Source organism: Drosophila willistoni, unplaced genomic scaffold (genome assembly GCF_018902025.1).
Source record: "Drosophila willistoni isolate 14030-0811.24 unplaced genomic scaffold, UCI_dwil_1.1 Seg150, whole genome shotgun sequence".
Classification (NCBI taxonomy): domain Eukaryota; kingdom Metazoa; phylum Arthropoda; class Insecta; order Diptera; family Drosophilidae; genus Drosophila; species Drosophila willistoni.
The window spans coordinates 487,167-559,255 of NW_025814110.1; the positions used below are offsets into that span (position 1 = coordinate 487,167).

The window sequence follows — 72,089 nt, forward strand, 5'->3', positions numbered from 1 at the left end:
TTCCAAAAATTTACGCCGAAATATGCGTTCTGCTGCAGGGTAGGACACAGATATAACAGAACTGGTCGACTCTTCTACTATATTATACTTCTACCAGGACCTTTCCGATGATCGCTTTCTTGTCGCCACCAGCTGTGGCCAACGATGAGTAAAACGGTTTCCCGTCTAACACAGTCTCCGTGATCAACTCTCGGCATCCGTTTTCCAGCACGCTTACTGTCGCCCCGGAATCGAGGAGCCCTTCTATCGTTCGTTCGCCCAGACTAACCTCCGCATAAGCCCTGGTATCATATTCATTTCGTGGGCCAATCGCAGCAACTGTCAAACGAATCTGCTTTCTTTCCCACTTCCTCTGCCTGAATCTCTCTAGTGCCTTTAGAGCATTGTTCTCAAAAATCCTGCTTCGGGCCTCAGAGTAGATTCTCATCCTTTCCTCGAACGACTTTGGCATCCTAGACTGGACCTCATTCCCCTTCGGTCCTTCTCGCACTACATTCGGCACAGGACTCATTGTTCGGAGCGCGACACGGCCGGACTCATCTCGCTCCGTCTTTGGTTTTCCGAACACTTTGGGCATCTTGGAGTCACGGTGTTCCGCAAGCCACACTTGGTACAGAACAGGCTGCGCTGTGGGCCTTCTCTCTGGCAATTCCAGCAGATTAAAGGGCGTTTGGCACCATTCCCTGACACGGCGTCAATTAGCACGACCTCTCCGGCCTCTTCTGGGGGTGATCGGACTGATCCGTCATCCTGCGAATGTCCGAGTTCGCTAACTTGCCCAGCTCGGAAGTCAAATCGGCGAGGTTGAGCGTACTTGGTCACGCTTACGGGATTAGCCAGTACCTCGGCGAAGTTCTTCTCGGCGTCTCGACATTCATCCCTCAAATGCTCTACCGTATTGGCTCGCACTGGGTACACACTGTTTCATGGGCTCCAGCAGATTCCTATTTATTGTTTCTACCGCCCAGTCTTCAGAATGCGGTGAACGAACCGCCGCCCGGAACCGTCTCATCGCCTGGAAATATGCATCAAGGGATTCTCCTGGCTGCTGCTTCCTCTCGGCCATGTCCTGAATCCTCTCGTGGTCACAGCGAGAGTCACAATACTGCACATCAAGGGCCGACTTCAGTGATTTCCAATCCGTTGGAGGCCTAGTGCGCATCTCCAGCCAGAACCACTCGGAAGCCTCTTCTACCAGGAGCTGGTGAAAGTCCCTCAAAATGTCTTCCTACGGTGTAGAGTAGTGTCTCTGAAGGTACTTGACTCGGAAGATTAAATCCTCTGCCGTGATACCGCCCGCTTGGCTAGAGAATTGCGATTGCCATTTGTACACTGGTATGTAGGGCCTTCGATGGTGCTCTGGCAGTCTGGTTGGCTGGCTTCGCATCCCGGTTGGTGGTATACTGGGTGGCTGACCTCCAGCCCTCTCCGTCTCTCGTTAACCTCCACGACGATACCTGAAATTTTCTTCAGGCTGGTATCGTTGAGTTGGCAATATCGCCGTCGAGGCCGATACTCCGATCCCGGATATGGCACTAGGTGGACATTGTAGCGGCTGCCCATGGATCCTCATATCTGCGTTTAGATCTATTCTCGTCGCTTGGTAGGCCTCGTTTCGCCACGGAAAATTGCCTAAATCTTTGACCTTTGATCTGTAGGCTGTGGACGATCGGCCCCGCATGCCCGCGCCCGTTTGAGTCACCTGTGTGTCTTTGGACATGGTTGATCCAGATGGCGGCTTCTTCTTACCTCTAGCCTATCCAACATTTAGTCAAACCCTTCCTCCAAACTCTTATCTATTCTTCGATTCATCAGGTCTACCAACTCCTGTCTGAATTGATCTTGAGACTGAGTAAGCAGTTGGGTCACCTGTCTCAAACCTGCCGCGTTCCCTTGGGAAATTTGTTCTTAAATGGGATCCAGTCCCTTATTTCCCATTTGCCCTACTGGAGTACTATTTTCTTCCAGAGCTAAACGCTTTGGGATTGCCCCTGCGACTTGACGGCTGTCTCATGCCTAAGAGCTGGGCCGCCGTCTGCGTGAAGAGATGAGACTGGGAGTCTGTCCCGTCTTCGTTGCTCATTTTTTTTCTAAAATTGTTTTTCGGCCTTTCTGGATTTATTAAAAAAAATATGTTTGGATGTGTAATAATAATAATAATATTAATTATTCCTGTCTAATAGCGACTCTTTCTCTCTTCTTTCTTACATTGGTTCTGGACACGAATTAAGAAAAAGGGGGAGAGAAAGGATTCAGGAGCACGACTCATCCGGTTATATTATCTTCATTTTACACTCCCGTTCTGTGCGGCTCTGGTGCCACGACGACAACACCGATTCCTGCATTCCAGGCCCTAGAAGGTGATACATTGTCGAGTGTTCCGGTCATTAATATACTTAATGGCCGACATTCAATAACATACACACATTTTCTAGACACCTAAACATATTTTTTTATGCTCTTCTCGCCTTTCCAGCTGCGATCCATGCGAATCCTGAAACCACTCCGACAGGTCAACGCGGACGTTTCCGTTGCACCTCGGTCTCCCGTCTTCTGGCCCACCGGCGCTACTCCTCTATTCATACTTAGAACGTTGAGGTCGCCAGGCCCCTGACTTCTGTTTGGGACACTCGCGCTAAACATTCATCACGTACACAGTGAGCAACATTGTCCACTGATCGAGTCATCAGTCACGCTGATGGCTGACAGTCGAGAACATTTTACACATATTTACCTGTTCTCTTATTTTTAGATGGCTAAACCGTTCAGATTAGTGTATCGTTACTGGATGCTAATCGAGCACGGTCACCAATCCTCGTTCCGATGACGCTATTCTTTAGCCCCGCAAGGACGCAAGAAGCCGCCCCGGACACATCCTTCACAGAATACAGACACGTAAAAAGAAAAGAGAAAATACAATATTACAGGATTACAACATTTAACATATTAATCTAACTTTATTCTAATACCTTTGCTTAACCCTATTAATCCTCTTGCTCCTCGCGCAAACCGCCAATAGCTCAGCTCCTCAGCTGGTGACTTTAAGGAGCAAAGAGGATCCCCACCCCAAATTCCCTAATTAATTCTATTAATCTAACTCTAGTATCACAGTTTGATTATCACTTTATTTTTGCCGTGTCCTACTCCTTTTAGAGATTCGAGGGCGCTGCCACGGGGAATGACACGTCATCTCAGCGATTTTACCGAACTGGAAACTATCTAATTCCGTATCTTTCCAATTCCCATTCTGCTCTCGAGATGCAAGATTAGAATCGAACCAAGGGATATTCAGAATTTTCATTGGTCGCCATTATTAATATGGACCTGCCAGATGAAAAACAATATTCTCACCCTGGTCCCGCATGTATCGATAGGGGCTACCCCGGCTAGCTATCGAAGTCGTGAGACGGTCGTGAGTTACGATAACCCTTCCCCAATACATGCAACAATAAACAATCAGGTAATTGACGAACAGATGAACACCAATACCCCTTCGTTTAAAGGAATCCCGACACAGTACGAAGACCACTTCAGCCGCCACTCCACCGAACAACACTTACGATACACAAACTACACAAAAATCTAACAAACTCACTAATAATTTACTCTCCGCCGCCGCTCCATGTGGACTGGACCTCCTCTTCCGGATCCTAGAGTCGTCGTGCTCCTTTCTTTCCATTTCCCCTCTTTAGGAAAAACACTCAGCCATTCATTTTTTTTACGTTCATTATTTTTAATTATAATTAACAAAAGATTTTATTAATCCTATCCTGCCTTGTTGTATGTTTGATCAGATGTCTTCATCAGACTATAATATTTTAAAGCAAAATTAAGATGATTTCCCTTCCTGACTCCTACCTACCTATTAGAGCTCTTTTTTTCTTTCTTTTCACCTTTTTTGGTTTTTTCTTCTCTAGGTATTCTCTGTCAAAACCACACCAAAGGTCATGAACAACTTGGGATTTTTTTCTTTTTACCGGACTAGTATTTGGTTAAAACACATGTACAAGGCTTAGAAATAATAAAATAAAAAAAAAGGAATGCGCACACGGGTAATGAAAGGACAAAATAAATATTTAAAAATAAACAAAATAATAAATAAGGAAAAAAAAATAAATAAGGGAATAAATAAGGAAATAAATAAATAAATAATTAAACTAGCAAAAAAAAAAATATATAAATAAATTAACAAATCTACATATATAAAAGAATAAAAGACTAGTAATTTGTTGTTTTTAACCAGGTGGACGAGTCCGCCGATGACTTGGGGGCTTGGAGCAGTGCGCGTAAAAATTCTACGGAAATGAGTGCAAAATTTTTTTCCCAGTCAGTCAAAATTAGCTGCTCCTATGCCGGGCGATGGGTGAAATAAAAAAAGAAAGCGCACACTGTCGACCACTCTTCTACCGTCTCCCTTGATTCTGGCTTGGAATTTGTTCTTTTAGATGTCCCTCTCTTGACTTTCTTTTCAGTGTCTGATGGGCCGACGGGACCAATTTTTTTGTGAGGACAGGTACAAATAAATAAATGTGGACAGGGGCGGCGGGTTCTCCGCGCAGCTCAATTTAACCGGCCTATTTGGGGTAATCATTGGAAATTTAAGAAGTCCCTAACTACCATGGACTACTGAACACTTACCCAATTTTTACGGCCGGTCTCGCCTCGCTGCGCCTTCGGATTGAAGACAATATCTCACAAATATATAGTACAAATTTTTTCTCTTTGGCTCCTTTCGCCGAACTTGAGCTCCTCGGCTCGATGGGAGGAGCTTTTTTAATTTTCTTTATTATTGTTATAATTTATTATAAAATTATAGAAATTTATAATTCACTTCACTTCTTTCTCTTTTTTTCCCCATCGATCATCACGCCTCACTCTCCACACTAAATTGATTTTTAACCTAACACTGCTAAAATCAGACGACTCATCGCCTGATCTAACTGCTTATTACTTAGACCCAGAGCCTGGGTCAACAGCCTTTTGACCGCTGGACGCCTTTCAAATTAAAAAAAAAAATCCCTTTATAATTTTGATCCGCCCAACACTAGAACCCCCCCTATTCACCGACTTGCCCACTATTTTCTGCCCCTATTTGGTACTATTGATAGATCCCTACCGATAGCCTCAGGGCTGGGCATAACAAATGTCTGTAATGAAAAATTCCACCAAGTGTCCTTGAAAGATGTCCGAGTTGCAATTGGCTCTCGGGACTATTGGCAACGGACGGCAAAACAGCGTAGGAGGGGTTCTTATCCCGAGCTAAAAAGATGCCTCAAATGCCTAGAGTACGTCCATATTGCGTCGAAATGTACAAGCAAAATCGACAGAACGGGAATCTGTCTCAAGTGCGGTAAAAGCGGCCACAAAATAAGTGAGTGCGCCAAAAGCCCCTCATGCTGTCTATGTAGCGCCAGTGGCGCGCAGAACATAGACCACATAGCAGGCAGCCAAAAATGTGTTCATGGGCCAAAAAGAGGGATTTCGTCTCGCCATGATTAGATTAATTCAAATAAATCTCAATCACTGCGAGGCGGCGCAGGACTTACTAGTCCAAACGGTCAGAGACCTACGCTCAGACATTGCCATTATAAGCGAGCCCTATAGAAATTTATCGTCTTCCCAATGGGTCCAAAACAACTCTGGAAAGTCCGCGATTTGGTCGTGTGGGTCTTCACCAGCACTAGTACAATTCCCAGAGTCTTTCAATGGTTTTGTGAGGGTCAAATTACACAATTACTGGTTCTTTAGCTGCTATCTGCCTTCCTCTTATAGCCCCGGAGAGTTTAGCGCCGTGATGGACGAATTGGCAGACCAGATTCGCAGCCATAAGCCGGCAAGTGTTGCTGGAGATTCTAACGCCTAGGCATCAGAATGGGGCAGTGCATCAACCAATGCTAGAGGCCAAACACTATTAGAACTTTTGCCACACTCGATCAGGCACTTCTAAACACACGCGAGGAATACACATTTCAGCGAGGCAATATCGTCTGGACGATTGACCTTACTTTTGTAAGCAATGTACTATGCCCTTACGCACGGTGGGAAGTGAGCGATCTGCATCTGCACGACTCGAAAGAATCCTAGCGGATAGACTAGATGCGGCACTACATTCTGCCAGCGCACTGTCAGACAATCAATTTGGGTTCCGAAAGGGGCGATCTACTATCGACGCAATCCAAAAAGTGGTGAGCATAGCGCGTAATGCAATAGCCGGTGACCGATGGAAAGGAGGTGCAAAGAAATATTGCATCATAGCCACTTTAGATGTAAAAAATACATTTAATTCGGCAAGGTGGCCTTGCATACTAGATGCCCTGCGAAATTTCGGCATACCACACTATCTATGGAAGGTAATAAGTAGTTACTTCTCCAATAGAAGCCTCTACGCACACACACTTGAAGGAGAGAAAACATACAACATCACTGGAAGTGTCCCCCAGGGCTCGGTTCTGGGACCCTTGCTTTGGAATGCCATGTATAACGGCGTCCTAAACTTGGAATTGCCTGCTGGGGTAGAAATTGTAGGCTTTGCTGTAAGTGTGGCAAAGAATTTGAGTGAAGTAGGTACAATGTGCTCGAACGGGATCGCTCGAGTGCAACAATGGCTGGCTACAACGGGCCTTCTCCTCGCCGAAAATAAAACAGAAGCTGTTCTTGTAAGCAGTAGGAAAAAAGTGGAGACAGTAAGCATTTAGGTCGGCGGCACGCAAATAAACACAAAGAAGGCAATAAAGTACCTTGGGGTACTTATTGATACAAGGCTCAATTTTAAGGATCACCTCTCAGCAACGGCCAAAAAGGCCAGAATAACTTGCTCTGCCTTATCACGCTTAATGCCCAACACAAGAGGACCAAGCATGGAGTTATCAAGACAACCATGCTTTACGGCGCGCCCGTTTGGGCAGAAGCAATGTCCACAAAATCATACGCCCGAGAGTTCTACTCAATATTTAGAATCAGTGCACTAGGGGTCTGCTGCGGATTTCGTACGATCTCAGTAATCGCAGCCATGGTACTAGCAAGCGCAATCCCAGTCGGAGTCCTGGCCGATAAATCCAAAAAACTTGTTTGGGCACTAAGAGAGACAAACTTAAGGCTAAGCGAAAAAGAATTGCTACGGGTACAAGCGCGCGAAATAAGCATATCAAGGTGGCAATCGCTATGGGATATGTCGCAAAAAGGCAGATGGACCTATCGGCTAATCTCAAGCCTAAAAGACTGGGCCAGGGCCCATGAAGAAGTAAATTTCTTCTCGACGCAACTTCTGAGCGGTCACGGCTGCTTCCGTGGCTACCTACACCGGTTCAGACACACAACAAGCCCAGAGTGCGCCAACGGAGAAGACGAGACGGCTGAACATGTCCTCTTCAGGACGCTTCTACATCGAGCGAGAACACCTCGAGGCGGAACTCAGGGAGCAAATCACAGTATCTAACTTGGTCCCAATGATTATTCGTCGCAGGGAAAACTGGGAGGCATTCAACAAGTTCGCGGCCATCGCCATGACCGAGCTCCGCAGAGTGGAGCAGCTGAGTGTGAAGCAATACCAAAATTTCTTTTCTTCTTGTATGTACTTCTATTTCATAATAAATGAATTAAAAAAAAAAAAAAACACACACAGACACATAATATATGCGAACCAGTTCCAATTCCCCTCGTCATCAACTGCGGAAGCCTGGCGTATAAACAATATTCTTTTAGTTGCTTTCTTACGGCTCTGATAGAGAGCCTAAGGCACATTAATTTTAATGCTCTGATGATGGTGTGTTGTCTTTGGGGGCTTAGAGGCAGAGATCGAGAGTAAATACCCAATGCATATAACTATGCAAACTCAATATTGAATGCTCAATATATATACAAGAAAATCTCTAAAAATAGCACCTGATTATTGTTAGGTAAACGAATAAAATAGAGTTCAACTCATATGCAAAACAAACCATATTCGCCAAGACTTAATTTTAGATGTATTGTCATCAATGTTGGTTTAAACAATTTCGATATAATTCATCAGATGTCTGTAAGATTGTGTACTCAGTATTAAATCAGATAGTTCCAAAACTGCACGTCTTTAATTTATTTATTAACAATTGGTTACTTTTTAAACTGAAGCTAGAAGTTAATGCAAGAACTTCTCCTCTATGAAAACTAGTTTAAAAAAAATGAAGTAAGTCGTCTCGCCGACTTGGGTATACAATACACCAGGTGAAACAAATATTTAAAATTTCGAAAACCAAATGTATGTCTATTAAATTGTTTTAACATGCCTCATAACATATGCTATCTCGCTCACTCTACAAACACACGAGCACTCTAGCGCCGCCACTAGCCATACGTATATTTTGCATGTTTCCAGTCCGATTTCAATCAAATTTGGTAGTTTGATAGAAATAGATAAGATTTATTAGTCTGCCAAATTTGATCGCGATGGTCAAAAAATTGCAAGAGCCAATCGGTTTTTTCTAAATTATGGAGGCGGAAGTGGGCGTGGCAACATATTAAAATATATATATTCTGCGAGCATACTAAGCCAGTATACATACTAAATTTGGTGACTTTAGCTTTGTTAGTTTTCGAGAAAATCAGTTTTGTTTAATTTTCGGGGGCGGAAATGGGCGTGGCAAAATTTTTAAATAATCAATGTCTGCGCATCTATTAGGCTAGCTTACATACCAAATTTAATGTCGGTAGCTTTCATAGTTTTTAAGAAAATCAGTTTTATGTGAATTGCGGGGGCGAAAGAGGGCGCGGCAAAAAGTTTTTTTCTGCGCGCTAACTAAACGAGTATATAAACTAAATTTGATGTCTCTATCTGTTATACTTTTTAAGAAAAACAGTTTTATGTAAATTCTGGGGGCGTAAGGGGGCGTGGCCGAAATTCCAATTAACTCTATATATTTACATACCACACGAGTCTACATACCAAATTTGGTGGCTCTAGCTCTTAGAGTCTCCGAGATCTATGTGTTCATACAGACGAACGGTTCTTGATCCTGATCAAGAATATATATACTTTGTGGGGTCGGAGATGCTTCCTTCTGCCTGTTACATACATTTTGGCGACTTTAATATACCATTTCACCCTATGGGCGTATGGTATAAAAATGGATTTGAATCAATCCAATTTAGATTTTCAGAACGACAGAAGATTTTACACCAAATTAGGATGATCCATAAGAAAAATATGAGTGATAAATTTAAGATTAAGATTAAACACGCTGTGGGAAACATTTAAGAAAATATGTAACAACGACACTATGTCAAGTGGCCAAAGCCGAGCATATTGTTTATACATTGTATAAAGTATTAACATTATAGCATTGTTTATACTTAAGTTGAAACCCCCGAAAACTTGAGTCATTACAATAAGTATTTTTAAGAACAGTCGTCGCCTTCTAGATTCTAAGATTTTACATTTATACACAACACATTGGTAAATAAAATCAGTTCATATTTTAAATTCAACGAATGAAAATTTGGGTCCTGGAATCCCCATTTACTTTTCAGGCAGTGATTTATCATGATAGCGCTAGGGCCTGTCATTGGTCATTGAGTTGAATTTTGACTTAACATATTATATGCTCAATCACGGAATTTTTTAAAATAAGGAAAATAAGATAAAAAGTGTTTCAACGGGTAAGTTTTTGAGTATTCAAATTAAATTGATATAAGCTGCTGCAACGAGGCAACAAACTAATCAAGTTTTAAAAAAAAAATCCCGTAGACATTTCCGATTTAGGTGGGAAATGTTGAAATGCTGTTTAACGGAATGATTTTAAATAATTAGGAAAATACGACGAAAAATAATTCAACGGTAATAACTTAGTGGGTGAAGTTCTTTTGAGATTAAACATTGAAATCAGCTTATAATAAGGAATCAAAAAGATTCAGTTGTTACCCCAACAGTGGGAAGTAATTGGATGAGCAAAATGAAAATAAACTCTAAGTATTATGCAACACTGACAATGCTATAGATAAGATATGCATAAAGGTAAAGCTGAGTATCCACACTCAAATTTGTATGACAAACGTGTTGTGTTTTGTCAAACACTTCGAAGATAGAACCATTTCTATTTTCGTCAAAAGCGCACTTCAAACACGAAAATTACTGCAAACAACACTATCCACGTTCAAATTTGCTTCAAACGCAACACGTTTGTCATACAAATTTGAATGTGGATACACAGCTTAAAACTTACTGTTGAACACGTTCAGTGTTGAAAAAGAGTAAAGAATAAAAATGAACATAAAAAGTCGTATGTAGGAGTACAAACCAAAGGCCGCAAAAAAAAAAAAAAATATTTTATGCAAAAATAATGGCAATAAAAATAAGAAATGGATCAAAAAAGCAATATCAGGCCATGGCTACTTGATAAAACTAAACTCTTTAAGTATTATGCAACACTGACATTACTATCAATAAAATCTCGCACAACACAGTTTTTATATTGGGAGGGAAAATTTGTTTTTCCTCTAATTTCGATGCGTGAAAATAACTTGAACTCCGAAATTTGATTTAAGTGTAGGGACATGGCTAGATCGATATACTTTATGGTGTCGGAAAAGCTTTTTTCTGCCTGTTACATACATTTTGACGACTATAATACACAATTTTAGGATAATTAACTACTGGATTGTAAATATTTTGACAAAATCAATATCATTCTTGGAACCCTGCAATTAGGATTTAATCTAAGACACGATAACAAACACAAATTGAACAGAGAAAACTATCAAGCGTTGATTGGTATAGTAAAGGGACTTAAATGAAAATGACAATTAAAAAATGTAGAGATGGAGAGACAATGAAATACATATATGTATAAAATTGGTTTACTTTCCATTCGTTTATAATTTTTGCTAGATGAAATTGAAATTGCATCTTAAATGGATTACATTTTGTACGATCATGTGGAAGACTTTATATATCCTTTGCATTATTCTTCAATTTTTGGTGGGTGAGGTCACTTTTTTAATATAATTTATAATAATCTACCTGTAATTGTGGGTGTGTTTTTTATTGTTATTAAGCCAAATTTAGCTATTGTGACATTAAACAAACTTTAAATGCAACAACAGTGACAAAAATTTTTGGGGGTTCTCCAAATGTAACATCAAGGCAGTGAATCGAACACATAAATATTTGGAATTACAATGCTGTCATTCATCAAGTACCAGTTAATAATATAGCGGTCAGTTATATATTATATCAAATGTTAATGCCAAATAATGTTTTAATTAAATATTTTCTAAGATGCATTTGAAAACAATGCATTTTAATAATGGCTATAGCCATTCTTTATCGATGTCACATTCGATGCATGTAATTTTTTGAAAAACCCATAGAATATTTTTGTAAAAGCATTCTATGATGTTTTCAAAAAAACATCCAGCATGAATCACACGTGTCCCTATAATGTGAATAACTTTATATTTAATATATATCTTGTTAAGTTTGTACATACTTATATCTTCTGCTTAGCATGATCTGATAGTAGACAAACTATATACTGGTAATCTCGAAACGGATTTATTACGAATAATACCCGCAGCTAGCGGACGGTATGCCGCATACATACAGTGGCGGTCACGTATTTAAAACGTTTTTTTTTTTTTTTTTAGTTCCAATTTTCTTGGCACCTAAATAACTTAATCGAATAACTACGAAAGAAAGTAAATTGAATTTCCCGTCGAATGACATATTTTTCATTAAAATCGAATAAAAATTAGATAGTTTTTTTTTGCCTATCAATATGAGACATTTTATGCAAAACTGCCCTTCTACTCTCCGTCTCTTTCTTTTTATGGGTATAGAAGGGTGGGAATAGAAGGGCAGTTTTGCATAAAATGTCTCATATTGATATGCAAAAAAAACTATCTAATTTTTATTCGATTTTAATGAAAAATATGTCATTCGACGGGAAATTCAATTTACTTTCTTTCGTAGTTCAAGAAAAAAAGTACTTTAGTATGAATTAGTGTGGTAAAAAAGACTCGCCCAAAAGACCAAAAATTTTCATACAAAATTCAGATTTTCAATTGGCCCCAAATTGAAAGTTGGGGCTAAATCCAAAATTAGTGGTATGCAGTTTATCTTAGTTTTGCTAGATCTTCAACTTCTTCGAAGATTTCAAACGTCTATCTTCAATATTTAAGATTTTGGAAAAAACGTCTTAAATAAATGCCCCCCAAAAAAAGGACTTCTCTTTGTTCAAATGCACCTGTGAAAAAAACGGATTAAACTATGAAGACCATTTTTACGGTTCATAATCTGAACACAATAACCAACAAATTACAGAAAAAATTATTCGATTAAGTTATTTAGGAGCCGAGAAAATTGGAACTAAAAAAAAAAAAAAAAAACGTTTTAAATACGTGACCGCCACTGTATATGGATTTCTTTGTCCTTAATACACCTCGTGCTTTAGTAACCACATACTTTACCTTAAGTTAAGTATTGCATTTGAAAAGCATTAAAATTTCAAACATTTTTCAAAACAACAATTATTAGTTATAGTTATAGTGATTTTTTTATATTTCTTTGGTATTGGTTTTGTTCTATCAGTTTAAATATACAAAATATATACATATATACTGATGACCCGATAATTCATTTGATTAGCAATAATCAATTGTTTTGTTTAATTTAACCCCTCTTAATCGTATGTCATATAATAAAAAAAATGACATCTGTTTGTGGAGGGACGGAAGGACCCGACTAAGCCTGAAATGGTTGGCGGGTGCCAATATCTTCAGGGTCTCGTACGTGAGTGATTAAAACGCGCGAAAAACTTCGTTTTAATTAATGATGATTTATTGAATTCACTAGGTATACCGACACACACACGAAATGGTTCGGTTTAAAACAGATTGACAATTCGAGAAAAATATACAGGAGATGAACGGGTGTTCGGGTGAAAATCTCGATTCGTAATAATGGCGATGCCCATTGGAAAAAACCCAGTCACCCCTCCTGGTGTGACCGTAGATGCCGAGGATCAGAAAACCCTCCTCACTCCTCACTGCTCTTCGCCGCTCACTGCTGTTCACCCGGTGGCGTGAACAACATCTAATAGTTTTTTTTTATCTAACTTAAATTGCGAATAAATAAATAACAAATGAGAATAAAAACCAGAGGGCCGGGGCTAACTTCGACCGCGTCAAAGTTTGTATACCCTTGCAATTTTTTTGGTAACTCTTTCCTTACCTATAGCCATCAAAGTGGAAAAACGTTTAAGCTAAAAAGGCTAATGTTTCCGAAAGAACGGCCTACATAGGAAATAACGAAGATATTGATCAAAGTCACTGTTTTCCACCGATTGTTCCTATGGGAGCTATATGATATAGTTACCCGATCCTTATCAAATTTGGCACAGTCATTAACAGATATATTAAACTAACAAATGTTTAATTTGAAAGCAATCGCGGCAAAAGTAACGAAGTTATTGACAAAAGTCACTGTTTTCGAAAGATCGTTCCTATGGGAGCTATATGATATAGTCACCCGATCTTGATCAAATTTGGCGTAGTCGCTTATATGTGAAATTAACTCACCACTATTAAATTTCACGACAATAGCTCAGAAAATAACGAAGTGATTAAGAAAAGTCACTGTTCGTGACTTTGCCATTTGTATGGGAGCTATAGGATATAGTGATCCGATCCGGCTGAATCCGAGATATACAACGCCTGCAGTATATACAAGCCTACATGCAAAATTTTAGCTCTGTAGCTTTAACGGTCTAGGAGGAGTTTGCGTTGATCCAGACGGACGGACGTACGGACGGACGGACGGACGGACATGGCTATTTGAACTCGTCTCGTCGTGCTGATCAAGAATATATATACTTTATATGGTCGGAGATGCTTCCTTCTATGCGTTGCACTTTTTTGACCAAAATTAATATACCCTTTTTGCAAGGGTATAAAAATAGACTTTTTAACCCAAAGTAATTTCCTAATTGATTTAAAAAATGGTCAGTATTTATGATTTCATAAAATATCGATTTACTTTTTAGTGCATCCTAAAATGCCGTTCTATTAATCGAATCGGTAATCGATTAATAACTTAAGTGAACGGCTTTTTTACGATCCAAACATTTTTCCGAAGTTCGTATTATTCAAAATATTTATAAAAAGAAGTAAGAAAAGAAATGACAAACATTATGGTGGCATAGAAGTGGTGGATAGAAGCTACGTGTCATTTTTTTAAAGCAAACGACATTTGATTTTCTGTGATTCGATTAATTATATAAATCGATAATCGATTAATACACTTTGTTTGCCATCACCAAATACATACATTATGAAATAATCTTTGAATTTGATCAACAATTTTAACTAGATTAATCGGTTACTTCAAATGTCCTCATTGAAGCGCGTAATCGTTGGCTTCATTTCATAGTGCATAATCCAAATAATGTTTGAATAAGTACATATACTGCCTGCAATTACATAAATTGGAATATGAATCTAAAGCTAAATACATAAGAAGTAAATATGTAAGGCGTATGGTCATGCTATGAGCTCTTGGTCAGACTCTGTGTCAGCGTATTTATGCTTACAGTGAATCACATTAATATTCGGTTTTTTCTTTTGCTCAACTTTGAGTGCAAGTAACTCTACTTAATTTAGCTGAAATTAAAAATTTTTAAATGCTAAGTAATAGTTTAGAATGTTTTCTGTCCATAGAGGCGTATTACAATAAATTTTATTCAAAACTAAAAAAGAAAATATCCAAAAACAAAACAAAGTCCCAAATTCAGCGTTACATAAATATTCGGTTTTTTCATACAAACTTAACAAATAGTGGCTTAAAATAGTAATAAAGTAATATTTAGTATTTGGTATGGTAACCATTATTTGTTAGGGTATCGCTTAAGCGCTTTGGCATATTATTAATTGTTTATGCCCAACCGGGCAACACAAGGGTTAAAGGAGGCGGAAGCTTTCACCTCGCGCCGCTCTCCCGATGGTGCCCATCGCTCTCCCCACGAAAGAACTCCCCACACTCCGCTCCAAGCGGGGCTTGGTGCCCTGCTCTTAAGCTAAGCTAGAGTGAGTTGAAGTTTATACCTGAATACATCAAGTGAAGTGAAAATACTCTCTGCGTGTCAAAGAATTTACTGGGAGGAAAAAGGGAAAAGGAAAAGTTCACCTAGCTGCCATCAACCAGAAGGAAGTTCGACCCCCCTACACAAACAATTGGTCCTTCGAGCCGGATACTAAGATCCTCTCGAACCACTAGCATCGGTGGAATTTCATCCATATTTCAAGCTAAGTAATTTTTTTGCAAATTATAGGTATATGAGTACATGTACATGCCTCCAGCATCCGTACCCATACTCACATACATATAATTGTTGCCATTGATTCTCCTAATCCAAGTAAAAATTACTTTCGCGCAAATTTTTCCTCCTCAAAGGAGAGAAAATTTTGGTCCCCAAATTTTCATACATATATATGTGTCCAGTACATAAGGCGCCATATTGGTTCGCCCACTTCAAGTTTTTTTTTCTCGCACTTTGGCATATATAGGCCAAGTATATAAGGCGCCATATTTTATTTGCCTATTTCCAATATATATTTTTTCGCAATTTCAAAAAAAATATTAACACATATGTATGTATGCAGTGAATCAAACCTACGGAAAAAGTGATCTCCTACATATAAAATATATATATATGCAAGCAGAGTGTGTGAATGTGACAAGATTACAAACATATCCAGTGCTACATTAAATCCAAAAATAAAGGTTTTGTGCAAATACAGTCCACTCCTGGGAAAAGTGTGCGCGCAGTGAAAGGTGGTTCCAACGAAGAGAAGAAAATTTTCAATACGAATAATAAAGATTTAAAAAAAAAAAAAAAAAAAAAAACGAAAGTGAACCACCCTCTCACATATAAAAGCCACACTTAGACATTTCTGGTGACCAGACACCCTATAAAGTTGGGGGCATATCGGTTAGACACAGCAAAAGAAATCATATTAAAAAAAAAAAAAAAAAAAAAACATTAATTTATATAAAGAAATCCGATCCATTCACACCTCTGCATATCGCCATTCCATATTTTCATATTTAAAAAAAAAAGGAAAAAAAAAAAAAAGAAATTTTTAAATACATATATATATACTCCAACATTTTACATATCCATACACATACATATATATACATATTTGTCCATACATAAAATTTTACATATATATATTCATATCCATATACATATACATATTTTTTTTCCATACATAAAATTTTACATATTGATTCTCATATACATATCCATACATACATATATTCCACAAAAATTTCTAATTTTTTCGCACACAAATATATTTTTCCATCACCGCGAACAAATCCCGCTATCCCTTGCAGCCTATATACATACATACATACGTGCATACATAAGTACCGCTTAACTGCAGTATACCAGCACAGCTGCAAGCTCATGTGCCAAAGACCGGCACAAAGCAAACGACCAAAAGTAGCTGTGCTGTATACCCTAGGTTGGCAGGCACTTTGTGGGGTATATATGTTGAAGGGTCACGTTGAGGAAAAAATCGAATAATATTTAATTGGTAAAAATTTGTGTTCCGCGTTTTTGTTTATTCTATTCCCACGCGTTCCAAGTCGTATCTTTGGAGTTAGATTCCAATTCCAAAGTGTTTCCACCCGTTCCAAGTCGTATTTTTGGAGTTATATTTCAATTCCAAAGTATTCCCACGCGTTCCAAGTCGTATCTTTGGAGTTAGATTCCAATTCCAAAGTGTTTCCACCCGTTCCAAGTCGTATTTTTGAGTTATATTTCAATTCCAAAGTATTCCCACGCGTTCCAAGTCGTATTTTTGGAGTTATATTTCAATTCCAAAGTATTCCCACGCGTTCCAAGTCGTATCTTTGGAGTTAGATTCCAATTCCAAAGTGTTTCCACGCGTTCCAAGTCGCATTTTTTGGAGTTATATTTCAATTCCAAAATATTCCCACGTGTTCCAAGTCGTATTTTTGGAGTTATATTTCAAGTCCAAAATATTCCCACGTGTTCCAAGTCGTATCTTTGGAGTTAGATTCCAATTCCAAAGTGTTTCCACCCGTTCCAAGTCGTATTTTTGGAGTTATATTTCAATTCCAAAGTATTCCCACGTGTTCCAAGTCGTATCTTTGGAGTTAGATTCCAATTCCAAAGTGTTTCCAAGCGTTTCAAGTCGTATCTTTGGTTCTATTGCAAAGTATTCCCACACGTTCCAAGTCGCATCTTTGGAGTTATATTGCAATTCCAAAGTATTCCCACACGTTCCAAGTCGTATCTTTGGAGTTAGATTCCAATTACAAAGTGTTTCCAAGCGTTTCAAGTCCTATCTTTGGTTCTATTTCAATTCCAAAGGGTTTCCACCCGCTCCAAGTCGCATCTTTGTAGTTATATTTGAATTCCAAGGTGTTCCAAGCCGTTCCTAGGGTTTTTTGGCAGTGTTCCAAGTCATTCCAAACGTACCAGCTCGTTTTCTGGTTTTTCAATCTATTTCAAGGCGTTTCAAAGCCGTTCTTCAAGTGGTTTGGTAGTGTTCCAGTTTTTCCCAAACGTTCCAGTTCGTCTTTTTGGCTAATTTTCAAGCCGTGCAAAGCCAGCTCACCACTTTATAACCGCCACTCTCTGGGGTTATGAGCACGAGCCCGTCAAAAGACGAGAAAGCAGCTGAGAACACTGCAGCCCCGAGCAAATCCTCAATTGCTGCTCCAGGTCAGCGCCAGAGGAGTACCATCCCTACTACTCCTCCTTCCCGAGCATTTCAGACCCTCTCTAGTCCACTAACTCTCAAGTCCGCACCATCGAGCACGACCTTTCAGCAAGCCACGTCAGAGCCACGACGAGCAAGCCAAAAAGAGGTCAAATCATTGGTACCACTTCCACAGATTTTGGTAACCGCCCCAAGAGTCACTCGGTCCGAGACCAAAAGGGTTTTAGCTGCTTCCACCATGGCTTTGAAGAAGTTTGTTTCCATTTGCGATAAACTAAGTCAGTTTGAAGTCGACACCCACGTCACGTCACTGTCCGAGGTCAGCGTATTTACGCTCCAAGTCCGTCGTGATCGAGTTCAAGCGTTGTGGGAGAAGGTCGAGCAGGAATATGAGAAATGCGAGGCACTCACAGATGGTAAAGACGATAACTCTGAAGATTTAGCCATCCAAGCTAAATATGACAAATGCTATCAAGTTTACGAGCGATGCACGGCTCGATTAAACGAGCTTATCCATGAAGGGTCTGCTCCGACTCCTCCGAACCGTCATGCGCCTACCTCTGCACCAGAAGAACGAGGCTGTCGATTGCCACCCATTGACACAGAAGTCTTTACGGGAGATTATTTAAAATGGCCCACGTTCCGTGACTTGTTTACAGCCATCTACATAAGCGATTCGCGAATTTCCCCTGTTGAAAAGCTGTACCATCTCCTAGCGAAAACGAGGGGTGAAGCCAACCTCATTGTAGCAAAATTCCCGCTTACAAATGATGGTTTTGAAACGGCATGGAATGCACTTAAACAGCGTTTCGAAAATAAGCGACTTATCGTGAACAGCCAATTCCGAGCACTTCTTGACCTGCCTCAAATTTCCCATGAGTCCGGAAAAGCATTACAGGATCATCAGAATGCTCTGCAGGCATCCATTCGCGCTTTTGAGCACTGTGGCCTGCCAGTAACCACTTGGGGAGGCATGTTCGTATTTTTCTGTTCCATCAAATTGCCAAAGAATACCCTTTCATTATGGGAGCAATCTCTGGGAGACAAGACTGCCATTCCAGAGTGGCAAATGATGGACGATTTCCTCACTGAGCGGTTCCGTACGCTCGAAGCGGTGGAAAATACAACTGCAATGGCTATTTCGGTTCCCACATCGAAACCTCCACGAAATCCGATTCCAGCCACCCGAAAGGCTAATACATTTGAAGCCAAGGTGACCACCAAACCAAAATCCTGTGATCTCTGTATGAAGGAGAATCACCCGGTGCGTCGATGTCCCCGCTTCCTTCAGATGCCGGTGCCAGAGAGGGTGGCATACATAAAGAAAAAGTCCCTTTGTCTGAACTGTTTCGCAAGAGGACATCAAGTAAAAGATTGTCCGAGTCAGCACAATTGCTTCACGTGCAAGGGGCGTCACAATACGCTCTTGCACAAGGACGCCCGACCGGAGAATAATCCAACGTCGGTCCCAGCTCAGCCCAGTTCGCACAATATTGTCCGGACTTACTTTACCTCTGAGGCAAGGTCCTCACGAGATAAGTTGCTAGGTACAGCGATCGTGGACTTTTGGCACAAGGGCACTACTTATGCTTCACGGGCGCTATTAGACCCGGCTTCTGAAGCCAATTTCATATCCGAAAGAATGTTCCGACTCATGAAGTTACCATTCCAAACTGTCAGGGCCGAAGTGACAGGCATTAACGGAAAGGTCAATAGAACCTTGAAGGTCTGTCACATAAGCATTCGGTCATCGCATGGACCTCCAGTCCAGATCGAGATAGAAGCGTTTGTCTTGTCCCAAGTTGCTGATGATTTGCCGTCATGTACGATAGCCCAAGCCACACTGGAAGGAATGCCCAATATTCCTCTAGCCGACCCCTCCTTCAGATTAAAGGCAAAGATCGATCTACTCCTTGGCATTGATGTAATACCAGCGGTGACTCTTTCCGGCATCCAGACCGAAGTGTGCGGATCTTTAATGGCTCAAGAGACGAGATTCGGTTGGGTCATTTCAGGCCCGTTGCAAGGGGTCCCCGTCAGTTCATGTGCCGCGTTCACCACGAGGGTCGCAGTTAGCAGAGAGGAGGGACTTCAAACTCTTCTCACAAGGTTTTGGGAGGTGGAGGATCTACCGGGCAAACCGGTAGAAGATTCTGACTCTGTTTGCGAGGTCAATTTCCAGAAGACCACAAGAAGAGATGTTTCGGGGAGATATACGGTCTCACTTCCGTTTCGAGATCCAACCAACATCAACCTTGGTCATTCCAGACCAGGGGCATTGGCTCAGTTCCTAAAAAACGAAAGCCGACTCCTTAAAAATATTCCGGCAAAAACTGAGTATGACGCCGTCATCCAAGAATATTTGGACTTGGGCCACATGCGTCAGGTTCCATTTGACGGCACTAATAACAATTTTTATTTGCCACACCATGCGGTTTTCAAGCCCGACAGCACCACAACAAAGGTACGGGTAGTTTTTAACGCCTCTAGCAAGTCCTCCAACGGAGTAAGTCTCAACGACATACTTTACCCTGGTCCGGTACTTCAGTCCGATCTCACTACTCAGATTCTCAAGTGGCGTTTTTTCCGAGTAGTTTTCAATGCCGACATCACAAAAATGTACCGCCAAATTATGGTCGATCCAATCCATACGCCATTTCAGAGGATCCTGTTCCGAAATAAAGAGGGGCAACTTGGTGATTACGAGCTGAATACCGTCACGTTTGGCATTAACTGTGCTCCGTTCTTAGCCATCCGAGTACTTCAGCAACTCGCAAGTGATGTACAATCCAAATTTCCTTTGGCTAGCGATATTATCAAGTCCTATTTGTATGTCGATGATGTCCTGGCAGGGGCTCATAATGAAACAACGGCAATCGCAATGGTCAATGAACTTCAAGACGCTCTTGGTTCAGCTGGCTTTCCCTTGCGCAAGTAGACATCGAATGTGAAGAGCGTGCTCAGTTGTATTCCAAAGAGTCATTTACTGAATGCTGATTTCCTCGACATCGAAGAGGCCAGCACAGCGAAAACACTGGGAATCCGATGGAAAGCGACTACGGATGAGTTTTATTTTGTCATCTCACCCCAAGATGTCAAGTCAGCTTATACTAAGCGAGAAGTCCTCGGGCAGATCGCCAAGTTATTCGATCCCGCTGGCTGGCTGGCTCCCTTTGTGATTCAAGCCAAGGTGTTTATGCAAGAGCTCTGGTTACAAAAGCTAGGGTGGGATGATCAATTGCCCAGTGAACTCCATCACAGGTGGCAGGATTTTACAAAGAGCTACTCCTTCCTTGACCAGATCCGAATTCCACGATGGGTTCTTCATGACCCAAATTCCGACATCCAATTCCATTGTTTTTGCGATGCGTCACAGCGGGCTTATGGTGCCGCAATTTACGTGCGCGTTAGCAATGACCAAGGCATATCATGCTGCCTTCTTGCAGCGAAATCTAGAGTCGCCCCGGTTAAAACGGTTTCATTGCCCCGCCTTGAATTATGCGGAGCTACACTTTTAGCGGAACTGGCAGCTGCAGTTCTTCCGCAACTTCCAGTTGATAATGCGGAGGCTTTTTATTGGTCAGATTCCACCGTCGTACTGTCGTGGTTAAATAAGCCACCCTGCACATGGACAACGTTTGTCGCAAATCGGGTAGCAAAGATTGTGACGGCAACAAATGACGCCCTATGGAATCACGTTCGTTCAGAGGACAACCCAGCAGATCTCCCTAGCCGCGGCCTGAGTGCGCAGGAATTGGTACACAAGGATTTGTGGTGGCACGGCCCACCATGGCTACGGGAACCACAAGAGTCCTGGCAGCGAGCGACACCACTCCCACTAGACACTGCCTTGGAGAAGCGGGTAGTGAAGGTCCACGTCGCGATCGCTAAGCCAGCCAACGAGATATTATCTCGTTTTTCCAATCTGGCACGTGCCTTACGAGTGATAGCATATGTGATCCGTTTCGGCAGAAGGTGTCGTAAACTTCCAAACGATTACTCCGGGGAGGTGACCTCTAGCGAGATCAATCAAGTACTCCAGGCGTTGATCCGAGTCACTCAGCGTGATTACTTTCCGACGGAACGTCGGTGTCTACAGCAGAAGAAATCTCTGCCCACGTCTAGCACCATTCTCAATTTGAATCCTTTCATTGACGTATCAGGTGTGATCCGAGCATGTGGGCGCGTGCAACAAGCAGCGGCCCTTAGTTACGATGAGCTCTGTTGCCAGTAGTAAGTCCGTTGTCCCGGCTGTTGGTGCTTTTCACGCATCAGATCTCTCTCCATGGGGGCAGCCAACTGGTAGTCCGTCTCATCCGACAGAGATACTGGATTCCAAGACTGCGGAATCTAGTAAAATCGGTGGTCAATTCATGCAAAGTCTGTGTGATTTATAAAAGAAGGCTGCAATCACAGCTAATGGGCACCCTTCCGGCCCAGCGAACTACTTTCGCACGACCTTTCACGACCACCGGGATAGATTTCGCAGGTCCTTTCGACATCAAGAGTTTCACCGGCCGCGCTTGCCGCATATCAAAGGGATATGTGTGTGTCTTTGTTTGCTTTTCCACCAAAGCCATTCACCTTGAGGCATCTTCGGATTTGAGTACCGAAGCATTTCTGGCAGCATTCGCTCGCTTTGTATCGAGGCGAGGGTGTCCCCAGCAAGTGCAGTCCGACAACGGAAAAAACTTCGTAGGTGCATCCAGAGTGCTTGAAAAAGATTTCCTAAGTTCTATTATTATCCCACTACAGCCATCAGAATCTGTCCTGGCATTTCATCCCTCCCGGGGCACCACACATGGGAGGGTTGTGGGAGGCTGGAGTTAAGAGTTTTAAAACTCTGTTCTACAAGGCCACTTCCAACCAAAGGTATACTTTTGAAGAGTTCTCTACGCTGCTGGCTAAGGTAGAGGCGTGTTTGAACTCGCGGCCGATTTCTCCTATGTCTGAAGACCCCACCGACTCTTTAGCTTTGACCCCAGGCCATTTCCTAGTTGGCGGTCCATTGCTATCCGTGACGGAACCTGAAATCAAGGATCAGGTACCGTCTATCATTAACCGGTGGCAGCGTCTGAAGGCCGTGAGTCAGCATTTCTGCACCCGATGGAAAGACGAGTATCTGAAGGAGCTACATAAGCGCAATAAGTGGCGATTCCCTTCTAAAAATCTTGAAGTGGGCGATCTGGTGGTACTCAAAGACGACAATCTTCCATTTAATGAATGGCGTCTCGGGCGAATCCACCAGACACACCCTGGCAGTGACGGCAATGTCCGCGTCGTCGAACTGCTTACCGCTCGCGGTATTGTGAAGCGTCCCGTCGCAAAGTTGATCTTTCTTCCTCCAGAAGAAAGAATTCAAACCCATTACGTAAAACTACAGTAGCGTCCAGCACTTGGTCCTTCCTCCCAAGTAAGAAGGGCCGAGCTGCCAGTAGTAATATGTGTTCTATCGTCCTACATTAATCCGCTTTCTTCATTATTTGTCCCGGCAGCTTCCTGATATTCGTCAACCTAGATCCCGTTTCCATGGCTCCGAGACCGCGTTCAGTACAGGCATCGAAAGAGGAGCGCAGATGTTCGCGAGGAACTGAGTCCTTCCGTTGCCGAGTCTGTCGCGGAATCCATCCTCTGAAGCGATGCCGTCGCTTCCTGCGGCTGAACGTGGAGAAGAGGATGAGGGCAGTGCTGGCGAATAAGTACTGCGCCAATTGCCTGGCCCACCAACATTCCGGAGGAAGCTGCTTAAGCGGTGATAAGTGCCGAATCTGTGAGGAGGATCACCACACGCTGCTTCACTTCCATGAACAGCCACGTCGACGCACTCCAAGCTCCGTCGTACGCCGAGTCACCCCCGAGTCCTCCAGACGAAGGGTCGCGCCAACGCCAGCCTCCGATCCGAAACTGACCTTGACCACACTGCTGCAGCACCGCAATCCGCATCTGATGCCCACGGCGATGGTGCGTATTGAGACGGAGGGAAAAACCTTCGACGTGAAGGCCCTGGTGGACCCTTGTTCTGCGGTATCGTCGATGGCGACGTCATTGGCCACGGCCTTCAAGTTGACAGCCGTCAATATAGGGGCAGAGAAAGCGGTGGCAGCAGTGATCCGGTCCCCAATCAGTGAAGGATGGCGATTGGAGGCGATCCTGAAGGTGGTCGATGGCTTGTGCTGCCGCACTCCAAGCGCTCCGGTGGACCCACAGATCGCCAAAAAGTTTGAGGGCATCGTCCTGGCGGATGAGACGTTCTACCGACCGTCGTCAGTGTCTCTGGTCCTGGGCGCGGATGTGATCACGGAGGTCATGCTAGAAGGGAGTCTACCTGGGGTTGGCGGGCGGCCGATTGCGATGCGCACAGTTTTTGGCTGGACCCTGTCCGGAGCGTGCCATTAAACTGCCTGGGTCTTGCACTCCTGCAAGGGGGGGAGCATGTTTATGCCCAACCGGGCAACACAAGGGTTAAAGGAGGCGGAAGCTTTCACCTCGCGCCGCTCTCCCGATGGTGCCCATCGCTCTCCCCACGAAAGAACTCCCCACACTCCGCTCCAAGCGGGGCTTGGTGCCCTGCTCTTAAGCTAAGCTAGAGTGAGTTGAAGTTTATACCTGAATACATCAAGTGAAGTGAAAATACTCTCTGCGTGTCAAAGAATTTACTGGGAGTAAAAAGGGAAAAGGAAAAGTTCACCTAGCTGCCATCAACCAGAAGGAAGTTCGACCCCCCTACACAAACATTAATAATTTTTTTTAAATAATTTGTCCCAATTTTATCCCACTCTTCCTGCAAACGTGACTTCAAAACTGTAATCGAGGATATGGGCGTTTTGCGTACTCTGCGGTCCAACTCATCCCACAAATTCTCAATGGGATTGAGATCTGGCGACTGAGGTGGAGTGTCGAGAACTTTTGGACAGTTGTAAAGCAACCATGACCTGACTTTGTGCGCTTTGTGTTTAGGGTCATTATCTTGATACAGCTTGAATGTATCACTTATTCCCATTTTAGCTGCCGATTGCTTCAAATTATTTTTTAAAATGTTTAAATATGAATCTTGGTTCATAATTCCATCTATAAAAACGAGCTCCCCAACTCCACGAGCGGAAATGCAGCCCCAAACCATGACATGACCTCCGCCGTGTTTCACAGTTGGCTTCAAATGTTTTTTGTTCAGCTCCGTGTTGGGCTTTCGCCACACCATGGTCTTGCCGTCACTTCCAAACAAGTTAAATTTACTCTCGTCAAGGAAAATAACATCATCCCATCAAGTTTCATCCATCTTGGAGTACTCCTGTGCAAATTTCTTCCTCAATTTGCGGTTGCGCTCACACAGCAAAGGCTTCTTTCGAGCAATTCGTCCGTTGTACCCTTGTTTTTTAATGGTACGACGAATTGTTTGTGCCGAGACGACCTTTCCATGATCGGCGGACATCGCAGCTGCAATGTCTGGTGCACTCAATCTCGGATTTGCCTTCACTTTCCGCATAATTGCGAATTCTTCTCGCTCGTCCAATTTTTTTGGCGCTCCTTTTTGTTTTATTGAGGCAACTCTTCCCTCATTTCGGAATCTCCGGACAATATCTCCAACAGTGTTTGGCTTCATTTCCAAAATTCTACCTATCTCCTTATAAGTTTTGCCCTCTAAATGTAGTTGGAGTACCACTTTTCGCTGCTCCAGGGATGAATTTTTTCCTTTACGGCCCATTTTAATTTGCTCCTAAACAATTAAACTTTGACGCGTGCTTGAAGTTAAATATTGTGTGTCATATGTTTCTTTTTCGGGGAAAACCATATTCCATGAAAATTTTAGACTTTTGGGAGTTGCCACAGTATTTAATTTAACCATTAAGCAAAAAACCGAATATTTATGTAACGCTGAATTTGGGACTTTGTTTTGTTTTTGGATATTTTCTTTTTTAGTTTTGAATAAAATTTATTGTAATACGCCTCTATGGATAGAAAACATTCTAAACTATTACTTAGCATTCAAATTTTTTTAATTTCAGCTAAATTAAGTAGAGTTACTTGCGCTCAAAGTTGAGTAAAAGAAAAAACCGAATATTAATGTGATTCACTGTATGTGGAATTCGTCACATCGACGTTGCAGCTGCACAGATTCTTCTAAGACTTAGTGCAGGGGCAGTTCGCTAGATTGTTTGTTAACTTATATATCGCCGCAGCAACTGACCTCACCTTGAACTTTGGAAACAATATTAGACCCAGTGTCTATTATATTAAATATTTCTTAAGAGCAAAGCTCAAAAAGTGTCCTATATACATATGTACTTAGGTTTAGTTCTCTTTTACTTCCTTCAATATATTCAGTTTTTGTATAACCCTTTAACAATAAAGAAGCATAACTCCGGCACTTAGCCGAAACACAATTTATCATATCTAATATATTGCTGATCCACAAGGACGGTGATTCAGATACCTAATCATATCTCATCCTAATCAACATAAACCAATCCATAAGCTGGATCCCACCAACGGCAACCCCTAACAGGAACCAGTGGACATATTCAACATTATATTATTATTATTACCATCTAAGAATCCACACCCTACCAACATGTAAGTGACTGTTCGGAAAAAATAAAAACAAATTATAATATATAAATTTGAAACCAAACAAATATAAAAACAATAATAAAAAAAAATAATAATAAAAGTGGCAGCATAAAGTGATCTTGTGAATAATTTGCATTAGACTTGTAACTAATTTGCTTTGAATTTATTTGCATAGAATTTAATTGTGAGTTTGAATGTGTGCGGTCATATTGTTAGATTGAATTCGCTAATACACTGTGTTAAACAACTGCCAATGAGTTGGTCCTATAGGGACATTAAAAAGAATCTGATAGCGACGAAGATATTATAGTACAATCTAGGCCTCAGGCACTCGATCAAACAGAAATGGATCCACAAACGTTAAAAGTTATAATAGAGAGCGCAGTCAGCACCGACGCATGAGAAGCAAGCAGCCGTCATTCTTAATACAGAAATTAGGAGCGATGCTCTGCACGCCTTCATGGCAGGCCTGAGGAGGCCTATTAAGGCACTAGTTATATCAGCACAGCCCAAAGATTTGGCTTCGGCTTTAGCACTTGCTCGCGAGGCTGAGAATAGCATAGAAAGGAGCATGTTCGCTGCTACGTATGCTAAAGCCACCCAGGGGAAAATAACAAGCAAGGGAATCGCTCAATGCCCAGACAGGGAAAACATTTTGAGAAAAACCCCCATTTTACAGGAAAACAAGTCCAAAACAGACCCCAACAGGGCGAGCAGGGACCAACATCAAACAGTAAACAACTTCGAGCCCAAGACCAAGCACAACCGATGGATGTTGATCCATCAGTTTCCAAACTGAGACAGCAGACTGCTTGGGGTAAAACCCGCGGTAGCGCCACTTACGGCGAATCTCAAAAGCGACAGAACGCATCAGAACGTATGACTGGACAGAGTCGCCAGAATGTTAACAACATTTCTCAAAAAGACTCGGCCCAAGACCAACAATACGCGCGTATAGCAGGCCGCCGTCGCAGAGGCTAGCGATGAGAACGACTCCATACCGGACAATGATTTGCTAAATTTTTTAGAGAACGCTCCCAACTGCCGTTCGTCGAGCGACAGTTGGCTGGTAGAACACTAAAAATTCTAATCGACACTGGGGCGGCAAAGAATTATGTGAAACCCGTAAAGGAGTTAAGAAACATAACACTTGTCGACACCCCATTTACTGTGAACTCCATACATGGGTCCAGTAAAATTAAAGAAAAATGCTTCATGAGAATTTTCGGAAAGAATGCCCCGTTTTTCATTTTAGATACCCTTGATACTTTTGATGCCAGGCAGGCAGGGGTAACACTAAACTTAAACAGTGGTAGTATTACATATGGCAGTACGGCGGAAGCACTGCAACACCATACTTGCGATAGCGTTAATTTCACACGCATTGATGACAAAATAGTTCCTGATAGCGTAAGAGAGGAATTCAAAAAGGTAATACTGAACAGGATCGGCGCATTTTCGACCTCTAACGAGGCATTGCCATATAACACTTCAGTTATTGGCACAATTCACACAATAGACAACCAAGAAGTGTACTCCAAGTCTTACCCATATCCTATGGGTGTAGCCGATTTTGTTAATAACGGAATCGCTTAATTGTTAAAAGACCGCATTATAAGACCATCTCGGTCTGCGTACAACAGTCCTGCATGGGTTGTTGACAAAAAAGGCTTGGACTCAAACGGTAACAAAAATACCCAATGCCAAGCATTCTAGCGAATCTGAATACCATCAAATCTATCTAGCTGAAAAGGATCGCGCGAAAACGGCGTTCTCAGTAAACGGAGGGAAATACGAATTCTGTCGTTTACCCTTTGGTTTGAAAAATGCCGGAAGCATATTTCAGAGAGCAATCGATGATGTTCTAAGAGAACAAATCGGGAAAATATGCTACGTCTACGTAGATGACGTGTTAATATTTTCTGAAAATGAAGCCGAGCATGTCAAACACATTGACACTGTGCTCCAGCTGCTCTGCAACGCCAACATGAGAGTGTCGAAAGAAAAGACAAAATTTTTTAAAGAAAGCGTCGAATATTTGGGTTTTATCGTCTCTAGTGACGGAACAAAAACTGATCTCGAAAAGGTCAAGGCAATTCAGGAGTACCCCGAGCCAAAGAGCCTATATGCACTAAGATCGTTTTTGGGCCTTGCTAGTTATTACAGGGTGTTTATTAAGGATTTTGCATCAATCGCAAGACCTTTAACCGACATACTGAAAGGCGAAAATGGAAAAGTAGGCAAGCACATGTCCAAAAAGGTCCCAATCGACTTTGATGAATTGCAACGTCACACCTTTGACCGCTTAAGAAACATTCTGGCATCCGAGGATGTCATACTCATGTACCCGAACTTTCAAAAACCTTTCGACCTCACAACCGACGCTTCTGCCGACGGGATTGGAGCAGTGTTGTCCCAGGGCGGGAGGCCAATAACAATGATATCCCGAATATTGAAGCAAAGTGAATCACTGTACGCCACTAATGAAAGGGAATTGTTGGCAATCGTGTGGGTTCTTGGAAAACTACAGAACTATCTGTATGGAACCAGAGAGTTGCACATTTTTACGGATCACCAACCGCTCACATTTTCCGTGTCACAAAAAAACACAAATGCGAGAATAAATGAAGTAAGTAAGTCGTCTCGCCGACTTAGGTATACCATACACCAGTAAAGCAAATATTTCAACTTTATTAAACAAATGCATTTTCACATGCTTCTTACAATCATATCTTAGTATCTCGCTCACTCAATCATACGAGCACCCTAGCGCCCCCACCAGCCAACGGCCAACTACGGCCTTATGGAAAAACGTTTATAAGCATAACTCGACTGTTTTTTGTCCGATTTTGATCAAATTTGCATTGGATAAGGTAAAAAAATACGGGAGATAATCAAGTTTTTCAAATTACGGGGGCGGAAAAGGTCGTGTCAAAATTTTTATACATACAAAATGTGTGCATTTACTAAGCGAATATACATACCAAATATGGTGTCTCTAGCTGGAATAGTTTTTGAGCTAAACGCTCGCGAGATCGCGACCCTTTTCCCCTTCCCCGCAAAATTCGGGACTTGTCCGTCTCTCTGCCTACAAGTTCGACGACGATCGCTCGCTCGACCCAAAAAAGGTCGTTTTTGTGTGCGTCGACTCGCAAAAGTGACCTTTTTCGCTGCCCAGCCTCTGCCGGTAAAGAGCCACGGGAGCCAAAAGAGCCACTACGTGGCCATCCTTGCTTTAATACATTGTTAATGGACATATATAGATAAAATTATTTAGAGAGAATGGAATTTGCGAGGATATTAGCGTAATCAAGCAACATAATTGTATAATTTTTGAAAAAAATTTTTCCAGAACTTATGTTAAAAGTTCAATTATCGTAAAGTTAGAAAATCATAAACATTAATTATTAGAGTAATCATTAGTAATAAGAACCAATATGCAACCTTTGCAACTTTTATAATCGAATTTGTACCGAGATTTAGCTAACTAGTTTTGAAAATGAAGAATTTTTGTAGATCAAATTGATCTATAGCACGCAGATGCTAAGTATTTTGAATTGTTTGAATAAATATTAAGTTCATTATGAATTATAAATTTCTCTTGTTCCCTGATGTAGAAGGAGAAGTGCTAGCTTCCGTATTGGGAGCCTGCGATAACTTTCGCTGGCAGGCTCATGGTAGGGTGGGTACAGACGCGGAGCGCAATTATCATCTATAGCGCCTGCAAGAAGTGACGTTCGAAACTCTTTTGTATTCTTCTTTAATAAACACCCAGGCAAGGGATTCGGTTAATATGAATAGCAGACATACATAAAATACGCTGTGAAAATACTAGCTATGACGTTGACAAAGAACCCCCCCACATGCTGTTATTGCTAGTAGTTTATGAATCCCATTAGATAGATTTGAGTAATATTTTTGAATTTTAGTAACTCAATAGAGTTCACCCTCCGTTATTGCGGATGACCTCTTAGATCTGATTAGGCAGCGAATCGTACAACTTTCCGATATAATTTAATAAAATGGCCAAGCGAAATGGCCATTCACATTTTCACAATGACATTAAAACAACAGTTGACTTTATTTAAATTGACTGTTAGAAAACGTTTGTACAGGGAAGAGAAATTGGCTGTTTTAAGGGGTTTTCCGGCAATTATTTATTGTTTTTAAGATGGATTCTAATATTCGGGGGCACACAAATCCAAAGGGATCAATAACCATGAAGATTGGTTCAGCAGATCTCGAGTTTCAGGTGTTTGAACTAACACGATTTTCTTTTATATATATAGATTTTATTAGATATATTAATTAATTTTAACTAATTAATTTTATTAGTTAAAGAAGGAAGGTTAATTAACTAAAGTCGACTAGAATAAAATGGAAGTTGTACTGCAAGGCAAAGAGTAAAAACTGTTTTTGCACAGATTCTATTTTTTTTTGATAAAACTCATATTAAGGAGACCAAACACAAGATCCATACTCCAATGTGGGGCGGACTAAAGATAGGATCCTTGAACTCCTTCGACCGGCGCTTATAAAGCCAAGAATAATCTCATGTCAACCCTACTAACAGTAGTCGATATATGCTGATTAAAACTAAGTTTGTGGTCTATTAAAATCCCAAAATCTTTTACAACCAAGGAAGTATTATTAATTCTTTCTAACGGGAAATTATTTAAAAAGTAACTCGTTAATTGGGGAGAACCTCTATAAAAAGACATAACTTTGCACTTAGAACAGTTTAGAGACAACAAGTTAGTCCTACACCACCCCTGAAAAGCATTCAGGTCAGCTTGCAAGGTATGACATGAGAGAGAGTCTACGATGCGATTAGCGATTTTTACATCATCGGCATACATAAGAACTCTGGAATTTTAAAGAACGGCGGGGAGATCATTAATAAAAATTGTCAATAGTAATGGGCCAGGGTGACTGCCCTGTGGGACTCGCGATTCAACACAAATGATCTTAGAAAGAGAGGACCTAAATTGCCTTCTATTGCTAAGATATTGTGAAATCCAAGCAAGCAGAGCATCCGGAAAGCCAACTAAATTCAGCTTATGTAATAGTAAGGCATGGTTTACCGAATCGAAAGCCTTACTGAAATCCGTATATATAACATCAGTTTGCCTTTGTTTCTTAAAGCTTTGAATTACAAAGGACTTAAACTGTAAAAAGTTAGTTGTGGTAGATCTATTCTTGACAAACCAATGCTGGTATGGCGAAAAAATAGATTTGCGTAAATGCTGTATTTGAGACGTCATAATTTTCTCAAACAGTTTAGATATCGCAGATAATTTAGAAATTCCTTTGTAATTAGTGACGTCGGACTTATTGCCACATTTGTGAAGAGGTAAAATAAACGAATCCTTCCATATAGTTGGAAACTCGGACAGAAGGGAGATCGAATTTCGCTTTGAGTTAACGAAACTATAGAACTCTTTAGATTTTTTGGAAAATTGCAACTTGCAACGTTGCGACTACCTAGACTTGAGATTCTTCAGTTTTGACAGCCCCCGCATAAACCATGGTGATTTTTGGGTCACCACAGAAGACACTAGGGGTACACAGTCATTAAAGATTGAGTTAACAGTGGTATAAAATAAACAAATGGAGGAATTCACATCCGTACAAGTGTATAAACTAGTCCAATCGGTGTTAAGAAAGGCATTGTTTAGTGTGAAGTAAAAATCAGATCCAGAAATCTGCCAGACGTAATAGAAACCGAGTTCAGCTGGGCCAACGAAAGCTCAAGCAGACCATCAATAAAACCGTGACACCCCGAGGGCAGCAACGTTTTGCTAGTTTTAGTAGACAGGTTAAAGTGGCCAAGGACAATTAAAGAGTCTCTGTCAGAAAGAAGTTCAAGTATAAATTTAATAGAATCTAAGTGTAGTAAATAGGTTGGCCATTCCGGTTGGGGCGGGATGTAAGAACAGGTAACAAAAATGGAAAAACGTCTAAAAATATTGATATTAGAGGGAAAAATTGTGGCGTCAAAATCGTCAGGTTTTAACCAAGTCTCAGTAACTACACAGAGTTTAGTAAGTTAAGTATTAAGGCCTCTGACATTCTGATAGCCGACAGAGAATGAAGTTGTTAATTTTTTGATAGAGTAGAAAAAGGGATAGATAAGGAATGAGTGGCAATAGATAAAGAAGAAAGAGGAATAGATGGTGAAGGAATCCTTGTTTGACCCCGTGTCTTCCTTTTTCTGGAGGTAAACTCCATCACAATCATGCTTTTCGGCCAGAAGCTAGAACTGCAGATACTGTCAAAGAACTCAATTGGAACACTGATTTTAAAAGATGAAATTTCTCTAGAATATGAAAGTTTAAACTTTTCTACCGATATATTGGAGACATTCAGTTTAGCCTGAATGTGGGCCATGACATTATCCGATGTAGCATCAGGGAGAAGTCTCGAAACAAAAATGTGTTTTTAAGGTGGCGCTCCCACCAATGGTTTGGGCATTCCAGGTATTGTATCAGCTACCGCATTAACTATAGCGTCAGTTCCAACAAGTGGCACTCCGGCATTATTATTACTAGAATCCCTGTCGGCAATATCCATGGGTGTAGATTCTTGCCCAGACAAAACGGACACTACAGACATCGTCTGCGGAATCGGGGTTGCATTGGTTGAGAAGGGTTCGGAACCGATATAGATGTGGAGACCGGCAAACGCAAGGACAAATCAGAAGTCGGTTCTCCCTTCTTACGCGTACGAGACTCAGTCAGTAGCGTTAAACTCCTAAACTGAGACTCGACAGCTTTAAACTCTTGCGAGAGTCTAAGAAAACTGGCGCATAGACTCATCCGGATAAAAAGTTCCATTTCATCTTCTACAATCCGGCACGACTCACATTCTCGCCCTTTTTATACCCTTGAAAAAAGGGTATATTAATTTTGGTCTAAAGTGTGCAACGCATAGACCATATAAAGTATATATATTCTTGATCAGCACGACGAGATGAGTTCAAATAGCCAGGTCCGTCCGTCAGTCCGTCTGGATCAACGCAAACTCCTCCTAGATCATTGGAGCTACAGAGCTGAAATTTTGCATGTAGGCTTGTATATACTGCAGCGGTTGTATATCTCGGATTCAGCCAGATCGGACCACTATATCATATAGCTCCCATACAAACGGCGAAGTTACGAACAGTGACTTTTCTCAATAACTTTGTTATTTTCTGAGCTATTGTCGTAGCTCTGTTAACTTCAAAAATGCTTGCTGGGACTCTATCCCTCTATCCCCATAAATGAGTCTTTTACGATTCGCGCGACGATTGAAAATAGTCATATTTGCGCTCATTTTCTGATCATAAATGACCCATTCGTCGGGAGAAAATGGTACCCTAGCCGCGACTCATCTTGATGAGTCGCTTATGACCCCTTTCTTTAATCACTTTCGAATCATATTTAAGTTGCATTTTCAATCATACGCGACTCCCTTTTGCTATGCATTTTCATTCATGCGCGACTCTTTGAGTCATTATTTGAGTCATAAACGATTCTCTTTCCAGTCAAAAGCGATTATTTTTTTAATTATATTTTCCATTATTTAGTTTACAAAAATAAAAAAAAGTTTATTTACATTCATTCAAACATAACGTTTTCGTTTGGAAATTCTATCCTTAGCATGCACAAAATGCTTTTGAAGGACGCCATTCATGTCCTTGTCGGTGCATTTGTATTTAGCGTAACAAATGTCTGAAAGTAAAAAAAAATTATTAATATTGTACATCAATACTAGAGATATATACCTACTTTTTATTAATGTCACGAGATAGCACTTTTCTGCGATTGGCTTTGTGGCTGTTCCCTTCCAGCTGTAGTCAGAAGACAATTCGTCCGTAAAAACTTTCCTTATCGCCCACCCTCAAAAACTGCGCAGGCCCATCTCCTCCTGTTTTCGATATGAATTGCTTCTGAAAAAATTTTTAATATTATACATATATCCAAATTTCAATGTTGTTTTTTAACACCTACAAATTGATCCAGTTGACTGTCGTCTTTCTCCACCGCCTCATCAAATTCTATTAAGGCGTCAATAGAATTGAGAGGAAGTTTCTGCAGAATTCGAAATTCAACGGCGACATCAACGGAAGGCTCCTTGTTGCGCCTACACTCTAGTTTCACAGAAACAACTTCCTCTGTTAACTTCGTTATCGTGCGCGTCGTTGAAATTTTTAAGTCCCGCAGCTCGTCTCTTAGCTCAGATATTAATCTAGCCAAATCATTGTTCGACACGTCGAACGTTTCTTACTGAAAACAATATTCCATAATATTTAATATCCTATGATAACGGATTATTGATTACTTACATTTTGTCAAATTATTCGTAGGTACATAATCAAAGTTATTAATTTAATCACACTATGATGCTTACTGACCTTTCTGATTCACTTGCACAATTCACAATGACCGAAAATTCACATTTTGCCACGTGCTTTACAATTTGGAAAGAACAATCAGAGAGAGAAAAAACAGTTAGGAATCATTTAGATTCTAGAAGAGCGAAATGCACAACAGCTAAAAACAAGCATATTTCAATCCCCTATATGATTAATTGGCGATTGCTTTACATTTTGTTATTGTACGTTAAGCAAATCGCCTTTTAAGCATATGGGGGATTCATTTTCGAGTCGCCGTTGAATCGCGCATAAAATGAATCATTTTTTCATCAGCAAAGCGAGTCAAAGAAGACTCATCAAAATGATTTGTCACAAAACAGTCTTCCAAATGCTATGTGGGGTCTTTATTATAGACCAGGGCCCGGCACAAAGAGAGCGCTGAAAAGATGTAGTTGTATGTGTGCGCTTGCTTGTGTGCGTAAGTTGCTTTACACTGCGCAAATTGCATGTGATGAAAGCAAAAAAAATTAGACATGCGATAGAAAACCCTTTCACACAAATTGAAGGGTCAATTACGACTAAAAAGTGGACCGCAGGATTCGCAAAAATCTTGACTTTTAGGTAGCGAGTTAACCCTTTTTACCTACCTACCTCTTATGTATGTAAGTTAACAAACAATTCAATACCTAATCGTATCTCATCCTAATCAACATAAATCAATCCATAAGCTGGATCCCACCAACGGCAACCCCTAACAGGAACCAGTGGACATATCCAACATCTTAGCTTGTATATTGTATACATTTTTGCGCTTGTGCTTTAAATTTGCTTAAAAAGTTGCCAGTTACATAAAAAGAATGAAGGCATTAATTTTTTCATGTTTAGCGATCGAGCAAAGCGACATAGATGTGCTTGCGTCGAAATGCTGAGGGCAACCTCATGCTCTGTATCAGGACTTCGGCAGCCGTTCGGTTACACGCATACGAGGTGCCGAACGTGAAATCCCCCGGGGGATATGAGTGCCGGGCTCTGTTATAGACACACAACAGACTGCAATATGGGCGCAAATAATGGCGACGAGTGAAACGAAAACGAAAAAAAAAAAGAGGGCGTCTAACGGTTAGACACGATAGAAGTGAAACCTTCCGTAAAACAAACTGAGAGAGAATGAGACGAAAGCAGCATTAGGAGCGGGATAATTATAGGTTCATTATAATATTGCTATAAAGGTCATGTTTTATTTTCTTCATTTTATTATTATTCATCCTCAATGTTTTCAATTTCAACAAATGATACGAGTGGCTTATGATAGTTAAAATATGATACAAATGCTTTGGTTTCGATGTTGTCAACATATTTTTGAAATACCGCGTCAATTGTTGTTTTTAATCGTGTTGTTGATTCAGTGCGATTGTTACACATTTTTAAACTGAATGTTGTATTGAGAAAGTCAATTAAAGGAACCGCTGTGTCCAATGCAAAATTTACGTTAAAATCGCCACTTAAAATCATTGGAACTTTATCGTAATCTTTTCTAAGTATCCGCGATACTTCTGGTGTATACTTTATTAAATTTTCATGAATGAATTCCGTGATGCTATTTATTGATTGATTCGGTGAAATATAAATTGCCACAATTAAAACTGTTTTTCCATTGCTCAATCTGGTTTCGCATGCACATATTTCTGCCACTTTAGAGAGCTGAACAGACAGTGATTCTAGTTGCTGTGCATTCATTCATTATATATTTTGTGATACATTTTTATTTACTTTTTATACCCTTGCAGAGGGTATTGTAAAATTGGTCAGATGTTCGTAGCGCACAGAAGGCGGCGTTTACGACCTGAGAAGCTGAGTTGATATAGCCATGTCCATCTGTCCGTCCGTCTGTGCGTATGCGTTTTACTCAGCCGTCTTAGGAGCTATCGGGATGAAATCTTTTTTTGGGGTTTTTTTTTTACCCGGGTAAGATAAAGTATGAAAATCCTTAGGATCGGACCACTATATCATATAGGTCTAGAAGAAAAGATTTTGCGGACATGGCTATATCAACTCAGCTTCTCATGCTGATCAAGAATTTATATACTTTATGGGGTCGTAAACGCCTCCTTCTGTGCGTTACGAACATCTGACCAATTTTACAATACCCTCTGCAAGGGTATAAAAAGTAAATAAAAATGTATCACAAAAAAATATATAAATATATAAAAAGCATTATGAATAAAAAGCATTATGAAAAACTTCGACCAAGCTGGGAGTCGAACCCCGGCCGCCCGATCGCCAAGCGAGCACACTAACTCTGTTTTTATTCATAATGCTTTTTATATATTTGCATCTCATTCTCTCGCAGGCTAAATACTATAAGATCTATATGTGTCTCTTTTTAGTGTCGCTTTTTCGTTTCATCGAGTCTCAAATCACTCCCAACGATTCTAAAGAAGTTTTCACTTCAAAAATTTCAAAGAAGCTAACTTCGGCTGTGCCGAACTTTATATACCCTTGCAGTTCTTGGCCATAATATTTTTACATGTTTCATACTCTATTTTTATCAATACACAGACATAACCTTCCAAATATCATTTCCATTTCTTTTTCTTCTTCTTCCCCATGCTGCCTCCTGCGATTGGCACGCGTACACATACAGTTTACGTAGCGTTGTGTGTATGCGTGTGCTCAGTTGCTCTGTGGGTTTCAAGCAATGACGTAGTAGAGCCGATTTTTATTGACTGTAACTTGTGTTATATTTATCCGATCTGTTTGAAATCGGGATATGATGCTTTATTTTCAAAACTATTATATTAGTAAATTTCATGGAGATACACCAATTTTTATGAAAATGTTTCTTCTAGAGCTATATGATATAGTGGTCCGATCCTAACAATTTTCATACTTTATCTGCTCCGGGCTATAAGTAGCTGAAATATCAAGTTTCATCCCGATAATTCTTAAGATGGCGGCGTGAAGTTGATTTGCACAGACGGACGGACAGACGGACATGGCTATATCGACTCAGCTTCTCATGTTGATCACTTTATGGGGTCGTAAACGTCTCCTTCTGTGCGTTACAAACATCTGACCAATTTTATAATACGCTCTGCAAGGGTATAAAAAGTGAAAGAGCGCGAGCGCGGGAGTTATCAACCTAATTTAGAAGGACTGATTTACTTTGCCATTAAATAATTAAAACACGACTTTGTTTCAAGAGTATTGACAACAGAATGAATTCTTTATTCGTTAAGTCTGTTTTATTCCCAAAACAAAATTATCAAACACCAGTGACTTTGTCTTTGTTTCCCCGAACGGGTCGTAAGGGTTTTTACATGTATGTGTGCTTGTGACTGGCGGGTAACTCCTCCCCCCCTAGATTGGAGTGAAGGCCAGAATGATGATATGGTCTGAGTGAGAAATAAAAAAGGAAGTATTCAACATTGTTCTACGTAGTTCCACGTAGGGGCTTATTCTAAATTGTATCTTATTTGGACGATTTCATGAGTTCTTAAAATAGGTTTTTCTTTTTATTTTTTTTTTGACAATAGCATAAGTTTTAACAATTCAAGTGTATTTTGAAATTTGTAACTTAAATATAGCGTAGTACATTTCAAATGTTCTTTTAACTATTATTATATTATTATTTTTTTATTATCATTATACCTTATGAATTATTTGGCTTTCTAGTTATACGCTTTATTTTTGATTTATGTATTTTTTGTTTTCTGTTGATATTAAAGTAGGTCCCTTGTCTTCTAGCACTTTGTGAATTGTAAAACGAGGTGTTAATTTATTTCTTCTGTTCTCTTTTCGAAAAATAATTTCGTTTTTGTCAAGTTGTGCTGGTTAGTTTTGTCTTGGTTTAAAACAGCTGTGCGTTGTTGTGTTTTGTCAGTTAATTGCTGAACTACTTCTGGGTATAACTTTCTTTGGTATAAATTTAGTTCTTGTAAGTATTCGTGTTCATTGGTAAAGTTAGATTTTTTATTAAAAAATGTGTGTTCTACCTGAAAATAATACAAATGGCGTATAACCTGTGCCTGAGTGAATGGCATTATTATAATACGTAGTCAATGCTTCCCACAATATCTCCTCGTGTGTGCAAGGCAAACTGCTTCTTTTTATACCGTACACCCATAGGGTGAAATGGTATATTAAAGTCGCCAAAATGTATGTAACAGGCAGAAGGAAGCATCTCCGACCCCACAAAGTATATATATTCTTGATCAGGATCAACAACCGAGTCGATCTAGCCATGTCCGTCTGTCCGTCCGTCCGTCCGTCTGTCCATCTGTCCGTATGAACACCTAGATCTCGGAGACTGTAAGAGCTAGAGCCACCAAATCTGGTATGTAGACTCGTGTAGTATGTAGAGTGATCAAGTTTATTTCAAATTTTTGCCACGCCCCTTTCCGCCCACGCAATTTAAAAAAAGCGTTTATCTCAAAAACTATTCCAGCTAGAGACACCATATTTGGTATGTATGTATATTCGCTTAGTAAATGCACACATTTTGTATGTATACAAATTTTGCCACGCCCTTTTTCGCCCCCGTAATTTGAAAAACTTGATTATCTTCCGTATTTTTTTTACCTTATGCAATCAAATTTGGCACACTTAAATTTAATACTAATATCTAACAAAATACCAAATTTGATCAAAATCGGACAAAAAGCAGTCGAGTTATGCATATAAACGTTTTTCCATAAGGCCGGAGTTGGCCGTTGGCTGGTGGGGGCGCTAGGGTGCTCGTATGATTGAGTGAGCGAGATACTAAGATATGATTGTAAGAAGCATGTGAAAATGCATTTGTTTAATAAAGTTGAAATATTTGCTTTACTGGTGTATGGTAAACCTAAGTCGGCGATACCACTTACTTACTTCATTTTAAATCAAATATGATTCTGTAAGTTTCTGTTAGGGATGAGTGAAAACGTTCTACCGTGGAGTTGCTTGAAGATTGTTGAAATGAAGTTACATGTCTGATTATATAAAATTTTTTGATCAGGCTTTAGGTCATTTTTTCAAATAAAAATAAAAACGTTGTTTTTGAGTTTATTTATTTTTCGATATATTTCGGTTGCGCAGCGGCAACCGTCTTCAGGGCAACTACAATAAAATACAAGAACATTTAACAATTATGTGACATTTAACAAAATTTTTTGTAACATACATACATTGTTTAACACGTCAGCACCGTTTGACGTGGAGTTACGAACTAATTCTTGTTCTCGTTATGGAAAATCTTCTGGACACTACAATGGATAAACTAACCAGACCACAAAGATTATTGACGAAATATGTAGATGATATTTTTTCAATTATACACCAAGATGACATCGATAAAACACTGGACACCCTAAATTCATTTGACAGGAATATAAAATTCACTATGGAGCTGGAAGACAATGGAAAACTGGCGTATTTGGACTCTATGGTCATCAGACGAGGAAACGAATTAAAACTAAAATGGTACAGGAAGCCACCAGCATCAGAACGAATCATCAATTTTAACTCAAAACACCCCAAGACGATGATAATAAATACAGCAAGGAGCTGTATCCAACGGATGCTGAACATTTCGGATAAAATATACCATAAAGAAACGAAGATGGAAATAATAAATATTTTAAAGGACAACGATTTTCCGGATAACGTAATCAGGACATTATTTAAAAAACATAAATCCACTATTGACAAAACTAAGAATGAAAAGACATATATATCGGTCACTTATGTACCCAAATTATCGGAAAGACTATCACATTCGGATTGTTATGACAAAGATGGAATAAAAATAGCACATAAACCGGACAATACCCTCAAACATGTATTCAACAAAACAAAATCCAAAATAGAGATGACTAATAGAAGCAATGTGATATACAAAATCCCATGCAATGGACAAGGAAATATACCGTGCAATAAGATATACATAGGGACGACAAAATCGAAATTAAAAACTAGGATTTCCCAACACAAATCTGACTATAAAATGAGGCATTACACAGACACACCAAAAACAGCACTAATGACACACTGTGCAACTAGTGGCCATGCACCGAATTTCGAAGAGACGACAATATTAGATGAAGAGCGGCACTACAACAAAAGGTTCACCATGGAGATGCTACATATCATCAATACACCGAGCGCCACACGACTTAACTATAAGACTGATACTGACAACTGCGCTCACATATACAGACATTTACTTGACAAGAATTAGTTCGTAACTCCACGTCAAACGGTGCTGACGTGTTAAACAATGTATGTTACAAAAAATTTTGTTAAATGTCACATAATTGTTAAATGTTCTTGTATTTTATTGTAGTTGCCCTGAAGACGGTTGCCGCTGCGCAACCGAAATATATCGGAAAATAAATAAACTCAAAAACAACGTTTTTATTTTTATTTGAAAAAATGACCTAAAGCCTGATTAAAAATTTTATATAACAACACAAAGGTCGCAAAAACTACCACAATGTCTGTGTATACTGTATTGTTTACAAAAGTCAATAAAAATGTTTCCCGCAAAGTCTGGTCCTTGGTCACAAATTATCTTCTTTGGTATTCCGAAGGTACAAATAAAATGTTTGACTGATTTAACAACATTGATAGAGTCTCTAGCAGGTATTGTGTAACCGGTAGCAAATCTTGATAGTTTATCAATTATTGTTAATATATATTTATGGTTAATTGAATATATATCCATGTGAATCAAATCTAATGGTTGTTGTGGTATTTCGGGTTCCTGAAATGGGACTTTTTGGGGTTGTCTGTCATATTTCATTGTTTGACATATGTCGCAATTATTGATTGTTTGTGAAATTTTTTGTTTCATGTGGGTGAAATATATTGAGCGTTTTAAATGAGCGCATGTTTCGTCAATCACTCTATGATTATTTTTAAGGTGATATTCCCTAATTTCCTTTTCCTGATCGTCGGGTGTTGTAGTTTCTCTTAAAAATTCTGTGCAGCTTAAGGCTTTGTAAAGTTGACTATTAGCAAAGTATTTTACATACACTTGCTGCACTATTTTAAATATTGTGTCTTTTGCAAATATTGCGCAAGTTTTATTTGGCTTTAAAAAGGATCTCAACAATTTTGTCATGACTTCTTCGTTAAAACTGGGCTCAAAAATGGTACGCCTTATTTTGTTTTTAAAGGGCACTTCTACTCTAATATTTGATTGAGCGGATTCTTGGAAAATAATTTGTATATTAAAATCATTAAGTGGTTTTTCAGAAATGAATATACCTTGTTCCCAATTTTCTTGTGCAGAATGTATAGTTTCTCCACAGGTTGCACCCACTGACTCGCTCTCACCTATATTTATTTCTATTCTTGTCCTACTCAATGCATCTGCTATCACATTCTGTGACCCTTTTTTATATATGATCTCATAATCATATTCCAACAATCTTAATTTCCACCTTACTAATTTTGAATTTGGTTCCTTAAAACTCATTAGCCAAGTTAGAGGCTTGTGGTCTGTTATGATTTTAAACTTTTGGCCAAAAAGATAGGGTCGGAAATGTTTTATTACCCAAATTATGGCCAGCATCTCTTTTTCAACCGTAGAATAGTTCGATTCAGTATCGGATAAGGTTCTGCTAGCAAATGACACAGGCTTGTCTGAACCTAACGTTCCTTGAGATAATACTGCCCCCAAAGCAAAGTCACTAGCATCCGTTGTTAGTATGAACGGTTTAGTAAAATCAGGATAAATCATAATTGGGTCGTTACATAAAAGAGACTTGCAAGTTTCAAATGTTGATTTAAACTCTTCATCTATAAGAACTTTAGCTTTTCCTTTTAATTGTTTAGTCAGCGGTTTAGTTATTTTAGCAAAATATTTTATGAATTTTCTATAATAACCCATTAGCCCCAAGAAGGATTTGATTTGTTTTTGCGTCCTAGGTAAAGGAAAATGCTTTATGACTTCAATTTTGGATGTGTTTGGTCTTATGCCATCTGAACTAACGACATGCCCTAAATACTCAATTTCTTTTCTCAAAAACTCAGACTTATCTATTTGTATCTTTAAGTTTGCCGCTCTTATTTACTTAAAGACATTTCTCAAATGTTGCATATGCTGTATCATGTAATGAGGATGAATATATAATAATGTCGTCTAAATATATTAGGCAATATATACCATGTATATCCCCAAAGAAAGAGTCCATTACTATCTGAAAGGTTGCTGGGGCATTTGTAAGACCGAAAGGCATTCTAAGAAACTCGTCTACTACTAAACTAATGTCCTCCTTCTGCTGAAAATCCTGTTTTTTGAATATCATCTATATGCATCTCGATTTGGTGGTAGCCACTGGCTAAATCTATTAATGAAAAATATTTTGCTTTTCCTAAATTGTCTAAAACATCATTAATTATTGGCATGGGATATTTGTCTTTAATGGTTTTTTCATTAAGTTTCCTATAATCTACCACCAATCTCCATTTTCTTTGTCCTGTTGCATCTGTTTTTTTTTTTGTACTAACCATACAGGAGCACTCCAGGGGGAATGGCTATGTCTAATGATTTTTTGATTAAGGAGTTTTTGTATCTGTTCTTTCACTTCTTTTCTTTCATTAAAACCATATCTATATGGTCTCGTATAAAGAGGAATATCGTCGGTTGTAGGAATTTTATGTTTAACGCTGTTTGTGAATGTCAATTGGTTCTTATCATCGTAAAATATTTCCGCAAATTCTAAGCAGAGTTTCTTTAAGACTTCGATTTCTTCCATGTTTAAATGATTGGTTCTTATTTTTTCTTGAAAGTTAAATGAGCTTGCTGTTGTATTTAACTCGTTTTGAAAAGCCAAATTTACCTCGATGCATTGTTCCTTTATGTATGGAGTTACTACTAACGGTTGATCAAAATAAATGGCTTTATCAGTGTCTGCATAGTTAGTAATTTCCATCATGCTAAAATTGTTCGTTGCCGAATATAACCCATTGGCAATAACTAAATCGTTGCCTAATCGAATTTCTGGTGAATAGAAGGTACCCTCCTTCAAACTTACAGGTATTTGAATCATATATCTTGTTGCTACTTCGATCACCTGTCTTTCGCCTACTATATTTTCCTTTATGTGTATAACCAATTGCGTGTTGGGTGTTTGTAAAATTAATTTATCTACATCGACCTTTGCTCGTAATTGTCTTAATCAATATCAATGCCAATAAGGCCATCAAAAAATGAGTGGAATTTAAATAGCAAAAAATTAAGTGTTCCGCGTTGTTGGAACTCATCAAATATCTCCAATGTGCAGGCTAAATCTAATTTGTGTGAGTTTATTATTGTCTTTATTACTCTTGGTTCGTTTAATCTTATATGGTGTTCTGGTGGAACAAATAAAGGGTCAATAAAAGATACTGTAGATCCTGTATCAACAAAAAATTCAATTGTTTGCCGAACACGTTTTTTATTAAAATATAAGGTAGTTCGGTTCCATACTTGTCTCTGGTTATAAACCCTGGTTGGTTATTGAGGCTGCTAATTAAAAATTTTCGCTATCGTTAATATTATGTATTTCTTCTTGATTGTTATTTTGTTTGACTTGATCCTTAGACGCTAACAATTTATACGAATGTTGGGAAAAATAAGTTTTTCTTGTTTGTCCACTGAAGGTTTCTCCGTTATTGCGCTTGTACTGACCACTCTGTTGTTCTCTATTAATGTTATCACGGTTATACGGTTTTTTATTGTAGTAACTTTTCTCCCTAATTTGTTGATTTCGTGCCATATTTTGCCTTTGACCCTTAAAATTATTGTAAGATTTAAACGAATTTTGATTAGTTTGACTCGACGGTCTAGTTTGTCTCTGATTTCAAAAAATGTCCTTTTCAGCTACTGCTAACTCGTAGGCTGTAATAACATCTGTTGGGTCTCTTCCTCGGATAATAGGACCTAGTGGTCCTCGTAATCCTCTTAGAAATGTGGTAAGCATTGCTTTATAAAAAAATCTTTCTTTGTTTCCCGCACTGTTTCATTGGATTCCTTCTCGTCAGCAATATTTGTTAAGGCCCTCTGTATACTGGTAACTTTTTCGTACAGGATTTCTACAGGGTGACTTTGTGTTGTTAAAATTCCCGGTTCAGCAATTAAGTCAGATTCTGCCGTTTTGTCCGAAAAGTGTCTTATAAGTGCATTTTTTATCTCGTGCCAATTTAACTTTACTCGTGTTTGATATAATATCTCGTGGGCTTTCCCTTGAATTTTATTTCTTATTGCTCTTAAAATAAATAATCCTGTCGGAGTTTCTTCTGAGACTTTTATGAATAAAAGTATTTCTTCAACATTTGCAATGAATTCTCCTAATTCTTCTGAATTACCTTCATAAGTAGGCATTGTTTTAATTACATCAGATATTTTGAAACTACCTATTATATTTTGCATATCTGTATAGTTTTCTTGAGCCGGTGGGATGTGCTCATCTAATGATAAATTAAAGATAGGAGATTGTTCCCTGTCTGCCATGTTAATAGTGCGTTTTGCCCTTTTTGTTGTTGTTGTTTTTGACATTATTTGTGTATTAAACGATGGATATATATAATGTAAAAGAAGTGTGTTGAAATAAATGTGTAGACTAAATGTTTCCTACTCCTAATTGTATGAGAGAATATTATATTTTTTTTTTTTTTTTTGTTTTAGGATATATATATAATGTAATATATGTATTCAAATAAATGTGTAGACAAAGTGTTTCTTTCTTTTAATTGTATGTGGATATTTTAAATGTTTCATGGATATATATAATGTAAAAGTGTGTAGACTAATTGTTTCTTACTTATACTTTTTTTTCACTTTCGCTGTTGGTGGGAAAACGGGGTAGTGAAGGTACGGCTTAAGTTGTATTTGTATGATATCTGTCCACTTGTGACAATGAATGTGTGTTGTGATTCCGTATTTTATCTTCCTTTCGTTGTCCTTGTTTGTAATAAAAAAAATAGTATTGTTGGCTAACGGCTGCGCCCTTGCGGAGCCCCAAACTGCTCGCTTTATATGATGCGGCCTTCGGATGATTTCCACCGAGGCGGCTTTGAGGCACTCGCGATTGGCAAGAAATGAGATGACCAGGTTGACTTCAATCGGTTGCTTTATTTTCTTAACCTAAAACTATAGTACAATTGTCGGCGGGCACAGAAGGTGCAACCGCATCGACCGAGATTAATTTCAAGAGTAATTCAAGTACAGCAAACCACGCTGTCTTTTACAAAATTCAAAGTTCTGGAAATTTCCATAGAAGAAATAAGAAAGAAAAGAATTGAAGTAACGGATCTCCAAGTTTGTCACTTCAAAGTAACTTGCGCTGTTCTTGGTCTCTCTCTCTCTCTCTTCGTTCGTTTTCTCTTTTTAGCAAAGAGAGTCTGGATTCAGTTGCAGCTTAAACAAGTATTATTATTAGTAATAGGTTTGTATATTATTTTGTAATTTACTTCACATAAATATTGTTAAAATGTATAATTTTTATATATTCTTTTTGCTCTCTTTTGTATTTTATTATTTTTTTTTTATTTTATTTTTTATTTAAATTATCATTATTTTTTTTTATTTTTTTTTTTTCTCAAGAATGTATGTACATGTATATATAAACGCGTCATTAAACTGTTCCATTTTCGATTCGCGCAGCGAGTTTCAGTGGCCGAAGTCTAGCATAGTGTGCCTATCATCGAACCACGCTCGGCGACAGCGTTGTGGCGCTGTCGCCGCGCTAAGACGGTACTTTCCAAAACTACAAAATGCCATCAGCCAATTGCAACTCAATTAAAGGCTGATGCATTATGATGAAATAAGATTCCTGCGAAATGCCTCACACTCACACACAGCACGAACTGCCCGCGCCGACATATACATAACTGTGTTGAAGCTAGGTAAGATTCTTGCGCGTTGCAGTAATCATGCCTAAGGGCGGACAGACATCAGTAATGTTGCACATATGTATGTATATATGTACATACATATACGTGTGTACATATAATACGTACACATATACTGTGTTGTATAATAAATGGGTGCACACACATTTTGATTTTACTTACTTGTTTATAGTGCGGTATTTCAAATTGTATTTTGATTTCCTTTTGTATTTTGTATTGTATTTGTAGTATTTGAAGCAGGTCAAGATCCTTGCTCGATGCAGTGATCCTGCCCAGCACCAAGTTCTTTACTGTTGGAAATTAAAATCTGTTTCATTTATTGTATATTCGTTTTTTTTTTTTTATATTTTTATTTTCGTTCACCTTTTTTCTTTATTTCACACTTTTCTTTTCCGATAGTGCTTTAGTCTTTCGTATTTGATTTAAAAATTGAAATAGGCCAAGATCCTTGCTCGATGCAGTGATCCTGTCCAGCATCAAGTTCTGTACTGTTGGGAATTACAATCAGCTTCATTCACCTTTTCACTTTAATTCACTGTTTCACTTTCACTACTTTAGTCCTTCGTATTGTTTTATTTTAGTTAGTTAAAACTTAGTGGTAACTTGTAATTATTTTATTTGGTGATGAGCAAAGAGGTCCACATGCAACGAGATTCAAGACTAAACTGATTTGTCGCTGATTTTGTCGCAAGGTAATGCAGCAGCTTTAGCGATTCTTCAGAAATATTTTGTGCGACGACAAAAAAATTGAAATAAACCGATTCTTTGGAAATATTATGTGCAGCGACAAAAGAAAAAAAATTGAAGTAAAGCGATTCTTTGGAAATATTTTGTGCAGCGACTTTTGGTGGCGTCTTCGCGTCGGGGTTTTGTATGCGGAATTGATCAATTATTACGGCGCCACGTCACTGGCGTGCTACTCTAGCTATGCCACAAAACTACTAAATGTAGCCAGAAGATTTGTTTTCCAATGTATTGTAATTATTAGGAATTACTGAATTTGAAAAAAATAACTGAAGCAAATGTTTAGCAAGATTGCATCATCTTGTTGTGAGAGAAAAATCGTTTAGCGTGTTCAATGGAAACTCAAATTAGTATCAATAGCAAGACAATAATGTACATACATACATATATACATATGATATATGATATTTGACTGTCTTGTACTGTCTTGATCGCTCTGTCCAATACCGTAGGTTCGACCGTTACATGCCCTCTAATGCCCTTAATGATCTTTAGCACGATTAGACAATAATTTGTGCAGTTATATTAGAATTGCCAAAACTATATACTACACATATGTACATACATATATCTTTATAAATATTCTTATTAACATACATACATATACATGCATTAATATATATGAGTATATATATGTATGTACAACCATCGTACGTACATATATACATATACATACACATACATATGCATACATACATATGTCTATACATAAATATATATATACAGTGGCTCCATCGCATAATCGCACACAAGCTTTCTTAGTTTTATTGTGAAATTTTTTTAAATATTAAAGATGTAAGCATGTACATTTTTGGTTTTGATTTCAGTTCAAGGTCTTATAATTCTAGTGAAACACAAAAACAACAACATTTCATTCGGTAACTGTATTTAAAACGAAAAAAACAAAAAAAAAGTCGGATTCTAGCGCTCATCGCATAGTCGGACACTGACAAATTTCTAAGGAAAATTCATTTTCTGCTTAAAAGTTCAATTGTGTTTTGCATTTGTTTGACTACATTTAGTCGACAATTAGATTTTGTATCGTGTACAGCGTCAAAAATTTTTAAATGGCTCCAAAGAGAACACAAACTGTCGACATCAGACAGCACATTATTAAACTACATTTAGACGGAAAACCCGTACGGGAAATAGCTGAATTGGTCGGAATGGGGAAATCTACAGTCCATGACATTATAAAAAGATTTAGAGATGAGGGCCGAGTGACAAATAAGAGCAGAGAGGGCCAAGGAAAGATATTAGACCAGGGCCCGGCACAAAGAGAGCGCTAAAAAAGTTTAGTTGTATGTGTGCACTTGCTTGTGTGCGTATGTTGCTTTACACTGCGCAAAATAAAACTTCATCAAATTCTGGCTCAAATCAAGAAAACGAGTGCAGCAAATAATCTTATGCAAGAAAAAGATAGAGAAAACAAAGCAGCGATCAATTTTTTCATGTGTGTTCCCTCAACAAAGCGACATAGATCTGCTTACGTCGAAATGCTGAGGGGAACTAAAATCCTTTGTGTGAGGACTTCGGCAGCCGTTCGGTTACACGCATAAGAGGTGCCGAACGAGTTCGTCCCCCGGGGGATATGAGTGCCGGGCTCTGTATTAGACGACAGAGAAGAGCGAGCAGTCTTAAAGGAAATTAAACAGAACCCTTTTAAAACTGCAAAAGATCTCAAAATTTCTTTGAAAGAGCGCACAGGCAAAGAAGTGTGCCTAAACACAGTGCGCAACACTTTACATAATCATGACTATCATGGACGAGTTGCCAGAAATAAGCCGTTTATAAGCCCTAAGAATAAAAACTTCAGGGTTGTTCAATGAAAGACGTTAGTGTTTCTTGAAGTTATTAAATGTTTATTTATTTATATATATATCTAGGCACTAGCACATAAACCAGTGACTAAAGGTTGTCGCAACCAACACATAAATTGGGTGGACCTCGGAGTGAGATTACAAAGGTAGAGATGGGGGCCAAAGACACAGCGATGCACACCCGATGTAGCTACAATTGGTATCTGATCTTACTAAGAATAATGCATTTCTTTTATAGTACAAAAAGCGAGCTCACCAGTGCATAGTGTTAGGTCAGCAAAGTACGTTTTTATTGATTAACTAGGTCTTTATTGTTTACTGCTGACCATATCAGATCTACTTATGACTGATGAGCCATCGATATCTATAATCGGGTTACATACTTAACATTGACATACATTTCCATTCGTTCTATATTATAATTGGCTTAATGTTAGCTTATTTTATATAATCTAAACACCAACATACTCCCGGCCGTTGAACACCTGTTCAACGTTATCCAACGTTGACCGCAAAATTGCTGGGGCCTGGGCTTACTGCAGCAGGAGTCGGTATGGGATTGACGATCCTCACGGTTGTCTGCTCTGGACCATTGTGTCTTGGGGGTTGTGAGCATCTTTTTATTCCATATACCATCACAAGAACCAATGGTATTGTTAGCGCTACGTAGGAGACTATAACATGGTGAGCCGGCTGGCTGGGGTCTTCTGGCAATTTCCAGTTTTGCTTAGTTTCCAGTTTTCCTTGAATGTTGCGTAGTTCGTCGTAGCTTAGCTGCATCTTTGTGAATTGTGTTGTTGTTGGCGCTACTTTTGTTGGGCCAATGCTGAAGTTGCCAAATCGGACATATGACAATTTCATTGTGTCTGTCGTAGTTATACGGTGACCTGTTATTCGTATAGCAGAACTCCTAGCTGTACACGTCGGGTCTAGAGTTAACAATCCAGTCTTCTTAATAGTGACATCTTGTATATTATCGTCACAGGTCACTGCGAGTTCAATTGGTCTAGTGGTGGCAAAAATCCACTGATTTTTGTGATACATGTCGTACCACACGAATGATCTGTTTGTGTGTTGTATTTGGCAAGTTGATGATTTTGTGTTTTGAATAGCTGGAACTCACAGTTGCTATTAGCCGAAAACGCCGTTTGTTTATCAAAACAAATATATTGCTCGTTGTTGAGCTGATGGCATTGTTCCAAATCGGCTCTTGAGAGCCCAATGTATTGATTCTGTTCCTTGTTGACAGCAATGATGGGAATTTTAATGTTCATGATTACAATCCCATGAGTTCCAATTGCTGGAATGGGTACCAGGTTATACAGTTGCACTGCCTGCGTTGCCACTAATGGAAATGTGACCTTAAATATCACATGATTGTTTGCGATTGTGCCTTGTGCCTTCCTTAAGCCATATAATTGCAAGACGTCGTTATCTGGAACTGGCAAATCCAAACCAAACGGAAGATGTCTCTTCAGTTGGTTCAGATGTTCCCGAAGCTGGCCTGGTGATAGTAGTAACGGGCTTATTTTGCTATGATGGGCATCTGTAAATACTCGGGAAATTTCGGTTTGAATTCGTTGCAAATTCCCTGCAATAACTGTCATCTGAGTAGTTAGCGTGATATACCATTGCAATGCCTTTACTGCATTGTCCTGGACCTTGGTCATGTCGTTCATTTGTTGTTCCATTAGTTTCATCTGATTTTCAATTGTGGCTTCATCTCGCTTAATGATATTTATCGTTGAATCAATTACAGATGTCTGATTTTGCAGCAAGTTCAATAAGTAATCTTCATTTGATTTAACCTTTCGTATGGTGCCTGACATCTCTGTTGCATACTTTGAGTCCAGCACACCAAATAAGCCGTTCGCAATGTTCCCAATTATATCTAAGGGCGATCGTCGTTGGCGTTCTATGTGAAGGAGATCATTTCCTGTCCGTAGCTCTGAGTTGACATGCTCGAAGTGCCTCTGCATTGCGGTGCATGCCTCTGGAACCTTCATTAACACGCATATTTCTCCAACCTTTACTACTCCGTCTGAAAATGTCTTCAGGTCGGCCCAATATGGTTCGAGATCGTAGAATGCCACAATAGTCCAGTCAGACGTTGCCATCCTTCCTGTGCCAATACTTTCATAGTATATGCCTGGTTTGGGGTTGAATCGAGTTATATTAGTTCTTTGAGCAAATGCTATAGGCAATAATAACAGCATTAGGCAGATCGTCATTGCCAACGGTGGCAGACCGATCGATAAGCGTCTTTTTGTTTTTGGTTCTGCGTTGTCCTCGATACCAGGGTCTTTTGGGGAATTCGATTCTGTGTCATCTGCCTCGATTTTACGTTTTGTCGCCGTCTCTCTAAGCAAGGGGGCCAATTTATGGATAGCCCGCTTGTAGGTGCCTCTGGCTGTTTTAACGTCTACCACGCGGACGTATCCATCCAGGCCTGGATATAATTTAACAATTCGTCTTATTGGCCACTGCAAAATTGGCACATTATCCTCCTTTAGAATTACCATCATGCCTTCTTTGACATTGTTATATGGTTTTTTCCACTTGGATGTACCCTGCAATTCTTGTAGGTACTCTTGAGACCATTGTGTCCAGAATGTATGCTTAAGCCGTTGCACTTATTCCCATTGCTCTGGAATCGACCGCTGTGTTATTGGCTCTGCATCTGGTTGGGCTACTAATGGTTCTCCGATCAATAGGTGGCCTGGGGTTAGAGCTGTTAAGTCGTTGGGATCGTCTGAGTTTGGCGTTAACGGACGAGAGTTCAGCACTGCTTCAACATTGACAATGATGGTAGACAGTTGTTCGAACGTTAAGTTTGCTGTCGATACGTTTTTCAACAGTAAATGCTTAGCGGACTTTACCGCAGCTTCCCATAATCCTCCGAAATGTGGAGACCGTGGTGGTATGAACTTAAATTGCACTCCTTTTTGATTGCAAAATTCCTTGATACTACCTGCTGCCGTTTCTGAGTGTATTGTATCGGTCAGTTCCTTAAGTTGGTTGTTGGCTCCAACAAAGTTTGTTGCATTATCGCAGTATAATGTCTGGCATCTTCCTCTGCGCCCAATAAAGCGCTGAAGCGCGCCCACAAATGAGGAGGTGGACAGTTCTCCGACCAACTCCAAGTGTACTGCCTTGGTTGCAAAGCATACAAATACTGCAATGTAGGCTTTGTCGGGACGTTTTCCTCGAACCTTATGGTGGATCCAGAATGGTCCACAATAGTCTACTCCGGCATTGAGAAAGGGTCTATTCTGAGATACCCGATGCTCAGGTAAGTCACCCATGACTTGTTTAAAGAACTGCGGCCGGTACTTGGTGCATACTACGCAGCCCTGGATCACATTCCGGACCATCGGTTTCACCTTAATGATGTGGTACTGTTGCCGAGCTATTCCGCGTAGTGCCTCATGTCCACAATGAAGATTCTCTTCATGAAGTTTCCGTAGCATCATTTTTACCACCGGATCATTATACGGCAAGAGATATGGATTCCTTGTTTCCGTTGATACTGGCGCTTGTTGTAGCCTAGTTGCTACTCGTATGATTGAATCTTCATCCAGTATTAGTGGCAACGTTGCCACCGTGCTTTTGCGATCTAGCGGTTGATCAGGTCGTTTCTTTAAGTGCCGTAATTCATATGCAAATCCTGTTTCTTGAATTTGCTTAATGATCACTCTCCGTGCTTGGTCCAACTCTTCCAACTCTAACTGAGCCGTTGGTTTCCTGTTCTGCTTGTGACAAAACCGTAGCACATACGCCACTATTTGCTGTAGCCGGTAAAACGAATTTCTGTGATTTACCGTATATATCCATTCACTCTTGTTGTTTGCCGTGGCAGTCACCATGCTGAATACCTTGGTTTTCTTCTCAGCGGTATCCATCGTGTGCTCTGTAGGCTTAAATGGTGCTGGCCAGCCACGTTGTGGTCCATGCAGAAATAGTGGTCCATACAACCATAATGTATGTGTGCTAAGCTAAGCTGCTGATATGCCTCGAGACAGAACATCAGCTGCGTTGAGCGCTGATGACACATGCCGCCATTGCCTTGGATGTGATACTGCGTGTATTTTTGTCAACCGATTAGCCACAAACGTGTGGAAATGTGATGCCCGTGAATTAATCCACGAGAGTACTACTGTTGAATCTGACCAGAGGAATGATTCCACACTTTCTGATCCGAATTGGAGATCCTGTCGAACTCTATCCGTGAGTTCAGCTCCAAGTACAGCTGCACATAGTTCCAGCCGGGGCAGTGTCTGTTTTTCCAGGGGAGCCACTCTCGACTTGGCGCACAACAATCTGACCGAAATTTGGCCATTTTTATAGGTTGATCGGACATAAACTGCCGCACCATACGCTTTTTCTGATGCATCAACAAATGTATGCAATTCCTTTGTAGTGGGGACCTTGCCATCAAAAATATACCTTGGAATTTTCATGTGGTTTAGTGCCTGTACATCCTCTCGATAAGCTTCCCATTGCTTCTCCAAATACGGCGGTAGGTCACCATCCATCTCAATTCGTTCGGTAGCAACATGTTGAAGAAACATTTTCGCTCTTACCACTACCGGTGCGAAAAGTCCTAGAGGATCAAAGATTTGACCGACTTCGGATAGCACCACTCGTCTGGTTATTCCTTTTGTATGTCTTTGAGCCTTTCCACATAATTGGTCTTCTTTGGGTGCCCATATGATTCCCAATGTTTTGACACTTGTTTGTTCCAGTGTGTCACCGAGATTGATGTCGGCAATCGTATCTTCCTTTGGAATTTCCTTTAGAAGTTGACTGCTATTTGAACACCATTTTCGTAAGTTGAAACCCTTAGGTTTCAAGATTTCTAGAAGCTCTTGTCTTATTTGCAGGGCTTCTGGTAAACTGTCTGCTCCTGTGAGACAATCATCAACATAAAAGTCATTTTTTAATGCTGATGCTCCAGACGACAATTTTTCAATGTTTTTCAGTGCCAAATATTCCAGACACTTCGTCGCTAAATATGGGGCTGACGTGGTTCCATAAGTCACCGTTTTTAAACGATAAAACTTTAGTTCTTGACTTGGATCCTCTCTCCACACAATCATCTGATTGAATTGATCGGCAGGGTTTATCCAAACTTGACGATACATTTTTTCAATATCTGCCGTAAACACATATTTGTGGGTCCTGAACCGCAGAAGAATTGAGAAGAGTTGACTCTGTACAACTGGTCCAGGATATAAAATGTCGTTCAGTGATTTTCCTGATGACGTTTTGCATGATGCATCAATTACCACTCTAAGCTTGGTGGTGGTACTTTCTGGTTTTAGTACACAATGATGCGGTATAAAGTAATGGTTCTTGGGAATTTGTTCTACCATTACTTGCTTCATATGTCCAAGCTGTTCATATTCTGACATAAATTTTACATACTCCTTTTTTATGTCAGGGTTCATTCGCCTCTCTAATGACATGAATCTTCTTATGGCTACTTCCCGAGATTCTCCAAGAGATGACGCCTCTTCAGCAAATGGAAGCTTTACAATTAGTCGATTGTCCGCCGCCGTGTGTAGGTTATCGAGGAAGAATTTTTCACAATACTCTTCCTCCAGACTCCTGTACCTTTTTATTGGCTCTAGTGTGTCTAGCTGCCAGAATCTTTCCAGTGATTCCTCTGGATTCGTCATGCCTACCATACATGTGATTGAAGCTGACGTTGACATATTAATTCTGCCAGCAACAATCCATCCAAACTCTGAGTTTTGTAATGTTGGACGGTTTCGATTGCCCCGTCTCCTTTCTGGTAGCAGTATAGCATAGTGATCATCAGCTCCCAACAGCATATCAATTTTTCCGGGTTTATCAAATGTTGGGTCCGCTAATTGAATGTTGTCTGGTAATGTGACTTTCTGCGTTATTTGTTCTGTGGGTTGGTCACCTATTATGTGTGGCAATACAAATGCCTCAACTAGCATTGCGAACTTGTTGTATCTTGACCTTACAACCAAGCTTACTCGCGCCTTGCTTATCTGTGGTTGACCACCCACTCCATTTATATGCACATGAGTCTCGCTAATTTTTAACGATAACTTCTTTACCAGTCTCTCTGAGACGAGATTTACTTGAGAGCCGCTATCCAGGAGTGCTCGAAATTCTCCTTTCCTTTCATTGATCCCTTTTACCACTACCTTGGCCGTTGCCAACAGGGTGTATTTTCTGCCAATTCCATACGCAGAAGCTGCAGAAGCAGATGTAGCAATTTGGTTGCCTGTTTCTAAATGCAACATTGTGTTATGTTTTTTATCGCCTTTAAAGCATCCCCTCCAAGAGCAATTTTTGCCATATGGTCCGGCTTGAAGCAATTGACACACAATTTGTGTCTCTGCACCCAATTAAGCCGCTCTGCTGCGGATTTGATTTTGAACTTTTCACATTGGAAGAGTTTGTGCTTTGCTCTTTCGCAGAAAGCACACAGGGTACTGTTTGTCCCAGATGCTGTTGCGCATGTCTTCCTTGGACTTGGTTTTTCAATGCTGCGATTTTCGTTTCTTGGTTTCCCAATCGCCTCTAATGTTAGGAAGCGCTGTTCCAAGAAGGATAGGAAGTCCTTTACTTCCTGCAGATCCCTTGTGTTGGAAAGAGATTGCTCATATAGTGCGTGGTTGAATCTATCCAATTTTCTTGTCATATGAAACATTATGACAGCATCTGACGCAAATTCTTTATAGAAGCTGCGTCATTTCCCACATTTGGGTGATCAAACAGCTTTGCCAGTATGGCTGTTACTAGAACTCGTTTGTTATTAAAACGTTCCTGCAACACTGACCAAGCAGTGTTGTAATTGGCTTCTGTTAATTCCAGGTGCCGTAACAATCTCTCTGCTTTTCCAGAAAGGTTTGATTTTAAGTACCACATTTTCTCTATCGTGGATGCATTTGACTCATGAACCACCTTTTTATAGATGTCATGAAATTGTTGCCATTTCAGATAATCCCCATCAAATTTTGGAATGGGAATTTTGGGTAGTTGCAATGATTGTATCGATTGCAATACAGGTGGTGATTGTATCACTACATTTTCTGCTGGTGCCACACAGAATTTCAGCATTGTATTTTCTGCGGCCACAAACGTAGCTATATTGTATCCGGCTTCGGCTGGATTTTCAGCTAGCCGATGAATCTCATAATGGATTTCTTCAATTTGCATCCATAATTTGTCGACTACCGATTTGTAAGTCATTTTATCTTCAGGCACAATTTGTCTTAATGTCCTGGACAATGACTCCAGCAGAGCACTTTGCTTACGAACCAGTGGTTTGATCATGACTCGCTCTTCCTCTCGTTGGCGAGCTTGCCTCTCTAGCTTTATTTTTGCCAAATGGTCCTTCCAATCTTCCACTATATTAGATACAACCGTCTTCATTTTGCTGAAATAGTCCGTTACAAAGTAGTCATCTTCAGTTGGCACGTTATTTAATTTGTCCATCAACTCCTGATGACTTTTCTCGAAGTTCTCCCACATGTATTCCAGGAGCTCAAGTTTCTCCTCGAAATAAGATGGCTTCGTTTTCCTGGCGAAAGAATCTTTTTTGGTATTCCGAATAAAGGCCTGGATTGCCTCTCCTCGTTCTGTCTGCTGTTTATAAAACTCCTCCATGTTCTTTTATATTCTTATGTAATTGCTTATCTGTACTAGTACTTGACCCGATGGGAGTTTATTTATTTTGTCAAAGACAGGGAACGCTCCGACTCGTTCCTAAAATTGGTCAAGTGTAGCACAAATAAGAATAAGAAATAAATCGAAGTTGCCTTTTGATTAGTGTTTTAACAATAGTTTTATTTTTATTTCCAATATACCTATTCTTTTACACTGATAACTGCCACGACAGTCAAACCAATTTTTGAGTTTCTTTTCTTTGTTTAAAAAATTGCTGATCAATGCCAAAATCTATACTCGTGCGTAATACCTGGGTTACTGACCGAGTTAACTAGGTCAGATATTGCTGACGCCAGGGAATGCAACAGAGTTGAGTTGATCAAACTTTATTTTTTATATAAAAATAACTTTTTATGATTTGGTCGCCTCGTTGACACAAATCGTTGTTAAATGTTTTTTATAAAGTGATCGCCTAGTTGATCAACTTCTATTCAATGGGTATGCACTGCTACCCCGTTGCGGAAAACCAACTCCTAGTTTTCCAATAAATCTTTTTTATTTGCCAAGGTGGCTCCGCAATGATTGCCAAGTTAATCAATTGCGATGTTTTTAGTCGGGACCCCAGATTGATGTGAGATGTTCATCAATTTGTGCCCTCGCTTAGGATTGTCGTGTCCAAAGCGTGCAAAGAAAGTAGTCGCCTAGTTGACCAGTTTCCTTTTTGTTGAGAGATTGGTCGCCTGAGTTGACCAAATGTTCTCGCTTGATGACGGTTTCACCAAGTCTGTTATTCTTTTAACTTGGAGCCGCCAATGTCGGGGTCACCAAAATGTTCAATGAAAGACGTTAGTGTTTCTTGAAGTTATTAAATGTTTATTTATTTATATATATATCTAGGCACTAGCACATAAACCAGTGACTAAAGGTTGTCGCAACCAACACATAAATTGGGTGGACCTCGGAGTGAGATTACAAAGGTAGAGATGGGGGCCAAAGACACAGCGATGCACACCCGATGTAGCTACAATTGGTATCTGATCTTACTAAGAATAATGCATTTCTTTTATAGTACAAAATAGCGAGCTCACCAGTGCATAGTGTTAGGTCAGCAAAGTACGTTTTTATTGATTAACTAGGTCTTTATTGTTTACTGCTGACCATATCAGATCTACTTATGACTGATGAGCCATCGATATCTATAATCGGGTTACATACTTAACATTGACATACATTTCCATTCGTTCTATATCATAATTGGCTTAATGTTAGCTTATTTTATATAATCTAAACACCAACAAGGGTGAAATTTGCAAAAGAATATCTGTTAAAAACAGAGGAGTTTTGGAATCATGTAGTTATATTGTGAAGCATCCTAAACTTCGATTTAAATGCTAATATTAATAATTTTAAGGTTTTATTTACTGATGAGAGCAAATTTAACCTGCATGGGTCCGATGGAAAGACGTATGTGTGGCGTAGGCCAAATGCCGAATTCGAACCAAAGAACACAAAAGGCACAGTAAAGCACGGAGGAGGCTCTGTTATGGTCTGGGGATGCATGTCGAGCGCGGGAGTTGGAAATTTACACTTTATTGATGGGATAATGGATAAATTTGAATATCTCGGTATTTTGAACAACAATGTCAAACAAAGTGCAGAGAAATTGGGTATTTTAAGGGACTTTGCCTTTTACCAAGACAATGACCCAAAGCACACTTCAGGCGGAGCAAAGCTTTGGTTGATCCATAACTGCCCCAAAGTGATTCAAACGCCTGCACAGAGCCCAGACCTTAATGTTATTGAGCATCTTTGGGAAGAATTGGCAAGAAGAGTCTACAAAAATAATTATAATACGTTGGATCAGCTAAAAGAGGCACTGCAAGCAGAGTGGAGCTCCATACCACCTGATGTATGCCGCAACTTGGTAAAATCCATACCAAAACGCTTGGAGTCTGTTATACAAAGAAAAGGTTACGCAACAAAGTATTAATCTGTTGTTTTTTCAATTCATTTAGTTAAAATTTGTCAGTGTCCGATTATGCGATGAGCGCAAGAATCCGACTTTTTTTTTGTTTTTTTCGTTTTAAGTACAGTTACCAAATGAAATGTTGTTGTTTTTTTGTTTCACTAGAATTGTAAGACCTTTAACTGAAAATAAAACCAAAAATTCAAATGTGTACGTCTTTAGTTTTTGAAAAAATTTCACAATAAGACTCAGAAAGCTTGTGTCCAATTATGCGATGGAGCCACTGTACATACATACATACATATGTACATACCCACATATATTGTTATATTTTGTTTGTTTTGTTAATTAATAATTGTAAATATACTTATGCTTTGTATTTATAAAAGTAGGTTCCTTCGGGGCACTTCATCTCTTCCCTGAAGTCGTTAAGCTGCGCCAGTTATCAACCTAATTTAGTAGGACTGATTTACTTTGCCATTAAATAATTAAAACACGACTTTGTTTCAAGAGTATTCACAACAGAATAAATTCTTTATTCGTTAAGTCTGTTTTATTCCCAAAACCAAATTATCAAACACCAGTGACTTTGTCTTTGTTTCCCCGAACGGGTCGTAAGGGTTTTTACATGTACATATGTATGTGTGCTTGTGACTGGCGGGTAACTCGGGAGCTAGAAATCACAATAACAAAAACACTAAAACAAGAACTCAAAGATATTGCAAGACAACAACAAAATCTTTACACATAAAAAATTTGCGCATTTACTAAGCAAATATGCATATCAAATTTGGTGACTCCTGTTAGTACAGTGTTTGAGAAAATCAATTCTATTTAATTTGCGGGGGCGGTAGGGGCGTTGAAAAATTTAAAACAAACTCGATAACTGTACACACTACACGAGACTACATATGTAGCAAATTTGGTGGCTCTAGCTCTTATAGTCTCCGAGATCTAGGTGTTCATACGGACGGACATGGCTAGATCATCTCGGCTGTTGATGCTGATCAAGAATATATACACTTTATGGCATAAACATAAACATAAAATGTATAAAAAAGATTATAGTACTTACAATTAGTTACAATATTTATATACAAACATACATTCTTGAAACATTAAAAGCACCAATGAATGCATGGGACTGGACAGTGCTGAGGCGGCATGTCCAACACGCGCGACGGCTCTGTCATTAAGTCAACATGATACCACTAACCATAGAACACATACATATGTATGTAGATGGGACCATGATGAAATAAGTATAAGGTGGTCCCATCGGCAGCAGCGCTGCTCACGACGAGGTCTTATTTCAAATGTCGTTCGACTTCGTGGTCAGTTATCAGTTACCGGTTTACTTTTTTTTCATGCATAGGACCGTACGATTTGCCGACGGGACCACCTTGTACTTATTTCACCATGGGCAGGCCTATGTCGCTTGTGATTTCGTTCTGTCTATGTATGTGTACACTCGTCGGTACATGCTCAGGCTTCGTAGTGTGTGTGTGACGTCAAGTTGTACAACATCGCATTTCAATCGCTCGCTCGCAGACTTTTTGAGTTTTCGACGAGTTAGCGACAATGCGAAAATGAGATGCGTGCTTAAGTACAGAACTCGACGGCACTTTTCAAAGTGTCGACGTGGCTCTGGTCGGGCGGGGTTCGACTCCCAGCTTGGTCGAAGTTTTTCATAATGCTTTATATTTTTTTTGATACATTTTTATTTACTTTTTATACCCTTGCAGAGGGTATTATAAAATTGGTCAGATGTTTGTAACGCACAGAAGGAGACGTTTCCGACCCCATAAAGTATATATATTCTTGATCAGCATGAGAACCTGAGTCGATATAGCCATGTCCGTATGTCCGTCCGTCTGTGCAAATCAACTTCACGCCGCCATCTTAAGAGCTATCAGGCTGAAATTTTTTTCTTTTTGCTTTTTATTATCTGGAGCAGATCAAGTATCAAAATTATCAAGCTCGGACTACTATATCATACAGCTCTAGAAGAAACATTTTCATAAAAATTGGAGTATCTGGAGTTGGAGTTATATGATAGTTTTGGATATAAAACATCAGATCCCAAAATTTTAATCTGATCGCATAAATAGAACACAAGTTACAGACAATTTAAATAGGTGCCGGCAGCGCTGCTTGCTGCCTATAACGTCATTGGTCGAAATAAACAAAACAGCAGACCACACACACACACACAGACGCAACGCTACGAAAACTCTATGCGTACCGTGGTTTGCTTAGGCAATGAAGGAAGAAGGAAAAATTTTAGTAAAAAGAGTAATAATTTGAAGGTTTTGTTGAATTGAGTTTTGAGTTTTTGAGTTTTTTTTTTAGTTTTTTTGAACATGTAAAAATATTATTGCCAAGGACTGCAAGGGTATATCAAATTCGGCATATCCGAAGTTAGCTTCTTTAATATTTTAAAAACATTTTTGCATAAAATCGTCTTGAATTGTATTGAAAAATACTATTCAGTCCGGATTTAAGGTGTTTCAAATTATGTTGTTAAAAATAAACTGTGGCAAACAAGCGGAATAATTGCACATTGTATTATATATTTTGAATAAACTAGGTCGAAGGCAGAATCTGGATAGCCTTTTTTGTATTCATTAGGAAAAAAACTAAATATTCACATTCAAATAGGTAAATGGAATAAAAAGTAACAACTTGCAACTAGGTCCAATTCTCATCAACTTAAATATCATTTACCCGTCTTGTCAGTTTTTCCCAATTAGGTAATTAGCAATCTAACATTTTGGAAAGGCATATACAGTTGCGAACAAAAAAATAGTAGCGCAAAACACATGCCGATATGTATTACTATAACTTGCAAAATAATATTCCAATCTGTTTAACACCTTCAAATACCGTTATCAGCAATGTTTAACACTTCTCCATTACATTGTAATGGTGACTTAACTTTTTTGCTACTTTATTTTTAAGCTTAATTGCCAAATTTAGAGCGAGCAAAATAATAGTAGTGAAGGATCTTTCTTTGCAGGAAACTTAAACTATTGCTAGAAGGTTGGTTTTTTTTACTCTGTTTTATGTGTTAAATGTTCGCGATAGAAGGTTCATTAAAGTATTCCAATTTGAAGACTTAAATGGGCCGCAGTACGCATATGTCTTTTGAGAAGAGGATTCAGATCAGAAACCTTATGAATGAGGGCACAACTTACATAGAAGTCTGTGAAATTTTTAAGTGCTCCCCAACTGCAGTTCAAAATGCATTAAAAGGTAAAAAAAATATCAGAAAGACGTGGCCGAAAGCCACGTCTCGCCCGAATTAGAAAAAAGATTAATTCGAAACTCAAGGCTTCGCCCGTTTACATCTGCTGTGGAGATCTAGGAAGAACTTGAAGTGCGGTGAGAGTTACCTGAAAATAACCTGAACACTTGTAGCCCTCGGAAAGTTCCGCTTCTGTTACAGAAGAACATAAAAGAACGGGTTGAATAGTCAAAATTCCACCTAAATTGGCCTGTGGAGAAATGGCGCAAATTACTCTGGTCAGATAAGTCCAAAATTGTGATGTTTGGACGGAGGGTAGATCCCCTGTATATTCTTCGACCAAAAAACACGGAGTGCAGTCCGCAGCACACCACCAAGGCTATTAAACATGGGGATGAAGTGTGTTGATATCGGGCCGTTTTTTCCTATTACGATGTTGCTGAGGAAGTGATGCTACCATATGCCGAAAAGAAGATTTCACTTTGTTGGGTCATTTAAAAAGGTGCTCGGATAGATAATGTAGGAGTCGATTTAATGAAGTGGCCCGCACAGTCGCCTGATCTGAGCCCGATCGAAAATTCGTGGTGCGACGTTAAGAAGGGAGTAGCTGCTGCAAAGCCAACCACTAAATAAGATCCTTGGACTGGTATAGAGAATACATGAACGGCCACAACACAAGAAAGGTGCCAGAAACTGATAGATTCCATACCGCGTCGCTGCACAGCCGTACTGGGGAACAATGGAGATGCCACTAATTTATAATATGCTGATATGAACTTGGTCTTTATTTTAAAACTATTTCCCTAGAATAAAATTCTAAAAATTGCTCGCAGCTGTACATAATCAGGTGGTATTTACAAAACAGCATTACTCACATTTTATATAGTGCACAGGTTGTATATCTCGAATTCAGCCGGATCGGACAACTATATCATATAGCTTCCATCCAACCGGCAAAGTCACGAACAGTGACTTTTCTCAATAACTTAATTATTTTCTGAGCTATTGTCATGAAATTTAATTCTGATGAGTTTATTACACATATAAACGCCTGTGCCGAATTAAGATCGGGCTATGATATAGCTCCCATAGGAACGATCGGTCGAAAACAGTGACTTTTGTCAATAACTTCGCTATTTTTGACGCGATTGCTTTGAACTTAAACATTTGTTACTTTAATACACTGCCAGCCACTTGAATAAGAACACCCAAAATTAGTTTTTATTCGTTCTGGCATATTAAAACTCTTTATACTCTTGAGTTGGTTTTAATTTCTAATCAAAGTTTAATGATTTCCCATGAGAATACATACATAAAGTTGCCAATTTTTAAATTTGTTTAATGAAGAACAAAATAATTATGAATGAAGTACAAAAAAACGATGTTTATTTTCGGTCACTTGAATAAGAACACTTTGTGATACTGTTTAATTATAAGAAAATGCGATAAACAAAATTAAATTCATTTTTTTAGAGTAAGCTTAGAATATTTATAACGATTTAATAGTGGGTGGACCCGCCTATATTTACTATTACCTCGTACATTCGATTAGGCAAAGAGGCTATTTAGGTAATTCAGTGAAATTTTCGATGCAGCTTTAATGGCCTCTATTAGCGACTCCTTTGTGTCGTATTGTTTACCAGATCCATAAACTTTCCTAGAAAGCCAACCCCAAGCATTCTCAATAATATTGAGATCAGGTGAATATGGCGGCCACTCGAGCAAATCGACGTTTTGGGACTGCATCCACGCTTTAACAACCCGGGCGTTATAAACTGGGGCATTATCCTGTTGATAACGCCACTTGAGACTTCCGAACAGGTTTTGTATTTGAGGAAACGCCTTTTCCAAAACCTGTTTGTACGCCACGGCATTCATTTTGGATGTCAGAAAGTGAAGCTCGCAGGCTCCATAGCTCCATACTATGCATAGTAAGAAATGGCCCCCAGACCATAACGTGGAAGTAGTAGTTAAATCCATTTGGCCCATCCAAGTTAAATTTTTTTTCATCAGAAAATACGGTGTATTTCCATTCTGATTTCCACGCCATACAGGTGCGGGCGAAAGGAAGACGAGCCTCCTTACGAACCATATTTAAAGGTGGTTTTTTTTTTTCAGTTTTAGTCTTTTTCTGATTGCTTGACCTTATAACTCGACGAACTGTCGACACACTGGCTTCTATACCTAAAATTCTCTTAAAATTGCGCGTCTGTCAGTTGGGGTAGTCGCTTGTTTAGTCCGATATTTCATGTTTTTTCCATAATACTCGGGATTTCGAAGAAATTGAAACACTACAGTAGAGCTCTTTCCAATTTTTTCCGCGATTTCTCGATAAGACATTTTCATGTTCTTATATGCCAATATGTTTCCTCTTTCTTCGGTGGTCAGCGAATTTTTTCGATCCATAGTGTATTCCAGTTTGTAGGAAATATGACTTTGTTGCCAAAAAAAAAAAAATTAAGTTGTTACAATTCAAGCGAACGTTCACGAGACACTAATAAGTCGTCTGTTCTTATTCAAGTGACGCATAAAAAGCTCTATTTTTTCTGACTATCTGCATTCTAAGTAATGTATGAAACTAACTGTAAATTTTTTTGTTCTATTTTTGGGTTCTATCAATAGTCAATGAACTGTACTTTTAATTGATAAATAATTAAAGCTCATTCAAATAGAGACGGAACCAAAAAAAAAAAAAAAAACCACCTCCCACCCGATCGATCGAGGGGTGCAGCCGTAGATAAAACATTTTTCCACTTTGATGGCTATGGGTAAGGAAAGAGTTTCCAAAAGAGTTGCAAGGGTATACAAACATTGACAGTCTGGTTTTATATATATTTACCTGAATATTTGAGATAATGTTTTTTCGTAGTCATGTTAAAAATCTAAAACTTTTTCTTTATTGCATATACATCAGTATATGTGCATCCACTAGCTGAATAAACCCTAGATTTTTAACAACGATTTTAGTTTTTGATAAAGTTACAAGAATCAATTGATAACTCACTCCAAGAATTGCTCTGTCCAACAATTCTTTGCACAAGCACAGTTGGCACTAAAATTTATATTCACCATGGTATTTTAACGTTATTTTATATATTTTGAAACAATTTTTTAGCTTAATATTATAAACAAAACAGTATATTTTCATTAAAACTAATCAAAATTAATACTAACTCAAATATTAAATAGTAAAAAAAAAAAAACTTAAACTTAAACGACTCAGAATTTGAACTGTCAATTAATTTTTTGCAATAATACATACAAACTCGAGTACAAAATATCAAAGAAGCTAACTTCGGCAAAGCCTTGCAGTCCTTGGCCTAATATTTTTACATGTTCCAAACTCTTTTTCTGTATCATCAATTCATCAATGCACAAACAAAACCTTCCAAATATCATTTACATTTCTTTTTCTTCTTCTTCCCCATGCTGCATGCCGCGATTGGCACGCTCACACATACTGTTTACGTAGCGTTGCGTCTGTGTGTGTGTATGCGTGTGCTTAGTTGCTCTGTGGGTTTCAAGCAATGACGTAGTAGAGCCTATGTTGAAGAATGAATGTTTCTTCTAGAACTATATGATATAGTGGTCCGATCCTAACAATTTTCATACTTTATCTGCTCCGGGCTATAAGTAGCTAAAATATCAGGTTTCATCCCGATAATTTTAAAGATGGCGGCGTGAAGTTGATTTGCACAGACGGACGGACATGGCTATATCAACTCAGCTTCTCATGCTGATCAAGAATATATATACTTTATGGGGTCGGAAACGTCTTCTTCTGTGCGTTACAAACATCTGACCAATTTTATAATACCCTCTACAAGGGTATAAAAAGAACGAAAAAGAAGTAATGGTGAAAAATTCCGGGAAAATTAAGACTTTGTAAGTTTGCTTTGATCGTAGTCTTCTGAACCGTCTCTGTGCGTCTTAAAATCGCAAGTAAGCGACGAGATAAAACAGCTGGTTTATTTCAACCATGCTAACGGAATAACGGCAAAAGTGTTGGCAGAAATGTTTTCAATCAAAATTCGCACGGTACAACATTCTGAAACGGGCAAATGTTGAAAATAGGCTCGAGCATAAAAGTTCTGGAGGCAGACCACCTAAGCTTAGTAGACGAAATGAGTCTAAAATTTTGAAAGGCATTGACAATAACCCCCAAATGAGCCTGAGGCAGTTGGCATTGGAGGAGGTGTCACATGAGACTTTTCGAAAAGTCTTAAAGAAGAATCAGTACTCGTCGAGAAATGCCCGTCAGAAGCCTTTGTTGTCTGTCGATCTTTTTCGATTAAGTACATTGCAAAGCCGTCGGACAACTGGGAGAAAAAACTATTTTGTGACGAGACTAAGATATAGCTATATTATTACGATGGTCCATCAAAACTTTGAAGAAAGCCAAAAACTGCATTCCAAAAAAAAATATAATTCCCACGGTCAAACTTGGTACATTGTCCGTAATGGTGTGGGGTTGTATTTCATCCAAAGGCGAATGCGAATTTTTGGCAAGATTATGACAAAACAGTTTTATTTGGTTATATTGCGTAATGAATTGACAAAAAGTGTCTTTCTCGATCCCCAAAATCCACAAATACTGAAATATAAATTATACCACGACAATGATCCCAAGCACTAGTCCCATTTGTGCAGATCCTGGGTGCAATATAACTGCAACAAAGTTATAGATACACCTGCCATAAGTCCAGATCTTAATCTCATAGAAAATGAAGTAAGTAAGTCGTCTCGCCGACTTGGGTATACCATACACCAGGTGAAACAAATATTTAAAATTTCGAAAACCAAACGTATGTCTACTAAATTGTTTTAACATGCCCTCATACCATATGCTATCTCGCTCACTCTACAAACACACGAGCACTCTAGCGCCGCCACTAGCCAATGGCCAATTCTGCCCTTATGGATCGCGTAGCAAAATACATTCATACGTATATTTTGCATGTTTCTAGTCCGATTTCAATCAAATTTGGTAGTTTGATAGAAATAGATAAGATTTATTAGTCTGCCAAATTTGATCGCGATGGTCAAAAAATTGCAAGAGCCAATCGGTTTTTTCTAAATTATGGAGGCGAAAGTGGGCGTGGCAACATATTAAAATATATATATTCTGCGCGCATACTAATCCAGTACACATACTAAATTTGGTGACTTTAACTCTGTTAGTTTTCGAGAAAATCAGTTTTGTTTAATTTTCGGGGGCGGAAATGGGCGTGGCAAAATTTTTAAATAGTCAATATCTGCGCGTCTATTAAGCTAACTTACATACCGAATTTAATGTGGGTAGCTTTCATAGTTTTTAAGAAAATCAGAGTTATGTGAATTCCGGGGGCGGAAGGGGGCGTGGCAAAAAGTTGGAACAATTATTTTCTGCGCGCTAACTAAACGAGTATATAAACCAAATTTGATGTTTCTATCTGCTATACTTTTTAAGAAAAACAGCTTAATGTAAATTCTTGGGGCGGAAGGGGGCGTGGCAAAAATTTGAAACAAACTCGATAAGCGTACATACTACACGAGACTGCATACCAAATTTGGTGGCTCTAGCTCTTATAGTCTCCGAGATCTAGGTGTTCATACGGACGGACGGACGGACGGACAGACGGACGGACAGACGGACATGGCTAGATCGACTCGGTTGTTGATCCTGATCAAGAATATATATACTTTGTGGGGTCGGAGATGCTTCCTTCTGCCTGTTACATACATTTTGGCGACTTTAATATACCATTTCACCCTATGGGTGTATGGTATAATTATTGGGTATTTTTAGAGAAGAAAGTGGCTACGCGTAGACCGAAAAATAAAACCGCCCTTATAGGAATTATAAAAGAAGAGTGGCAGAAATTACAAGAGCGGTATGACCTTTAGCAGCTAATTGGATCGATGCCGAGACGCTTACAATCTGTGATTGATGCCCAAGGGAGACTCACCAAATATTAATACCTACTATCTCTTTCTGTCAACATTTCTAACATTATAATACCATACAGACATAGGGTGCAATATTGTATTAAAGTCTCCAAAATGTATGTAACAGTCAGAAGGAAGCTTTTCCGACCCCATAAATATATATTCTTGATCAGCAACAACAGCCGAGACGATCTAGCCATGGCCGTCCGTCCGTATGAACACCTAGATATCAGAGATTATAAAAACTAGAGCCACCAAATTTGGTATGTAGACTCGTGTGGTATGTAAATGTATAGACTTAATTGGAATTTTGGCCACGCCCCCTTACGCCCCGTGAATTTACATAGATCTGTTTTTCTTAAAAAGTGTAGCAGATAGAGACATCAAATTTGGTTTATATACTCGTTTACTTAGCGCGCAGAAAACACTTGTTCCAACTTTTTGCCACGCCCCCTTCCGCCCCCGGAGTTCACATAAAACAGATTTTCTTAAAAACTATGAAAGCTACCGACATTAAATTTGGTATGTAAGCTAGCTTAATAGACGCCCCCGCCCCCGAAAATTAAACAAAACTGATTTTCACGAAAACTAACAAAGCTAAAGTAACCAATCTGCATGATATTATTATTGATAAACGTTTCTCCAAGACACTCCAGGTGAAAACTTTTCTACTAGAGCACAAGCATAAATGAGAAGCTACGTCAACAGGACAAATAGAAAGAGGGTGGTGGATCTCTCCCCCAACTCAAAAATATATGTTTTGCAATATATCTGCAAGAATATTGTGATTAGTTTGGCAAAGATTAATTCGCATATATTGTATTAACTCCACATTGGATGGATGAGCTGAAAACTTATTTCTTTATAGAAATGGCAAAAAGAAGCATATATTGTAATATAAAAATGTTGTTAGCCAAGATGGGAAAGGCTTCATGTATTTTTCACGGAAAACCAAAATGAATGCTTCAACACTATTTCAATCAAAACAAAATATATGTCGGATAGTGTTGGTTAAGTGACTAATAAGTCAAAGCCTACTAGTTAGTTTACACACTGACACCTGGAATGTTGCTGAGAATGTTGACAAGCATCTTTGCTTTAGTAACATGTTTATAAACAAATCTGTCTTCAGGTCAGGTCCTATATAAAGGGGGCCTCGGGCTAGAGAGCTCAGTTCACAAATCCCCTGGGAACTAGCTAAAACAGATTCTAGTGAAAAAGTCTAAAGTGAAAAGTCTAAAGTGAAAACTGCAAAAGAAACATGAGTGGAACAAACAAAAATCTTAGCGCCCCGACATATATATGTATATTAAACAAAAAACGAATGAAAGTAAGAACAATTTAATGTCGGTAGCTTTCATAGTTTTTAAGAAAAGAGTCTATATACCAATTGGTGGATCTAGCTCTTATATTCTCCGACAGACGGACGGACGGACGCACAGACGGACATGGCTAGATCGACTCGGTTGTCGATCCTGATCAAGAATATATATACTTTATGGCGTCGGAGATGCTTCCTTCTGCCTGTTACATACATTTTGGCGACTTTAATATACCATTTCACCCTATGGGTGTATGGTATAAATATGTGCAGATATCACAAAATGCAAAATATAACATTGCTTACTTGAAGGCCCAAGGCTTCTTTAAATATTCTGTACCACCGAGGTGTGGAAATGCCACCTGAAGTAGGATAAAATTTGCAACAGCAGAAGAAATTGCCAAAGTGTTTGCCTTTTGGCTTCCAGCAGACAATTTGTAGTCTAATAATTTCATGGCTACACTAGCACACTAGCTATGGAAAAGTGTATACTGAATTTACAGAGATATTCGACACTATAGCAAATAATAACATCAACAGACCTTCATCACAGAAATTTACGCTTGACCCTAATTTCTTCAAAGGAACCTGCTCTTATAAAAAATCTGCCAACTATTTCTGCTCTACTGGGGGATAAACTAAACACACTCCGTAAGGGAGTATACGAAATTATCTTTACAGACGGTTCAGTGTTGGAGGACTTTTTGGGCTGTGCATTTGTACACAAACACTCAAACACCATTAAAAGTTTTTATATAGGGTTCAAAGATAATCGCTGACCGCAGAGCTAATTGCTATAGACAAGGCCTTAGACTTTGCAATTGAAAATGACTTTTATAAATTTGTCATGCTAACAGGTAGCCTGGGTCCTTTCATTCCTTAAGTAAAAATCACAGCAACAACTGCATAGCTATAGATATTCTGGACCGTCCAAATTTAATTTTTTCTCGTCTGAAAAAATTACATTTCGGAACTCGTGCGTCCAAAACTTGTTTTTTTCGGCAAACGCCAAACGGGCCTTAAGGTGGCGTGGTAGTAGCTTCGGGACAGGCTCTCGCAAAGCATATAAAATGTTTTTGTTTTCGGAAATTATTTGGTTGACCCGTCTCCTGGACACGTTGAGATTCAGATGACTGCAAATTTCGCTGCAGGACATCTCCTTTTTGGCAGCAAGACCCCAAATTTCCCGTTTACAGCGTTCTTGGATGGTCGTCGGTCGGGCGGTACGCTTGATTTTACCATAATTGGTGGCATTTTTGCAAAAGTTTGCTATGGTGTTTTTATGACGATTCACTCGGGAAGTAATTTCTGCAATTGTTTTTCCCCTTTCTTTCATGCCTAGAATCAAGCCACGCTCCTCAGCGCACAAATGTGTACCACGTGGCATCCTAAAGGCAATTTAACAACAATATAATAATTTCTAGTTGCCCACGTGTTTTTTTGTTTACTTACGTTTTTAATTATAAAAAAAAAAATAAAAATACCTGCCAAACTTTTTTATATACACATACATACACATGTATGTATACATCTTTCCTATGAAAAGTAGAATGCTGCGTACAAAACGGAGATAACGGTACCGCGAACGGTGGCGAAAGAAGAATTTTGCAAGAACATTCTTGCAGTAGGCCCAAATAGAAAAATTGTGCGTTCCAAAAATAATTGTTTGATTAGTTTTAATTAAGATATAAACAAAAAACATTGTGCACATATGTATACTTATTTCCATGAGGTACATAATGCACTATGGGAAAAAAATCCAATTTTTTTGGCATTAATTCAAAATAATGAGCTAGAGACATGAATTTTTTTTGGATGTTCGTCAGACCCTGACCTTTGACCCTGATTTGACCCCTATAATTTTTTTCCTTTACCAAGTGTGTAAGCAAAATCTAATCAATAAATAAATCTAAATATGAAGAGTTGCACTTGATATTTTTTGCCGTTAGTAAGAATTTGACACTTCTTTTAATTTTTTGTTGTTTTTATATTATGTTTCTTATATTAATATTACAACAAAAATATTTTAGTAACATGTTTTTTATTTATAACTAAAATTAGTCACATTCTTCTTCTAATTCAATATCAAATGCAATATCCTCATCTTCTGTCCATTCGTCACTTGAATCACCTTCATGATTTTTCAAAATATGATCGGGAGATTCAAGTAGCGCAACAACTTCATTCGGAATATTCATTTTTTTATTTAATTTTTGGCGTTCATTTAGGCAGAGGTTGGATAATAGAGGATCCGACGAGTCTAATGCTCTGTTAAAAACATCGGCTATGTTATCCAATCTACTGCATTTTCTTGCATGAGATCTTCTGTCATTCTTGTATATTTTATTTCTGGCCTCAGATGCGTTCTCTCCAAGCGCTCCGACAGGAACAATGCATTTATTCATTATTTGGTGTCCGTGTACCAATACTTTGTGTACTGTCGGTGACATTTGGTACCAATCATACAATTTCATGTAAAGCTCGAAAGTGTGGGCGCATGTCTTTGAATTTTTCAACATTAATCTTAAATTCGGAAGATATTGCAATTAATATTATATAAAAATTCTTTATAATTTCATAATTAATTTTTAAAATATCTGAAAACAGTTTGGTATTTCAAAAAGCCCTCCTAGCAGTATTGCCATCATTGCTACTACCACTGCCGTTCTGTTTTGGCTTACTTACATTAAGACCTAATTCTGACCACAAGTTTTCTTGAATGTGCTGCTTGCGTAACTGTACAAGCTCTTTGTCCATACCTTTGACGTGCCACTTTTTTATATGAATTTTATAGGATACATTTAAAACAAATTCAAAAAATCTAATCCACGCATGAAGTGGGCTAATTCCATATTGTAAATTCTCGCTTTTAACATTAAATATTG

The 72,089-nt window shown here is 39.1% G+C and overlaps 1 protein-coding gene across 1 annotated transcript; it reads left to right on the plus strand.

Moving 5' to 3' along the window:
- The first annotated feature begins 15,184 nt into the window (after positions 1 to 15,184).
- LOC124460895 lies at positions 15,185 to 24,196 on the plus strand. The gene is made up of 2 exons (XM_047012489.1): positions 15,185 to 15,277; positions 23,223 to 24,196. Exon 2 carries the CDS (start codon positions 23,257 to 23,259, stop codon positions 24,121 to 24,123), a length of 867 nt encoding a protein of 288 aa, XP_046868445.1. The 5' UTR covers positions 15,185 to 15,277; positions 23,223 to 23,256; the 3' UTR covers positions 24,124 to 24,196.
- Positions 24,197 to 72,089: the final 47,893 nt, after the last annotated feature.

Coding starts and splice junctions, on each gene's coding strand:
- LOC124460895 (XM_047012489.1), top strand. CDS start 23,257: ATGGCTCCGAGACCGCGTTCAGTACAGGCATCGAAAGAGGAGCGCAGA.